The sequence below is a fragment of the Notamacropus eugenii genome, chromosome 4 (assembly GCF_028372415.1).
Source record: "Notamacropus eugenii isolate mMacEug1 chromosome 4, mMacEug1.pri_v2, whole genome shotgun sequence".
Lineage (NCBI taxonomy): Eukaryota > Metazoa > Chordata > Mammalia > Diprotodontia > Macropodidae > Notamacropus > Notamacropus eugenii.
This window is the reverse complement of record NC_092875.1, coordinates 402,772,112-402,844,200: the sequence shown is the minus strand read 5'-3', so window position 1 is coordinate 402,844,200 and position 72,089 is coordinate 402,772,112. Positions and strand designations below refer to the sequence as shown.

At 38.6% G+C, this 72,089-nt stretch overlaps 1 long non-coding RNA gene across 1 annotated transcript; it reads right to left on the bottom strand.

Annotated features, from left to right (window-relative positions):
• Positions 1-23,172: 23,172 nt before the first annotated feature.
• On the bottom strand, positions 23,173-56,153 carry LOC140498587 (uncharacterized). The gene is made up of 3 exons (XR_011965136.1): positions 56,013-56,153; positions 23,894-24,049; positions 23,173-23,393 (listed from the first exon to the last, which is right to left on the bottom strand). It is a non-coding gene; the product is annotated as an uncharacterized lncRNA (long non-coding RNA).
• Positions 56,154-72,089: the final 15,936 nt, after the last annotated feature.

The window sequence follows — 72,089 nt, the reverse complement described above, 5'->3', positions numbered from 1 at the left end:
TATTGGCACCAATCCCAGAGTAGACAGAAAAGTCAAGTCATATTGGTTCAATACAAGATAGAACACTTCAACACCCACCCATTCAACAGCTGCCACAGAAAGAGTGAAGACAGCTGGAGACTTCTGGGATCTCATTTTTCTTTCAAGAGTGTTAAAGTCTTAGGGCCAACTGTTTATATTACTCTTTGGAGAACCTCAAGAAGAGCCAGAGTGCTTTGATTCCTCTTAACTCTTATCCTTTCTCTAAGGATCTTGGACAATTCCCAGAATTGCTTTTTACCTCCTATTAGAAAGAACAGCGAGGGACCATCCTGTTCCTGAGAGCCAAAAACATTAAAGCAAGGATTTACTACAGTAGCAATACCCTTTACCTTATTATGAATGAATGAAAAGAACATTTATTAAGCACTTACCATGGACTTAATATATGCTCTAGCTTCAACTGCCCTGTGTTGGTAATCCAAATACAAGTAAGACAATCTTTGTTCTCAAAGAACTTGTATTCTAATGGGAGAAGACATAAATAGAAACTAGAAATGTTGGGGGGTTGGGGAATTTCTGCACACAATGACATGGTTTAGAAATTGCTGAGATTTGGTGTGGTAGCCTGGTCACAAGCAAGATGAGCCACATATTCATCTGTAAGAATCCAGGGTCCTGGAGGTAGAGTTCAAATTCTGGCGGGAAGGGGATGAGGAGAAAGTAGTGGTAGAAATATCCAGGGAGACATTAGAGTCACAGATTCAGAAAAAGTTGGGAGCTGCAAAAAATAGCCTCCTTTTTTCATTTCATAGATAAGGAAATGAGATCAGATGAGGCTAAATAACTTTTCAAGGTATCTCAGTGTTCTATCCCCAAAATGAAATTGACTAATTGCTACTGATACACTTCAGGTTAATTCTGTTCCAAAACTGGGAACATTTTTTCCATTGATCATTCTCCGAGGCCAGAGGTCCCCAGAGTTTTGGCAGGAAAAAAGCAATGATTATATTTTAACAGGGACATAGAATGAATAAAACCAAAGGAAATAGCTAGTCAATGGCAGGTATATATCAAATCATCCTCAAATAGTCTGAAGTTCAATGTTTTCAATGTGATATGGAGAAGTTGAAGTCAGAAGAGAGAAACCTAAATGATTTCAAGTTTTAAACCTTGAAAAGAAGGTCCTCAAGGACTAGATTAAATAATCATAGAAGATTGAAAAGTGTGATATAGGTAAGCACTTTTATACCTTCCTAATCAGTTTATTATCCCACTTACCATAGCAGTCATTTCAAATATTTTCATCTCTCTTCAAGCCCCCAAAGTACACATTCCTCCCTCTGCTCAAAGCAGAGGACCTCACCTCATAGTTTATCAAAAAAAAAAAAAAAAAAGGTCGAGTTCCCATTCATCCCTTCCTCCCATCTCATCTAGCCATCTTTGCTCATTATCTGCCTGTCTCACAAGAACAAGTAGACTTTCTGCTTGCTAAGGAAAATCCTGTCTATCTGAACCCTTGATACCACCATTCCATGTAGTCTTCTCCAGAAGATTGCCCCCTTTTTCATCCCTACTCCCTCTCTGATCTTTAATCTCTCCACACTTACTGATTGCTTTCTTGCTACCTACAAATATGCACATGAAAAACATAAAAACCATTTCTTCTTTAATCCAACTTTCTCTCCTAGCTGGCATCCATCCTATCTCTATCTTCCTCTTCATTCTTTCTCCTTGAGAAAGTCATCTACAGTTGGCACATCCATCTCCTCTCCTGTTGCTCTTTTGTAATCCCTCTGAAATCTAGCTTCTAACTTCACCATTCAAATGAAACCATTTGATCCAATTTATCAAGTATCTCTTCTCAAAAATATTTATTGATATTTTTGTTTTATACATGACCAAAAATTTTTCCCAATATCTTTCCTCCTACCCTCTCCTGGAGAACCATCCATATAACAAACAATATTTTTCAAAGAAAGAAAAAGAGGAAAAAGAGAAAAATTAGTGAAACTTATCCATGCATTCAAAAATTCTACAAAGTGTTCAATGTATCACATCTGTATACCTCCCACCTCTGCAAAGGAGGGAGGAGGGGAATTCTTCTCCTCTCTTCTTTGAAGCCAGGCTTGCTCTTTGTAATTTTATAACATTCACTTTTGATTGGTTTTTACATTTACATTTTCGTTGTCATTGTGTGTATTATTTTATTCATCTGCTGACTTTACTCTGCATCAGTTTGTATAAATCTTTTTATCCTTCTCTGTATTCATAGTTTCTTTTAGCGCAGTAATATTACATTCATTACCACAATTTGTTTAATCATTCCTGAATCAATGGGCATCTACTTTGCTTCCAATTCTTTGCTACTAAAAAAGTACTGCTATAAATATTTTGGAGCCTTTTTTCTCATCCATGATCATTTTGGTGGCATAAGCCTAATAGTAGAAATTCTGGGTCAAAAGATATAGACATCTGGGTACGTTCATTTGCATAATTGTATATCACTTTCCAAAATGGCTGTTCTGATTTGCGACTCCACTAACTTAACTGCCAAATCTAATGGCCTTCTCTCAGTCTTTGTCCATCTTGATCTACCTGTAGCCTTTGATAATGTTGATCACATTCTCATGTATATCCTCTTCTTCCTAGGTTTTCCTGACACAATTCTATCCTGGTTCTCCTCCTACTTCTCTGACTAATCTTTCTTAGTCTTCTTTCCTATATCTTCAACTAGGTCTTGCTCACTATGCACAGGTATCCCCTAAGATTATGTCCTGGGCCAACTTAGCTTTCCCATTCATTCTGTCTTACTCAATGAGCTCATCAGCTCCCATGATTTCAATCATCTCTATTCAGATGATTGCCAGATCTATATACTAAGTCCCAGTCTCTCCTCTGAGTTCTAGTCTGGCATCACTAATTACCTTTTCAACAACTCACAGTGAGTGTCTCATAGATATTTCAAACTCAAACATGTCCAAAGTTGAACTCATTATCTCTCCTCCACCCTGGCCAATCCTTCCCCTTTCCCAAACTTTTCTAACATTACCATTCTCTCAGTCAAGCCATCCAGCCTCCTAAAATCCATGGCATTCTCAATTCCACACACACATATATGTATGTATATATACAGACATATATATGTATGCACAAACATATATATTATACACATGTATATAATGTACATCATTATTTGCATGTAATTTCTCTATTAGAATATAAGTTCCTTGAGGGCAGGGATTATATTTTTGTCTTTCTTTGTATCCTCAGAGCTTAACACAGTGCCTGAAACATAATATGTGCTTAATACCTACTGACTGAAAGGAAAGGGTAAGGTTCTCCACTCTGCTGTACATAGGGATTACATGGTAGAGCCATACTTACCTACTTGCTTATTCCTCACACACAACTCCATTTCCTCTCTCTGGGTCTTTGCACAGGCAAATCCCCACACTTGGAATTCTCTCTCTCCTTCCTTCCACCTTTTAAAATCCCCAGTTTACTCTAAGATTCAACTGATGCAGTAACCCTTCCCTGATCCCCCTACTTGTCATTGCTTTCCCTCTAAAGTGACATTGGGTCTACTTTGCATCCATCATGTATATGATTGGTTGTTATTGAAGTCAAGGTACAGTGTGTCTAACTGGGGCTGATCAGACCAATAAGAATTCAGAATGTTCTACCACAGGCTGAACACAAATAGTCCATGTGAACATTTGAGGTGAAGGTATCTCTAAATTTGTACATCTCACATTTCTTTTGAGCTACTGCCATTCTGCTTTGCTCATAGAGCACCTTCTTTGATGTGGCCATGCTATGAGAAGCAGTCCTTTGCCAACATCTCCTATGTCATGCAATCAATTCCAAAGTTCTTCAGAGAGACCTTGAGATTGTCCTTGTACTGATTCTTCTGACCTTCGTGTGAGTGTGTTTGCCTTGTGTGAATTCTCTGTAAAATAATCTTTCAAGCAATCACATGTTTGACATTCAAACAATGTGGCCAGTCCAGTCTCTACAGAAGAGTTTGAAAGCTTGGCAATTTAGCTTGAGAAAAGAAGTCAGTATCCAGTACCTTATCTTGCCAGGTAATCTTCAGAATCTTCCTAAGACAATTCAAATGGAAGTGGTTCAGTTTCCTGGCATGGTACTGATATACTGTCTAGGTTTTATAGGCATACAACAATGAGGTCACCATAATGGCTCTGTAGACTTACAGTTAGGTAGATAGTGTAATACCTTGTCTTTTCTACACTTTCCTTTGGAGCCTGCTAGCTCTGGTATTGTATGTGTCAACCTCATTATCAATGTGTACATTCTTGGAAAGGATACAGCCAAAGTAAGTGAACTCATCCACAGAATTTAAAATTTCACCATTTGACATAACAGATGGTCCTTCATATGGATGGTACAGTGCTGGCTGGTGGGGAACCTCTGTTTTCTTGGTGTTGATTGTTAGGCTAAAATTAGCACAGGCAATAGAGAATCAGTCCATACTTCATTGTATCTCAGCTACAGAGGTTGCATTGAGTGCACAATTATATGTGAACAAAAAAACCATACACCAGTTCTCCCTCCATTTTAGTGATGGTTTGTAGCTTTTTCAAGTTAAATAATTTACCATAAGTATGGTAGCTGACCTTAATGCCTGTTCATCCTCAGTAAAAGAGTCTGACAACATTGCTAAAAACATCATACTAAAAAGCATGGGAGCAAGTACACAGCCTTGTTTCACTACATTGGTGACTGGGAAAGCACCAAAGTATCATCCATTATCCAGAACGTGGACAAGCATGCGATCTTGAAATTGACGTACAATACTGATGAACTTCTCTGGGCAGTGAGATCTTGACATAATTTTTCATAAGCCTTCACAACTGAAGGTATCAAAGGCCTTGGTCAGATTGACAAACGTTGTGTACAGACCTCTCTTCTACTCCTGGCATTTCTCCTGGAGTTATCAGGCAGCAAACACCATGCCAACCATTCTTGGTCCTTTCTGAAGCCACACTGTATCTCAGGTAGATGTCCATATTTCAGGTGAAGAATCAGCCTTTCAAGGAGGACTCTGGCAAGGATCTTGCCAGCAGTGACTAAGAGAGTCCAGCGTTCTATGCCACACCGCCTTCACCATCTTCACATCCTGTCTGTTTCTTTTCTTTAGAGTGACAATCTATTACATGACAATGTTTGTTACGAGTGCATCCATGAAACTTTATTGTGTTAAGGTAAACAGAAGACAATGCTGGTGATGAGATCATGGGATGCACAGGTCTTCAGTACTGTGACCATTGCAGTTTCTGACTTCACTCCTCCCAAAGACTCTCTGCCATGTCTGGTAGTCTGTGCCTACTCTTGCATTAAAGTCTCCCAGAATTATAAGCTTGTCCTCTTTCAGGGTATTGATGAATATCAATAGGTCTTCATAAAATTTTTCTTTGATGTCATCAGAGTTTGACATGGTAGAAGCACAGACACTGATGATGGTGGCATGATGCAAGTGGCAATCTCATTGTCATGAGCCCATCATTCACTGCTTCTAGGAGGCATAAAAGCTTGTTGACTAGATTAGTTTTGATTGCAAAACCTATACCAGCTTCACAGTGTGGATGCAGAATGGGAGGACTAAAACGTTTTCCTCTATCTCTAGTCCTCCTGAGGTGTTGGTTGTATAGAATATATTTTAATAAATATAATTTGAATACCTAAATCATATATATTTGGACTTCTCCTTTTCCTTTTCTTAGTGAAGATATGGAGTTACCATATAATCACCCCTTTGGAGAGACTTTTGCTACTAAATATATGAATTAAAAAGGGAAGAAGAAAATAATCAAGATTCCTCATTTTAATGTAGTGCTGTTAAAGTGAGCTCTCAGACAAACTGCTGTAGTAAATGGCCCTAATTCAAATGAATATGAGAGAATGTTAAGGGGGAATAATTTAAATTTGTTTTTCAGGATTAAGAAGCAAAAGAGGCCAATATTTAGTAGACTCCTCAAAAGTCTTACCACTGTATATCATGGACACTTTATTAAAAGAAGAAAATCAGAAAGCCCTGAATACAATAAGCACTGACTAGCACCAGAGAAAATTAAATTTACTATACCTTAGCACATGGATGATAAATTACTATGGGAGTAATTTAGCAATCATTTAGCAGTGTACTGTCAGAGAACTATAGCTAGATCCTGATTAGTGGGAACAATGAATCCTGCGAAGTTGTAGTGTGTTTTCAAATTCATACTATTTGAAGTTATAATTATGTAAAATATGACAATTGATTCTAGCCCACTGTATGTGTAGTTCAAATGGATGGATGGGGAGAGAGAGAGAGATTGAATTCGAATAATACAATCACTTTATTCATTATTCACCATAATTGACACCTAGATGTAGATAGATGATAGGGTAGAATTAACAAATTTGAGGAAAAAATAAAAGGGAAAAGATGTAATTCTTTGTAATTTAAATAGCACCAACCAGACATCAGCTAAATTTCTCATACCAAAGAAATGGGAAATGGACGAAAAAAAGGACATTGACATAGACTATTACTATTTCCTATAAAGGTATAAACAATGTAAAGCAATCGCCACAAAGAAGAAACCCAAAGAACCAGAAACCCCTTCACTCAGCAAATATTTCATCCTCTTGCTAAGTAAAAAGACGTGGAAGCTAATGACAAAATAACTTCAGGCATAAAAACTTATTTCTAAAATGTTATGGAAGAGGATTGTATAAGACCAAATTCAGGATTGCCTCATAAAACATCAAAGAACATGGGAACACAAATCACTCTGCTGAAAACTTGACACAAGATCTAAAATATATTCATAGATAAATTGGAAGGAAGACAATAAGCAGGCCAAAAAAAACCAAGCATTTCTGATCCTTTTTCCTGTAATTTACTATAACACACTTTGCTTATCATTAATAATGGTGGAACCTTCACATTTTGGCTCTTAACATCTCAGTCCCCAGTGAGCTAGAAAAAAGTTGGAATAAAACTATAAAAGATAAGGACAGGAAGAGAAGCTAGACCAGATTGATGACATACAGTTTATGGGAGGAATTTTAGCCACATTTTCAAAGATACATTAATGTATAAGCACTCTTAATTAATGTATAAACACTCTTCTTGGAGAAGATCCTGAAAAGCTGAGTTTCTTCTACTAATCAAAAAAAGACTCCTGATCCCAGCAATTTTCTTTCTTTCTTCATTTGGTTAATTGTTATTCCTTCTACCAATCTCATCACCAGTTGTGAGTTTTAGGGAGATTTAATTAGCTACCCTATACTGATTTGATCCCTAATACAAGGGAGTTCGAAGAGGCTAAGAATACTAAACTAAGGATAAAGCTCAACATTAATTTTTAATTTTATTGCACAACAAATTGCTTAGTGTTATTGACTTTGACATTGTAGAAAAATGGGTCTTCTGATATCCCTGTTCATAGATTACACTGTATTAACCAAATCAAGTCCCCAGTAATACAGAGCCTCCTCAAAGAGTACTCATAAGAGACTGACTTCACAGTCTACATAAGAAAAACTAAGTTGCTGAGAAAGGGTTATTTTCCTGACTGTAAGAAGCAATTGAATGAACAGTTCATTGAAATAAATCATTTGTACATATGCCTTCAACAAGTATTACAGATTTACAATGATAAAGACCCCAAATTGAATAGAAGAGGGGAATGTGCTATATTGCAATTGGGAAATAGGAATCCCAAAGCTGTAATTCCAGCAGCTCTCCACATTAGTCACCTTGATATCCCAAGGCCAAATCTCTAAGGGATGTTGATAACCCACCTGAACTACCTCCTGAATGATTAACAAAGTCCAACAAGGCCATACCCTCTCAATCCCAATGATTGTTAACTAATATCATTCAATTCCTGTTCTCTATCTCATATATCCCACATCCATGTTCCCCTTCCCTTCAAACCCACCCGCCCAACATTCTATTCTAAAGCTACACACCTGTTCCATTGTGGTTTTTGGAATATCTCCTCCATAGTCAATGATTAGCTTGCACATAAATTCTTTCCTTTCCCACTCCTTCCATCTTTGGCTTTCACTGAGACCTGGTTCTCCCTCAGTAAACTCAGTTTCCCTGGTAACCTTATCTCCACTGGTGTGAACCAGTATTGATTGTACTTTCATTCAACCCTCCCTTGACCCACCTCCCACACATATACGTATACATTCACTGAGCAAGATAGGAGAGTTAAAGTAGAGAGAGAGAGAGACAGACAGAGAGAGAGAGAGAGACAGAGAGAGAGACAGAGAGACAGAGAGACAGAGAGAGGCAGAGAGAGAGAGAGAGAGAGAGAGAGAGAGAAATAGTAGCTCAGAAAAGTCCATTGTAAATGTACAAATGAGAACAGATACACAAGACAGCTTTGAAAGTAATAATGTAGAATTTATCATAGACCTTTTTTTAAAAGCAAGCAGTATGAAATGAAGAGTTACAGTTTCATATAGAAACTGTTTTCTTATATGTAGGGAAATGCTCTTTTTCATGTGTTTTCAGATTTTAAAAAGTAAAGAAATGCATGCTACAAAAAACCCCAAAAACTAAGCAGTCAAGCAAAACAAATTCAAAAAGTGATCATAGCCCATCTTGTAAGAATCTTTCTATACCACTCTGGTGGGACATGGATAACATGCTTCATCATACTTCCTCTAAAGGTTTTATTTTTCCCTCTGCTTATTTACCTTATTTTATGAGGTGATGTGCTACTGTTCATAATAATTTCACCATCCATCTCTATTTTTTTTTTATTGGATCTATGATTTTACCTGCGTAGGGAGCTTCTAGGGAGGAATACTACCTTTTACCAACAATGTAGGAGGACACCTTCTCTGAAACATGTAGTCTTAGTGATTGACCTGGTTCACTAAGAAGTTAAGTGATTTGCCCAGGTGACGCAGTGTCTGTCCAAGATGGGACCTGAACCCAGGGTTTTGTGCCTGTGGAGGCTACCTCTCTATCCTCTATGCCATCTTGCCTCTATAGATTCCTTTATAATCTCAGTGGGTGTTGTCTTTGACTGACAAATTTCTCTTTTTGGCAAAATGATGACTCAGACCAACTCTAAGATATTTTATGCATATTTATAATTACCCTGAACATAGTTTCTGTTTTCCATGTTTTTCCTGAATTTTCTTATTGCTATATAGAAATGTGGTTATTTTCTGGGGTTACTTTTTTTTATTCTGATATTTTGCTGTGCCTATTCTCTAGTCCATTGCTGACTCTTTCAAACCATCAATTCATTAGCAAATAAAGATAGTTGGATAGTTTCATATCCTCCTTGCTTATGTTTATACTTTTAATGTCAGTTGGGGGGGGGGTTGGTATGAGGGAAGAAGGGATCAATAAAGGCATAGAAGACATGGGTAATAGAAAGTGGTGCTTGAGATAAGCATTGAAATAAAATTTTTAGGGAATTAAGGGGCAGAAGTAAAGACAGAGTTCATTTCAAGTATGAGGATGCCAAGTAAGCTAAATGGCATAGTGGATAGAGTGCCAGACCTGGAGTTAGGAAGACCTCAGTTCAAATCCAGCCTCAGACATGGGATAACTATGTGATCCTGGGCAAGCCACTTCACCTTGTTTGTCTCAGTTTCTTTATCTGTAAAATGAGTTGGAGAAGAAAATGACAAACCACTATAGTATTTTTACCAAGAAAATTCCAAATGAGGCCACAGAGAGTCAGACACAACCAAAATGGTGGAACAACATGAGGGATGTCAATGCAAAAGCATCCCTCCTATAAATCTAACTTCCTGTACTTCCATTCACTCAAGCTGACAATAAGTAAATTCATCAGCCTCACCAAACACTGGAGCCAAAGTGAGGTCAGAAAAGGTAAGTAGGGATTTTGTATGAGAAAAGACACCCTAGAAGATGACCCTCTGCACAAGTCAATGTACTTTTTTGGTCCTACAGTCACTTTCCCTAACAGTAATAATAATACTGATAACTTGCATTTAAACACTATTATTTAGCATATTCTATAGCAGATCAAAGTTTACAAAGCATTTTACATATATCATCCCATTTGATTGTTACAACTATAATTATCCCCATTTTAGAGATGAGGATTTTGAGGCTAAAAAATGTTAAGTGACTTTCCCAGAATCACACAGCTAGTAAGTGTCAGAGGCAGGATTTGAACTCCTCACTCCAAGACCAGTATTCTATCCTCTATACCACCTAGATGCCAGATTCTACCTTAATAATGAAACTGTGTGATAAAAGAAAAGATCTGGAAACAAAGGGAGTACCCCCTCAATTAAGAAATTGCTAAATGAACTGTGGTATATGAATGTCATTGCTCTATAAGAAATGATGAAAGAGATAATTTCAGGAAATCCTAGGAAGAAACTGGTACGGAGTGAAGTGAGCAGAACCAGAAGAAGCTATACAACAATAATTATAAAAACTGTCAAAGCAACAACCACAATAACTCTGAAAGAACTCTGACCAAAGCAACAACCAATGGAATTTCTAGAGGAACTATGATGAAGAATATTCCTCACATCCTGACAGGGAAAGGAGGAGTCTTACAACATGGGCCTTGGCCACTATGTGAAATTGTTTTGTTTTACTATGCTTATTTATTTAAAAGTTTCCTTGATGCTTTTTCTCTGTGTTTTTAAGGGGGAGGGGAGATGGAAGGAGGGGTTTGAGGAGAACATAGTGATGGCAATGCCCCAAAACAGAAGAAACTTTTCACTTTTTAAATTTAATAGTATTTTATTTTTTCCAATTTCATGTAAAGACAATTTTCAACATTCACTTCCACGAAATTTTGAATTTCAAATTTTCTCCCTGTCTTCCCCCATCCCAGGACAGCATGTATTCTGAGTGCCCTTTCCTCCAATCTGCCCTTCCTTCTATCACCTCCTCCCTATCCCCTTCCCTTCTATTTTCCTGCTGGGCAAGATAGAATTCTATGCCCCATTGCCTATATATCTTATTTCCTGGTTGCATGCAGAAACAATTTTTAACATTCATTTTTAAATCTATGAGTTCCACATTCTCTCCCTTCTCCCCCTCCCCATTCAACCACATTGAGAAAGCAAGCAATTTGATATAGGTTATACATGTGTAGTCATGCAAAACACTTCCATAACAGTCACATTGTGAAAGACTAGTTATATTTCCCTCCATCCTGTCCCATGCTCCATTTATTCTATTCTCTCCTTTGACTTGTCCCTCTATCAAGTGTTTGCTTCCAATTACCCCTTCCCCCAATCTGCTATCTTTTTTATTATCCCCCCTCTCTCATCCCCTTCCCCCCTGCTTTCCTGTAGGGTGAGATAAACTTCCATACCCAATTGGGTGTGTGTTATTCCCCCCTGAAGCCAAATCTGATGAAAGGAAGGCTCACTTATTCCCTCTCACCCTCCTCTGTTTCCCCTCCATTGTAAAAGATCTTTCTTGCCTCTTTTATGTGAGATGATTTACTACTTTCTACTTCTCCCCTTCTCCTAGTATATTCCTCTCAACAATTAATTTTCTTTTTTAGATATCATCCCTTCATATTCAGCTCACCTTGTGCCCTTTGTCTCTGTCTCTCTCCACATATATACACATACATACACACACTCATACATACACACTCACACATACACATGTACATATTCCTTCCAACTACCCTAATACTGAGAAAGGTCTCATGAGTTACAAATATCATTGTTCCATGCAGGAATGCAAACAGCTCAACATTAATGAGTCCCTTATGGTTTCTCTTTCCTGTTTACCTTTTCATGCTTCTCTTGATTCTTGTATTTGAAAGTCAAAGTTTCTATTCACTCTGATCTTTTCACCTAGAATACTTGGAAGTCCTCTATTCCATTGAAGTTTCATTTTTTCCCCTGAAGTATGATGCTCAGTTTTGCTGTGTAGGTAATTCTTGGTTTTAATCCTATCTCCTTTGACCTGAGGAATAACATATTCTAAGCCCTCTGATCCCTTAGTAAAGACGCTTCTAAATCTTGTGTTATCCTGATTGTGTTTCCACAATACTTGAATTGTTTCTTTCTGTCTGCTTGTAATATTTTCTCTTTGACCTAGGAACTCAGAAATCTGACTACAATATTCTGAGGAGTTTTTCTTTTGGAATCGTTTTCAGGAAATGAATGGTGGATTCTTTCCATTTATATTTAACCCTCTGAGTCTAAAATATCTGGGCATTTTTCCTTGATGATTTCTTTAAAAATGTCTAGGCTCTTTTTTTGATCATGGCTTTCAAGCAGTCCAATAATTTTTAAATGATCTCTCCTGGATCTATTTTCTAGGTTATTTGTTTCTCCAATGAGATACTTCACATTGCCTTCTATTTTTTCATTCTTTTGGCTTTGTTTTATAATTCTTGGTTTTTCATAAAGTCATTAGCTTCCATTTGCCCCATTCTAGTTTTGAAGGAACTATTTTCTTCAGTGATCTTTTGGACCTCTTTTTCCATTTGACCTGTTCTGCTTTTTAAAGTACTCTTCTCCTCATTGATTTTTTTGTCTCTTTTTGCCATTTAGGTTAGTCTAATTTTAAAGGTGTTATTTTCTTCAGCATTTTGAGGGGTTTCCTTTAGCAAGCTATTTACTCATTTTTCATGATTTTCTTGCATCACTCTCGTTTGTCTTAACAATTTTTACTTCACCTTTCTTACTTGATTTTCAAAATGCTTTTTGAACTCTTCTATGGTCTAAGACCAATTGATATTTTTCTTGGAGGCTTTGGATGCAGGAGCTTTGGCTTTGTTGTCTTCTGGTTGTATGTTTTGATTTTCCTCATCACCATTAATGTAGGAAATACCTCTTCACTGAGAAAGTAAGAATCTATAGTCTGTTTTTTCCCTCATTTACTCATTTTCCCAGTCAATTACTTGACTTTTGAGCTCTTTGTTAAGTGTAAGGCTCCAAAAGTAGCCTCTGCTTCAGTAGTGTCTGGGACCAGGACTGAGGCTGTGGCCAGACCACACTCCCCTCTCAGCCAGAGGAGAGACTCTTCCCACTGACCTTTGAAGCTATTTTTGGCATTTGTGGGTTGAGAAGTCAGGAAACCATAGCAGCCACTAGTGATTTAGTTCCCTAAGGTCTGCTCCATCTCTGTTCATGCGTGGTGCAGCCCACAACAAACTGTACTCTGCTCCTAGCCAAGTGTGATAGACCCTTCCTGTTGATCTTCCAGATTGTCTTGGGCTGGAAATTTGCTTCAGTCTGACCTTTTGTGATTTCTGTTGCTCTAGAATTTGTTTAGAGTCATTTTTACAGGTTTTTTGAGGGATTTGGGGAGAGAACTCTAGCAGGTCTCTGTTTCTATGCCACCGTCTTGGCTCCACTACCACCCCTAGTGAAATATTTTTTAAAGGAGTACGGAAGGGAATTCTTAAGGAAACACAGACTGGCAAGATTGTTTTTCAAGTAATGGGTTAAATTTATTATGTGCTTAAAAAATAAAGCAAACTGTATGGAAATGAGATTTGTGGTTTCACATACTATAAAAACGTGAGGAGTTCTACTTTGCATATTAAATGTTTATTTTTTGGTTGGTGTTCAGGCTTAGAATTGAAAAAAATCATATAAATAGTGAAGCTGCACCCTCAGGCATGGGATGATGTTGGCCCTCAGCAACTCTGGGAAGACTATATTATTCCCTTTCTATATATTATGGCTATTGGTCACTGTATTCTGATCACTTCTCAGTTCCCACTTGTCCGTGAGCCTGCCCATGCCTTGCTACTGAAGTTCCTTCTACAGAAAGAGACCAAAAGTCAAAAGCAGCTTGTCTAATACCAATGACCATTTTGTCTGTCTTTTTTTTTTCTCCTTCAAAAACTCTCATCACTTTGGTTCTATCGCTTTCCCAAAGCTTGGGGGAGTGGGGGGAGAGTGAGTAAGCAAAGGCATAAAAATACTTTTAACATATTATTCATGAACTTGATGGAGGATTTTTCCCCCAGAAAATCCTGTCAAAATTAAAAGGCAGCCTATCCTGAAGGCTATTACAGATCACATAGACTAAATAAAATCAATATGTTGAATGTGGCTTTTTTGTAGAGCAATCAGATTATAGATGAAGGTTAACTTATAAAATGGAAGGAAGGAAGGAAGGACAGAATGAAGGAGAGAAGGAAAGAAGGAAAGAAGGAAAGAAAGAAAGAAAGAAAGAAAGAAAGAAAGAAAGAAAGAAAGAAAGAAAGAAAGAAAGAAAGAAAGAAAGAAAGAAAAAGAAAGGAAGGAAGGAAGAAAGGAAGAAAGGAAGAAAGAAAGAAAGAAAGAAAGAAAGAAAGAAAGAAAGAAAGAAAGAAAGAAAGAAAGAAAGAAAAGAAAGAAAGGAAGAAAAAGAATGAACCCCTTCCTTTCCAGTCTTCTTATTATACCTTACTCCCCACCAACTACTCTTTGATCCAGTGTTACTGACCTCCTGGCTGTTCCACAAATAAAAGGCTCTATGTTTTGGCTCTGAGCATTCCTCAATATCTGCAGTGCTCTCTTTATTTCATTCTATAAGAATCCAGGGCAGACTTTACAATTGCAGTGACCTTGACCCAGAGAGTTCAGAATTAGAATTCATGTCAGTGTCTCTCCACCACACCATCCTAAGTTAACATAACTTATAGTATTGCCCTATTATTGCTAGAAGAGGAATTCTTAACCATGAGCTTTTAAAAATATTTAATTTTTTCCCCAATTACATGTGAAGAAAATTTTTGACATTCATTTTTTTTAAAAGAATTAAGCTTCAAAATTTCTCTCTCCCTCTCTTGCCACCTCCCTCCCTGAAATGGTAAACAATTTGATATAGATTATGTATGTTCAATTAAACCATATACTTTAAAAAATATTTTCCTTACTGTTTCAAAATAATTGATTTATTTTTAATTATCTTCCTTTATGACCTGAATTATTTTATTTTATGCCTTTAAAACATTCTGAGAAAAGGACCATAAGGTTTTCCATACTGCCAAAGGGGTCCACAACATAGAAATGTTTGAGAGCCCATGCCTAGGATCAAATATAAACTCTTCTCTTTTGGTATTTAAAGCATGTATTTTAAAACATGACCCCACCCTTCCTTTCTATCCTTACTATATATTATTTCTCTTCACATAGACTAGGTAGGTCCAGCCAACTGACCTACTTTCTGCTCTTCATACACAGCATTTTATCTCTCCTCTCTCATTGTCCCAGCATGGCTGTAGCTCACTCCCTACTCACCTCCATGTTTCAGAATGTCTAGTTGCTTTTTTCAAGGCCCAATACAAATGACACCAACCTTCAACCTGAGGCCTTCCCCAGCCCCCAATCTGCTAAGGCCTTCCAGTTAAAAATTATCTTGTATCTATTTTTGTGCATTTTGAATATAACTACACACACACATATGTATATGTGTGTGTATTTACATATATTTGTATATACTTTTTAAAAAAAATATCTGTTATTCCAACTAGATTGCAATTCTAGATACAGATTTTTTAAAAATCACTTTCCCTAACATGTAAGGGAGTTGTTTTTAAGACTGTCTACATTATAAACTGTTTAGAATCTAGATAGTGATCTGGATTGTTAATTTCTGTCCTAGAAGACAAATATTGTTTCACTTTTGTCTTTTCGTCGTCTCTAAACTGTAATAGGGTACTTTAGTAAAATACTTAATGAATGCCTCTTGATTAATTGATGTTTGTTAAATAGCACTTGGAAGGCCTGATGTAACATGCTACTCTAGAGAGAGAGAAGACAAAACAGGATTGATGTTGAGTTAATAAAGCTTTTCTAGCTTTCTAGAAGTAGAAATGCTCCCTTGTGGAAAGACCATGTAGCTAAGGGATCAAGGTCATCTATGATCTGGAAAGGAAAAGAGTTCAATTCCTTGTAGAGAAATAGCAAACCTGTGGACTTTAGTAGCCCTATGCTCCAAACAACTAATCTAAAATATTTTAATTGGTTAACATTTCCTAGTCATAGGCCCCCAGAGGGTTTATAGTCTGAATCTCCAATCAGCTTAAAATCCTCATTAAACATCCCGGGATATCACTTACACATAATGTTGAGGTAGGGGATTCCCAAGACTATTTGTCTTTAGTGTTTCCAACCCGCTTTGTCCTCACCTGTGTATCCCCTTATCAAGCTAGGTGCCCAATGGTTTCATACTTCTATTCCACTATTTGCTCTTAAGGAATAAAGAGCCCATGATACACATTTATTATAAAGCATAAATGGGAAAGAAAGGTTAAAATTATATCCTTCCTAGCGCTATTTGTCTTTTAAGAAGGTTGGCTACTCATATATATTTACAGGGAAAACACTACTCTGGAAGGAAGGTGATGTAAGGGTATGTATGTGTGTGTGTATGTATGTTTTACCAGGTCTATAATTTTACTGGCATAGTGACATCAGTGGTGGAAGCTGCTTTGACCAATGCACACTAGCAATTAATTTGCAATTTATAGTCTTACAAGACCTGGAGGGATTGTGGCTTGTCTAGGGCCTCTCTGCCATCATGTATCAGAGTCTTCTCTTTATCTTCTACTACCTCCTGCCTCAGTGTAAATATTATGATTTCCACTTTACTTAGGTGGTGAAGTGGATAGAGTGCTAGGCCTGGAGTAAGGAAAAACTCATCTTCCCTAGTTCAAATCTGACCTCAGGAACATACTAGCTGTGTCACCCTGAGCAAGTCACTTAGCCCTGTTTGCTTCAATTTCCCCATCTGTAAAATGATCTGGAGGATGAAATGGCAAGCCACTCCAGCATCTTTGCCAAGAAAACCCCAAATGGGGTCACAAAGAAATGACTAAACAACCACAAAAGTGAGGGAAATGAAGTTACCCAACGTCACCCCATTAGTGGCAGAGCCAGGATTAAAACATAGTTCACAGAATTATCAGTTTAGTACTGGACTTTAATCTAGTTGAACTTTCCTGTTTTACAGATGATAAAACTGAGGCCTTGAGAAATTAAATGACTTGGCTCATGCACAGGTAGGTAGGAAGGAGCACATCCATTAATTCTCTCTCCATTCTACTGTTCTACCTTACATAACACTAGGCTCTTTTTTTTGGTAGTTTGCAATCCACTATGTTAAAAGACTTAATTTGTTATTTTAAAAAAGCAATCTAAGTCTTTATTTCCCTATTTTTCTATTTAGACTCAGAACAGAAGCCACCTCTTTCATGCCTTTATTCTGACTTAGATAGCCCCCTAATGTATTTCTGCTGTAAATGCACCTTAAGACCAATTTAACTATAGTATTTTAAAGCTGTTTGCTTCTTAATGTGAATTTGAACCTGCTCTCAGTTAAACACTTGTAGAGTAGCAGGAAGAGAAAGAAAAACCAAAATACCACATATATCTATCCCCTGAAAACAATAGCAAACATTCTATGGAGACCTTTCCATGAGTTTCACACGTACTCTGAGAAAGGACAGGTGACCTCTCAAGTCAACCTGTCAGTCAGTGAACATTTGTTCAAACATTTAGTGTAATGCCAGTAACACAAATCAAGATGCGTTTCATATTTATCCCGTATATGGTTCCTCTGTACATTCTTGTCTGCTTGTTGTTTCCATCCATGGGACTGTATTTCCTGAGGGTGGACATTGCCTTTTGACTCTTTTTTTCTAACTAAACTCTTCGGAGTTTAATAAATGTTTAGTGACTGACCGAAACAGAGTGCCTTTTTCAAAGAACCCCAAGGACAGTGTCAATGACTTACAGTACATGTAGAGGGTTGGAGAGTATAAGGTATAAGAAGACTGGAAAGGAAAAGGGTGGGTTGGGTTTGGAGGGCTTTGATGGTAAACGGGGCTATCAATTCATATACGCTCACATATATATTTGTGCAGGGGACGCACTTATTCTTTCAGTTCTCTAGGCACTTCTCTAAGACTGTAAATCACAGAGAAGAGAGCCAGTTTTCCCCATCTGGAGGTTTTGTATACCAGTGGCTTTGGTCCTGGGAGCCCTTTATGTCCTTAAAAATTACCTTCCTCTTGTCAGATTGTGATGTCATTGTTGTTGTCATTTCAATTGGTCCGACTTTGGGGGTTTTCTTGGCAAAGATACTGGAATGGTTGGCCATTTCCTTCTCCAGCTCATTTTACACATGAGGAAACTGAGGCAAACAGGATTAAGTGACTTGTCTAGGTTCACACAGCTAGTAAGTGTTTGAGGTCAAATTTTAACTCGTCCTCTTGACTCCAGGCCTAGACCTCTATCTACTGAGCCATCTAATTGCCCATGTGAATTTTATCTATTCTGTCCTGTCTACTTCACACCTCTACTCTCCCCACCAATTCATCTGCACATTGACACTAAATTAATTTTCATAAAGCATTATGTTGATCCTTTCCCTTTCTTGCTCAATCTTCATTGCTTGCCCATGACCTACTAAATGGAACTCAAGCTTTCTAGTCCAGGTCTTTACAGTAAGTCCCTAACTTAATTTTTCATTATTTTCCTACAGGAACAGTATGTTCCAGACTCTTCTGCTCCTTATCCTTTTAATGTGTTTGTGAACCTTTGCTTCTATTATTTCCTCTGTCTGGAATGTTTTCTTCTGCCCCACCCCATTCACATCTCCCAGATTAAATCTTATCCATTCTCCAGTGTTCAATTCAAATGTTATCTTTATGAAATATTTCCTGGTCATACTAGTCAGAGGAGATCTCTCCTTCTGAATTCCTATAGTACTTTTTTTTAAAAAAAAATCTATAACATAGTACTTCAGTTTTGGTCATTAGAAGGTGTCTTATCTCTACACACCTCTAGTAAATTATAAATTCCTTAAGGGAGTCAAGAACCAGGTATTAGATATTCCTTTATCTCCCTTGGTATCTTGCATATAGTCAGAGCTCAATAAAGATTGATTTGTATATTGACTCTTGCTTCCTTTTTATCTTCCAAAGAGAACAGTCTCTGTACTGGAAAAAAAATACAACAAAAGTCGTTAATAGGCGTAGCAACCCAAGATAATTGAGGCTACGGTCAGGCAACATTTACCTGCCCTCAAGTCAATAAACCCAGAGAAGATAAAACCTAGAGGACTGGGGGGAAACAAAGAACAAACAACAAAAACCTCAATGATGCTATTGAACCTCTGTCAGTAACATTTGAAAAACTATGACAAATGAGGAAGGTATCAGATTTTATTACTAAAGAAGGGCAAATATTGGAAATTTGAAAAAAATGGAAAGAGAAAATAGAATCACACTTGAAAACTATATGCCACTGAGCTTGACTTCGTTATTAGAATTCTAGAATACATTATGAAAGGGATAGCTCCTGAAAATTCAGAAGTAGAAAAAGTGATCACTAGAAGCAGACATGATTTCATCAAGAAGTCATGAGAAATTAACTTAATTTCCTTTTAGTTTTTCTAATTTAATTTTAGTTTATAGAATAAAACAATAACATAGTATGATAAAAATGATGATTGTACATGAAGCTAATCAATTATGTACATTTTAGAACATACAGGTTCTTTTCATTTTTCCTTAATCATCTTTTGAAAATTGACCAAGTAATGGTATTGCTGGGTTGAAGGAAATAATTAGTTTAATAACTCTTTGGGCATAATTCCAGATTGCTTTCCAAAGTGGCTGGATCAGTTCACATTTCCTCCAATAATGAATTACTGTCACAATGTTTCTACAACCTCTCCAATATTTGTCACTTTCCCCTTCTATCATTTTAGTCCATCTGGTAGGTGCAAAATAATATCTCAAGGTTGTTTTAATTTGCATTTCTCTAATCAATAATGATTTAGAATATTTCTTGTATGACTATAAATTGTTCAGATTTTTTATTGGAAACTGCCTGTTCATACCCTTTGACCATTTATCAATTGAGGAATGGTGTGTTCTTATAGATTTGATAAAGTTCTACTTATTAATTGTGAATTTCCCTCTGTGTTATTTTAACTCATTATTTTCCTTCTCAGCCTCTCTTTTTACCCTATCCCTGTTACTTTATCCTTTCCCCTTACCCTTTTGTTCCATATTTTACCCACCCCTCTAAAATTCCCTCCCTTATCTTCTCCCCACCCACTCTACTAGTCTTATTCTATATACTTTTTTTAAAGTCCCTTCCCCTTCTCTATCCCCCAGTTTTCTCACTTCCTTTTTCAAAATAGTAGAATGGTTTAGACTATACTGTAGAGTGATGGAGTAGGCTTAGATAACATTAAGCATTTGACAAAGTGACTCATGCTATGTTTGGGGAAATGATAGGTCTAAATGTTTAGTTAATGTTTTTAGAACTTGAATGACTGGACCCAAAAAAGTAGTTATCACTGGGGCAATGTGAAGTTAGAGTGGAATGCCCAAAGAATTGATACTTTACTCTGTGATGTTCAACAATTTTATCAGTGACTTTAGATGGACACATAGAGGATGTACTTGTTAAGTCCATAGATGACAGGAAGTTTCAAGACTTAGCTGGCACATTGAATGATGGTCAAGATTCACAAACCTCCCAAAAGGATTTTCACAAGGTTCCAGTTTTTTAAAAGTGAGATTTAAATAGGGATAAGTTTAAAATTATATGCTTGGGTTAAAAAAAAGCCAATTTCACAAATATAGGAGGGAGAAGGCAGGACTAGACATGAATAGATTCATGTGAAAATGAATCTTTGGAGAAAATACGCCATTTGGAGATACATGGCATTCTAGGCTACAGCGAGAATGTGGAAATTCATTGGTACATGATATTCTGTCATGGTTGGAGCATTTCAGGAATCCTGTGTTCAGTTCTGAACATCCTTTACAAAAGACATAGACAGGCCGGTGGGTGTCTGGGAGATCTACATGTTAGGGTTGGCTCAGCCACTGTCTGTGTGATGCCAGAGCAGTCAATTTCACCCTTACAGACCTTAGTTTCCTCATCTCTAAAATGAAGGTTTGCACAGAAGTCACATAGCCAAAACTTAAACGCAGATCTTCCTGACTCAAGACTAGTTACCTGTCTACTGTGTTGGACTTCTTCTCATCACAACATATACTGATTTTCTGCCCATCTCCCCCCTAACCTCCAAGTTACCAGTGACATCTCTTCTAGTGGTACTTTCCCTCTGTTTATCCTCTATGTTCTAGCTTATATATCAGAACATCAGAACATAAACTCCTTGAGTGTGTAGGCTGTTTTTGCTTTTCTTTTCATGCCTGTGCTAAGCTCTGCATCTGGCTCATAATATAAGATTAATAAATGCTTGTTGATTAATGAACTTTAATTTGGAGTATTTTATAGAGTTCTTCATAGCATTTCTCTGCTTCCTCATCCTTTGCAAAAGGGAGGGGCATCTAGGTGGCAGTGTGCATAAAGTCCTGGAGTTAGGAGGACCTGAGTTAGAATCCGATCTCAAACACTTACTAGCTGTGTGACCCTGGACAAGTCATTTCTGTGATATTTTGCTGTGCCTGTTCTCTGTTCCATTGCTGATTCTCTCAAATTTTCTAAGCAAACCATCATGTCATTAGCAAATAAAGAAAGTTAGATAGTTTTATCTCATCCCTGCCTATGTTTATACCTTCACTGTCAGCTGGGGCAAGGGAGGGGGTAGAGGGAGATCATTAATGGCATAGAAGACATAGTTATAGTCTTTAAGTTAAGCACTGAAATGAAAATAGGAAATTTAAAAGGCAGAAATCAAAGGGGAAATTCATTGCAGGTATAAAGGATGCCAGGTGAGCTATGTGGCCCTGGAGTCAGGAGGACCTGAGTTCAAATTTGGCCTCAGACATGTACTAATTGTGTGACCCTGGGCTAGTCATTTAACCACCAAAAAAGATATGGTAACAAAAGCTACAGCATTTTCAAGGAAGCCTTTTTTTTTTTTTTTTTTTTTTTTTGCAAATGGTTGTTATGAATATTACAGTATGAGATGACCAAGTGACTCATGAGATGATGTTTCTGGTTCCTTTTAGTTGAGTAATAAAACCAACTCCTTTGTTTATTTCACCAAGGAGACCCTGTGAGCCATCCTTCTACTTAGCAGCAATTTCTTTTCATCTCCTAGATTTCATTTGTAGAGATCAAAATTCATATGAGTTAACTCCTTTAGTAGTATGTCAATGGAGCACAGATCCTGAGCAGAAAAGAATTTTAGGGATAATCTAGTGATTTCTAAACTAGATCAGTTCTGGCCAGAAACCCTGAGGGTCTTTTCCTCCCGGATATTTTGTTCAACTCTGTAAAAGAGGTTATTCTCTGTCTCATTTCTTGCTTAGCCTTAATTACTGAATGGGTGTTGCCTCGGACAAACTGAGAACTGGGAAACACCTCAGTTTAAAAAGGCCAAGGTCTCCCACTGCATCCCAGGCCATCTCCAGTCCTGATTTGTATCTGGCCCTGGATTTATATAAGACTCTAGAGGAGAAAGTAAGACTGATGACTTTGCTCTCCATCACTTAAGTCCAAATTCATTTGCAAGTCATGACATCACCTTCCTGAAATTATATTCCTCTCCAAGAATGAAAAACAAATAACACCAACAACAATAGGTCACTGGATAGTGTGCTGGACTTTGAGTACCGAAGCCCTGGGTTCAAATCTAGCCCAAGAACTTATTAGCTGTGATCACTTAACTGCTGTCTCGTCAGTTTCTTCTTCTGTAAAACCAGAAGGATAATAGTACCTTACCTCACCAGATTGTGGTAAGGATAAAATGAGGTAATACGTATGAAACACTTTGCTAACCTTAAGGAATGATGTCAATGCTAGCTTTTATATTATTTAATGTAGCAGTTCTCAGTCTTTTTTTGTGTTATTGACGTTGTTGGCAGGCAGGTGAAACATGGATTCCTTCTCTGAATGATGTTTTTAAATGCATAAAATAAGATTCATTGGATTACAAAGTAAACCAAAAGTTAACAAAAAAAACCATAATCTTTCCCCAACCAAATTCACAGACCCCTTGAAATCTGTCCACAAACACTTTATGGTTAAAAACCCTTGATCTAGTGCAACACCCTCAATTAATAAATGTGGAAAGTGAGGCACAGAGTGATTACATGACTTACTCAAGACCATACAAGTACTAAGTAGCAGAGCTGAGATTAGAGCTCAGGTCTTGTGACTCTTAAGTTCTGCACTTCTTCCTAGCGTTCAACCATATCTTATATTTAAGGTAGCAATAACTAAGGTAATGTTTATATGGTCATTCTTCTGTCACTACTCTGTCACCATCACTGAATAAAGTGGAGAGCTTTGGGGAACTGGACTGAAAGCCAGTTTGTATTTTTCTTTATTTCATGAGTGACCATGACCAAAGAATTTATCACCAAATGGCTAATCTACATTCAGCAAGGCAGGTCCTTGGAGAAAAGGCTTAGTCTTTTCCATGTGCTCTGCCAACATAGCCTTCTCCAACCATATCGTGACGATTCTACTGAAGAATTCTGTAGGAAAAGGACAAGAAAAGAATGAACTCACATTATGAAGCTTGGTATAAGTTGCACATCATTGTGTGGTAGAAGGTATTTTAAAAGTTTGAAAATGGTGATTCCTTCCATGACATTTTTTCCCTTTACAACCTCCCCCAAACTGGCCTTCCAAACAATGAAAAAATATATATATTCAAAGTTTACTCCATCTAAGCAGGACTGGGGAACCTGTGGTCTCAAGGCCACATGCAGTCCTCTAGGTCCTCAAGTATGTCTGAATCCAAACTTCATAGAACAAATCCCCTTAATAAAAGGATTTGTTCCGTAAAACTTGGACTCAGTCAAAATGCCACATCCAAGGACCTAGAAGCCAGGTTCCCCACCCCATAAAGTAAAACTGAAGTATTAAGTGACTCAATTGTTAGGGAAAACAATCTTGTAAACTGGAATAGACTGAAGGTGAAGGCAGTTTTTTCTGTCTCTACAGGATCCAAAGAAAAGCCAAATGTACATACTTCAAGGATTTTGTAGGTGATCATAGATAGGACTGGAGCTAGATGTCCCACAAGATTTCTTCTCATTTGATGTTTCTATCCTTTGCTTAACCTCACACAATTCAATGAAATGGTAAAGCCAGGTCAGTACTCCAACCCAGGGTGCACAGGCTGCTCCTAAAAGGAAATACAGTGACTTCCTTGAGAGCAAGACTTTCTCAATACAGTCTCTGGTAAATTGTAATTGCTTAATAAAAATTTATTGATTAATTATTCTATTACAGTGCAAAGGTTGTTGGTGTTTGTCATTTGTTCTTGAAGGGGACCATGGTATCAGGAAGGTGATGTCGTGACTTGCAAGTGATCCGGATTTAAGAGTGCCAAGCTGCCAGCCTGAGGAGGCAGTATGGGTATTGACCTCGGAGTCAGAGGACCTGGGTTCAACTCCAACCTCTAAAACTGTTTGGATAACCTTGCTCAGGTCTCAGGTTTCCTTACCTATAAATTGAAAGGTCTGAGGTCCTTAAAAGCTCTAGAACTATGATTCTGTGATTCAAATGGATGATTCACGAAGGCATCCAGTTATCCAGTCTAGAGTTCTTTTCTAACCACTCCTATTATTTGTTTTATTTTTATTTTCAGGATAGAAACAATTTGTACTATTGCTACAATGCCATGCCATAAATACTGAGGAAAGCCACATATCGACACAGCTGAGAAGCTCGGGTTTTGACATATATACTATAGCCACAACTGTATGCCAAGAAGTGTTACCTGTGAGAACACAGGGACAGTTTGGCCTACTAGCAAGGGTTAACAAACTATGGTTCGAGGATCAAATCCGGCTCCTACCTGTTTTTGTACTGCCTGAAGAGCTAAGAATGACTTTTTAATATTTTTAAATTAAAAAGTATAAAAAGTCATTCTTAGCTAGTCTTCCAAAACTGGGCACAGTTTGCTGGGCCCCAGATAATAGAAATGACCTGGGTTTTGTATCCCAGGTTTTGCTACTTAGCTATTGATTTTACCTTGAGCAAATAACTAACTCTCCCCTAGACCCGTTTCTCCATCTATAAATGGAGCAAATGGATCGATGACCTTAAGGTGCGGTCCAGTTCTAAATCCTATGGAACCTAGGGAAAAGACCTCAATGAGTGAGGGGAAGGAACTGTCACAAGAATTCACAAGACAACTCCTATACCAATATGTCTGCTGGGTAAGGACGCTCAATTTAAGGACCAATTTAAGGCATTGCCACAAGAGGGAGCTCTCTGGTCAGACTTCAGAAGCAGAGCCTTGGTAGTGAAACATGGTTAGATACAGGAAGAAACTCAAATTCTCCACCACTATAAGAACAAACAAACAAACAAACAAACAAAAAACCAATGACGAGGTTTATTCCTACAGAACTGACCTACTAACCAAGCTAGAAGAAGTCTGATTTCCTGCTTTGTGTCCTAAGTTACAGTCTCACATCACCAACTGCTTCCTGGAAGTTAGGAAGTGACATCTTGACATTTCTAACTGAATGCACATACACACCTTAAACTTAACACAACAGAACTCATTATCCTCCCAGACCTTCCCATCTTCTGAATTTCCTGGGTTTACAATTCCAGCATCATCCTTGGCTCTGAGTTCCTTATGGAAACTCTGTGTTGAAGAAGGGCCCACATCAACTTTATTTCATTCTCTCTATTTCCCCATCATCTCCTCATATGGGGATCTATACCTCTGCCCTGTGTCAGCTCTGTTTTGTGTATTGTCTTCCTCCACTAGACTATAAACTCCTTGAGGGCAGGGACTCTATTTCTTTTTGCTCATGTTTGTAACCCTGGTGCTCAACTTTGTGTTTTAATAAATGCTCATTGACTTGACTCTCACTTGCCCTACATATCTAATCACTTGCCAAATCTTGTTGCTTCTACCTTCACAACATTCCTTACGTCTGCACCTTCCTCTTCACACGCAGCAGTCATTATCCTAGTTCAGGATCCCAATACTTCTGCTGGTGGAGTCTTGTAATAACCTCCTAATTGGTGTCCCTGCCTCATCTCTCCCCATTCCAATTCATTTTCCACATGACTGTCAAAGTGACTTTAAGTGCAGATCTAACTATGTCATTCCCATTCTCAGTGAACTCCACAGACTCCCTATTACTTCAAGAATCAAGTATAAATACCTTTGTTAGGTATTTTAAATCCTTATAACATGGCCCCAGTCTATCTTTCTAGCTTTTTTCCTTATTACTCCCCTACATGCACTGCAGTCCAGCCCAATTAGATTTCATACTTTCTTTCATACATGACACTGTCTCCAGATTCCATGTTTCACTAGCTGTTGCCCATGCCTAGAATGACTTCCATACCAACCTCAACTTTAAAATATCTAGTTTCCTTCAAGATTCAACTCAAAAGTCACTTTCTATATAAAGTTTTTTAGGCTCCATGTAAATGTTAGTGTTTTCTCCGTAAAGTTGTTTTGTATCAATTGAGTATTTATTTTTACACACACACACACACACACACACACACACACACACACACACACATATGTACATGTCTCACCCAATAGACTACAAAATCTTCGAGCATAAGGACTGACTCTCCATTGTCTAGAACACAACCCCATACACAGCAATTCTTTACAAATTTGATTAATAGTTTTTATTAGTATTGTAAGGTGGCAAGTATTTTTTGAAGATTATCAGCATCCCTAATTTTCAGTTCAAATTGGGTAGAAAACAAAGAGCTTAGAGCTACAGAGTATAAGACTCAATAGGAAGGTGGGAGAAGCCAAGATGGCAGAGTAAAAAAAGGACCTATAGAAGCTCCCCCCATAGTCCATAAAATACTTGTAAAAAATGACTCTAAACAAATTCTAGAGCAGCAGAAGCCACAAAACAACAGAGTAAAAGAGATTTCCAGCCCAAGACAGTCTGGAAGGCTGATAGGAAAGGTCTATCACATCAGGCTCAGAGAGGAGCACAGCCCAGCATGAGCCACACAGCCCAGCGTGGGCCTTGCAGTGCAGTAGGGACAGAACTGGAGCAGGCTTCAGGCCACCACTGGCAGTAGTTCCAGGATTGTTCAACCCACAAATGCCAAAGACAGCTTCAAAGGTCAGTGAGAAAGCTCTTTCACCTGGATGAGAAGGGAATGCAGTCTGGACCTGCCAGCAGCAGCCACTTCAGTGACAGTGGCCATTTCTGGAGGCCTCAGCTTAAAGACCTTGAGGGAATTGAGCAGCCAATCTGGGTCTCAATTCTGAGTAGCAGTCCTGGGATGAGGAGGAGAGCTGACCTGGTGGAACTGGTGGGGGCTCTGGAGAGGGAATCCTACTCACAGATGCTGGCTAGAAGAGTGCTTGTGGTTGCTCCATATCAGACCACAGACAAGGAGAGGAGTAAACTTCTCTCCCTTGATTATGCCATGTTGGAGGAACTGAGAACTTACAGGTCCCAGAGTGTACCCTCCTCTTGACAAAGGACTCAAAAGTCCAGTAACTGTCTGGGAAAATGCCCAAAAAAAGGGGAAAAAAATAAGACTATAGCAGGCTACTTTCTTGGTGAACAGATATTTTCTCCCATCCTTTCAAATGAGAAAGGAATGAATACCATCAGAGGAAGAACTGAAAGTCAAGGCTTCTGCATCCAAAACCTCCAAAATAAATATGCAATGGTCTCGGGCCATGGAAGAGCTCAAAAAGGATTTTGAAAATCAAGTAAGAGAGGCAGAAGAAAAATTAGGAAGAGAAATGACAGTGATGCAAGAAAATCATGAAAAGCAAGTCAATAGGTAGCTAAAGGACACCCAAAAAAATGCTTAAGAAAATAACACCTTGAAAAATAGACTAACTCAATTGGCAAAAGCCAAAAAGCCAATAAGGAGAAGAATGCTTTAAAAAGCAGAATTAGCCAAATGGAAAAGGAGGTTCAAAAGCTCCCTGACGAAAATAATCCTTTAAAAATTAGAATGGAGCAGATGGAAGCTAATGACTTCATGATAAACCAAGAAATTACAAAACAAAACCAAAAGAATGACAAAATAGAAGACATCTTGAAATATTTCATTGGAAAAACAACTGACCTGGAAAACAGATCCAGGAGAGACAATTTAAAAATTATGAGACTACCTGAAAGCCATGATCAAAAGAAGAGCCTAGACATCATCTTTCATGAAATTATCAAGGAAAACAGCCCTGATATTCTAGAACCAGAGGGTAAAATAAATATTGAAAGAATCCACTGATCACCCCCTGAAAGAGATCAGAAAAGAGAAACTCCTAGGAATATTGTAGCCAAATTCCAGAGTTCCCAGGTCAAGGAGAAAATATTTCAAGCAGCCAGAAAGAAACAATTCAAGTATTATGGAAATATAATCAGGATAACACAAGATCTAGCAGGTTCTACATTAAGGGACTGAAGGGCTAGGAATATGATATTCCAGAAGTCAAAGGAACTAGGATTAAAACCAAGAATCACCTACCCAGCAAAACTGAGTATAATACTTTTGGGGGAAAAGTGGTTATTCAATGAAATAGAGGACTTTCTAGCATTCTTGATGAAAAGACCAGAGCTGAATAGAAAATTTGACTTTCAAATACAAAAATCAAGAGAATCATGAAAATGTAAACAGGAAAGAGAAATCATAAGGGACTTACTAAAGTTGAACTGTTTACATTCTTACATGGAAAGATAATGTTTGTAACTCTTGAAACTTTTCTCAGTATTTGGGTAGTTGGAGAGTTTATACATACATATATATATATACATACATATACAAATACATATACACACACACATATATGTATATATATACACACATATAGATGTATATATATACACACATATAGATGTATATATATACACACATATATATGTAAAAATATACATATATATTTGTATAGACAGAGAGCACAGGGTGAGTTGAATAGGAAGGGATGATATCTAAAAAAATAAAATTAAGGGGTGAGAGGAATATATTGGGAGGATAAAGGGAGGAATAGAAAGAGGCAAATTATCTCTCATAAAAGAGACAAGAAAAACCTTTTTCAATGGAAGGGAAAAGGGAGGAAGGTGAGAGGGGAAAAATAAATCTTGCTCTTATCACATTTGGCTTAAGGAGGGAATAACATTCACAATCAGTTTGGTATGAAAATCTAAATTACACTACAGGAAAGTATGAGAAAACGGGATAAATGGGGTGGAGGGATAATAGAAGGGAGGGCAAATGGGGGGAGGGAACAATTAGAAGTAAACACTCTTGGGGAGAGACACGGTCTAAAGAGAGAACAGAAGATATGGAGGGCAGGATAGGATGGAGGGAAATGTAGTTAGTCTTACACAACATGACTATTATGGAAGTCATTTGCAAAACTACACATAAATAGCCTTTATTGAATTGCTTGCCTTCTCTGTGGGGATGAGTGGGGAGGAAGGAAGGGAGAGAAGCTGGAACTCAAAGTTTTAGGAACAAATGTTGAGAATTGTTTTTGCATACAAATAAGAAATGGAGGTAATGAGGTAGAACTCTATCTTGCCTGACAAGAAAAGAGAGAAGATGGGGATAAGGGAAGGGAGGGATGTGATAGAAGGGAGGGCAGATTGGTGGAAGAGGTAAACAGAATGCATGGCATTTTAGGGTCAGGGAGGGGAGAGATGTGGAAAAAATTTGTGACTCAAAATTGTGTGAAGATGAATGTTGAAAACTAAAAATAAATAAGCATTTAAAAAAAAGACTCAACAGGAAGGGTTTCATAGAAGAGCACATAATGGAAATTGCTGAGGGTCAAACATGGGCAAAAATGTAAAGAAGGTAAAGTTGTGTTGGAAGAATACCCCAGCCTTTGCTTTCTGTGAGCTTTTCATCTTTCCCCATTCCCCTTCAGAAGCCTGATATCTTTCTTCTCTTTTCTCCTTACCAAACACTACCATTAGTCATGAACCTGGCTTCAGTTCCAGGCATTGCAGTGTGGTGATAAGAATGTAGAATTTAAAGACAAGAAGCATTGGTTCTAATCCTTTGTCTGTAATTTACTTGTAGTGTCACCACGGACAAGTGGCTTAAATGATCTGAGCTTCAGATTCCTCATCTGTACAATGAGGAAAATGCACTGGTACTGTCTTTATGGCAGGTTCTTATGAGAAAAGTGCTTTGTAAAATATAAAACTATAGAAGTAGGATTTAGAGGAGCAGAGTCAAGATGGTGGAATGAAGGGACTATTCCATACAAGTTCTCCCAATATTTCCTCACAAACAATGTAGCATAACCAACAAACAGTTGGGGTGAGGCATTTTTCTAGTCCAGAACAACTTAGAAGAGTAGACAAAAAAGATCTCTAACACTAAGTTGGGGGCTGGCCAGAATCACAGCAGTGACACCAGCTGTGGGTCTTGAAAGCTAAAACAGCAGTAGTGGTAAGGGGATTAAACCTTTGATCAGAAAAAGATTCCAGGGAACTCTTGTGGAAGCACTGGTTAAGATGCCATTTGGCAACTCCATTAGCTATTAACCAGTTTGGGGTTGGAATTCTAGGGGGTTTGCAGTCACAAAAGAACAAAGGCCCTAGTTCCAGCTCACAGTGACAGGAAGGAGAGGAGTTGTGGTTGAGAGACAGCAGAAACTCTATCTGCCTAAGGACTAGAGCCCAGACCAAAAGAGCAGTGACCATACCTCTCCTCAGATCCTACCATCTTGGAAGCAATGAAATCATATTATTAGTCTCCTAAGGTAGCTGTGAAAACAGCAAGACAAAAAAGCCTAAATCTCAGGAGAGTGACCCTCCCACCTCCATCCCAGAGGTAAACAGAGCACAAATCCAACATAAAGTCCAAAGTCGAGAAATGGGCTAGGAAAATGAGCATACAACAACAGAATATGACCATAAAAAAACTACTATTGTGACAAGGGAGGTTTAAGACACAAACATAGAAGAAAATAATGGCATGAAAATAGCTTCTGAGGAAAAAATGTAGGTTGGACACAAGACCAACAAGAACTCCTAAAAGAGCTGTAAAAATAAAACATAAAAATTATTTTAAAAATTAAAGTGTTAGAAAAAATGGGGAAAAGAAATGAGCAATGTAAAAAGATTATGAAAAAAATAAATAGTTTGACAAAAAGTGGCACAAAAAAATACTGAAGAACGTTATGCCTTAAAAACCAGAATTGATCAAATGGTCTAAAAAAACAAAAGATCTAAAACCTCAATGAAGAAAATAATTCCTTAAAAATTACCTTAGGGCTACTGGAAGCTAATAATTCCATAAGACATCAAGAAACAATAAAAGAAAGTCAAAAAATGAAAAAAGAAAATGTGAAATATCTCATAAAAACCAACTGACCTATACAATTTAAGAATTATTTGACAACCTGAAAACCATGTTAAAAAAACAACCTAGACATCATATTTCAAGAAATTGTAAAAGAAAACTGAGCAGATATCTCAAAAGCCAAGGACAAAACAAAAATTGAGAGACTCCATCAATAATCTCTTGAAAGAGATTCCAAAATGAAAATTCCAAGGAATTTTATAGCCAAATTATAGAGCTCTGAGATCGAGAAAATATTGCAAGCAACCAGAAAGAAATCATTCAAATACCATTGAGTCACAGTCAGCAACACACAAGATTTAGCAAGTATCACTATAAAGCAGAGAGGATTTCCAAGGGTAGGGAACCTGCAGGCTTAAGGTCACACGTAGTCTCTAGGCTGCAGGTTCCCTAATCATGGCTTAGACTATGATACTAGAAAAAAAAAGTAGTATTACAACCAAAGATAGCCTACCTAGAAAATTAAGTATAATCCTTCAGAGGAAGAAAAAAAACACAATGATGTAGAGGGATTTTAAGCATTCTTGATTTTTTTTAAAATGAGAGATGAATAAAAAATTTCACTTTCAAATACAAGACTTAAAGAAGCATATAAAGGTAAAGAAATCATAAAGAACTTAGGTTCAACTGTTTACATTCCCAAATGTGAAGATAATACATGAAAACTCCCAAGAACTTTATCATCATTAGGGCACTTGGAAGGAGTTTACTTAGACTGAGGGCATGGAGGTGAGTCACTTATGATCTCAAAAGAAAGAAGGATATACTGGGAGAAGGGAAAAGGGAGAGAAAGAATTAGGAAAATTATCTCACATAAAAGAGGCACAGAAGGAGTTTTTTTTTTTAATTAATTTATTTATTTAATTTTTAACATTCATTTTAACAAAATTTTGGGTTCCAAATTTTCTCCCCTTTTGTCCCCTCCCCCTCCCAAACACCAAGCATTCTAATTGCCCCTATGACCAATCTGCTCTCTCTTCTATCATCCCTCTCTGCCCTTGTCTCCATCTTCTCTTTTGTCCTGTAGGGCCAGATAACTTTCTATACTCCTTTACCTGTATTTCTTATTTCCTAGTGGCAAGAACATTACTTGACAGTTGTTCCTAACACTTTGAGTTCCAACTGCTTTACCTCCCTCCCTCCCCACCCCTTCCCTTTGAAACGCAAGCAATTCAATATAAGGCAAATCTGTGTAGTTTTGCAAATGACTTCCATAATAGTTGTGTTGTATAAGACTAACTATATTTCCCTCCATCCTATCCTGCCCCCCATTACTTCTATTCTCTTTTGATCCTATCCCTCCCCATGAGTGTCGACCTCAAATTGCTCCCTCCTCCCCATGTCCTCCCTTCCATCATCCCCCCCACCCTGCTTATCCCCTTCTCCCCCACTTTCCTGTATTGTAAGATAGGTTTTCATACCAAAATGAGTGTGCATTTTATTCCTTCCTTTAGTGGAATGTGATGAGAGTAAGCTTCATGTTTTTCTCTCACCTCCTCTCTTTATCCCTCCACTAATAAGTCTTTTGCTTGCCTCTTTTATGAGAGATAATTTGCCCCATTCCATTTCTCCCTTTCTCCTCCCAATATATTTCTCTCTCACTGCTTGATTTCATTTTTTTAAGATATGATCCCATCGTCTTCAATTCACTCTGTGCACTCTGTCTCTATGTGTGTGTGCGTGTGTGTGTGCATGTGTGTGTGTGTAATCCCACCCAGTACCCAGATACTGAAAAGTTTCAAGAGTTACAAATATTGTCTTTCCATGTAGGAATGTAAACAGTTCAACTTTAGTAAGTCCCTTATGACTTCTCTTTGCTGTTCACCTTTTCATGCTTCTCTTCATTCTTGTGTTTGAAAGTCAAATTTTCTTTTCAGCTCTGGTCTTTTCATCAAGAATGCTTGCAAGTCCTCGATTTCATTGAAAGACCAATTTTTCCCCTCAAGTCTTATACTCAGTTTTGCTGGGTAGGGGATTCTTGGTTTTAGTCCTAGTTCCTTTAACTTCTGGAATATCCTATTCCATGCCCTTCGATCCCTTAATGTAGAAGCTGCTAGATCTTGTGTTATCCTGATTGTATTTCCACAATACTTGAATTGTTTCTTTCTAGCTGCTTGCAATATTTTCTCCTTGACCTGGGAACTCTGGAATTTGGCCACAATGTTCCTAGGAGTTTCTCTTTTTGGATCTCTTTCAGGTGGTATTCTGTGGATTCCTTGAATATTTATTTTGCCCTCTGGTTCTAGAATCTCAGGGCAGTTTTCCTTGATAATTTCATGAAAGATGATGTCTAGGCTCTTTTTTTGATCATGGCTTTCAGGTAGTCCCATAATTTTTAAATTGTCTCTCCTGGATCCACTTTCCAGGTCAGTTGTTTTTCCAATGAGATATTTCACATTATCTTCCATTTTTTCATTCTTTTGGTTTTGTTTTGTGATTTCTTGATTTCTCATAAAGTCATTAGCCTCCATCTGTTCCATTCTAATTTTGAAAGAAGTATTTTCTTCAGTGAGCTTTTGAATCTCCTTTTCCATTTGGCTAATCCTGCTTTTGAAAACATTCTTCTCCTCATTGGCTTTTTGAACCTCTTTTGCCAATTGAGTTAGTCTATTTTTCAAGGTGTTATTTTCTTCAGCATTTTTTTGGGTCTCCTTTAGCAGGGTGCTGACCTGCTGTTCATGCTTTGACTGCATGTCTCTCATTTCTCTTCCCAGCTTTTCCTCCACCTCTCTAACTTGATTTTCAAAATCCTTTTTGAGCTCTTCCATGGCCTGAGCCCATTGAGTGGGCTGGAATATAGAAGCCTTGACTTCTGTGTCTTTGCCTGATGGTAAGCATTGTTCTTCCTCATCAGAAAGGAAGGGAGGAAATGCCTGTTCACCAAGAAAGTAACCTTCTATAGTTTTATTTCTTTTCCATTTTCTGGGCATTTTCCCAGCCAGTGACTTGACTTCTGAATATTCTCTTCACACCTACTTTGCCTCCAGATCCTCCCAGACCATGCTTGGGGTCTGAGATTCAAATGCTGCTTCCCAGCCTCAGGGCTTTTGGTGGGGGCAGGGCTGCTCTTCAGTGTGAGATTAAGTTCATGTGCTCAGGTGGGGGCAGGGCCACCTCATGGGCTCAGTTCCCTCAAGGGGTTTATGCAGAGACCTTCAACAATGGATCCAGGCTCCTGCCTACTTGGGGAGCCCTGGTCTGCTCCCACCTCCGCTGCTGTCTCCCGAGGGGGCCTGAGTTATGGGGGCACCCCACTCCCCTCTTGATCTGCCAAAGAGACCCTCTCACTGACCCCCGTCACCTGTGGGTGAGGGGACCCGCGTGGCCGCTGGAGATCCCATCCCTGAAGCCCGCTAAGATCTGCTCTCTCGGTGCCACGGCCACGGCAGGGCTGTGCTTGGCTCCCAGTCCGCGGTGCCCAGTCCGTGGCACAAAGAACCTTTTGCGAGAGGTTTGCAGGTCCTTCTGGAACAGAAATCTCCTTCGCTCCAATGTTCTGTGGCCTCTGGTGCTGCAGAATTCACAATGAGTTGCTATTTACAGATGTTCTATGGGTTGTGGGTTCGGAGCTATGTGTATGTTTGTCTTTCTACTCCACCATCTTGGCTCCGCCCCCCCAGAAGGAGTTTTTACAGTAGAGGGGAAAATGGTGCGGGGAGAAGGCAATACTTGAATTTCACTCTCATCAGGATTTGTTTTAAGAGGGATGCATGGGATACATGGAAAAAATACTTATGAGATTTATGCATAAGGGAAGAATTTAATACTAAATAAGAGAAAGAGAGTATCACAGGAAGTCAAATGGATAATTTTGATTACACTAAATTAAAAAGGGTCTGCACAAACAAAACCAAATGGAGCCAAAATTAGTAGAAAAGCAGGAAACTCGGATGGAGTTGGGGATTTATAGCAAGTTTCTCTGATAAAGTTCTTATTTCCCAAGTATATAAGAAATCTAGTCAAATTTATAAAAAATAAGAGCCATTCTCCGATGGATAGTCAAAGGATATGAACTGGCTACTTTCTAAGCTCTAAATAGTCATAGGAAAAATGCTCTACATCACTAATAGAGAAATGCACATTAAAACAAATCTAAGGTACCACCTCACATCTATCAGATTGACTAACATGAGAGACAAGAAAAATGATAAATGCTGAAGGGGAAGTGGAAAAGTAATGTACTGCTAGTGGAGTTGCGAACTGATTCAACCATTCCTAGAGAACAATTTGGAATTACGTCCAAAGACTATGACAGTACGTATGTTTGAGTCTAACAATACCACCAATAGGTCTATATTGTAAAGAGATGAAAGAAAAAGGAACATGACCCATACCTACAAAAATATTTATAGCAGATCTTTTGGTGGTGGCAAAGAATTGAAGATTGAGGGGATGCTCATCAATATGGGAATGCTTTCAAGGCCTACCACTAATGTTGTTGCCACATGTACTTCAGGCCAACCTTTGCTAGGGTCTCGCAGGCTGCTCCTGCCAACCTCCTCAATTGTTTTGGGCTGGAAAAACATCTCACCTCAGTATGCTTTTGGTTGCACTGCTCCAGAATTCCATTTGACATGTTATTTTGAAGTTGTTTAGAGAGGAATGTTGGGCGAGTTTGGCTAGGTTATTGATTCCACTGTGCCATCTTAGCCTTGCCTCAATAATATGGTATTATCATGGTACCTTCTTGTGGTAAAAGAAATGACTAAAGATATGGTTTCAAAAAAACTTAGAAAGATTTAAATTAACTAGTGCAAAGTGAAATTAGCAGAACCAGGAGGACACTGTACACGGTAATAACAATATTATATTGATAACCAACTATTAAATACTTAGCTACTCTTATCAATACAATACATTGTGACAATTCCAAAGGACTCATGATGGAAAATTTTATCTCCTTCCAGAGAGAGAATTGGTAAACTCTGAGTGTAAATTAGAAGAAGTTTTTCATTTTATTTTTCTTGCTTTTTTTTTGGGCAACATGGTTAATACAGAGATGTGTTTTGCATGACAAAAAAGTTGGAGTCAATAGTCACTTTATATCTTAACACAAATTTCATTCACTATGTTCCCTCTCACAGGGATATTTTCATGGTAAACTTTCTTTCCAGTCATAGAATGGATGGCTTTATCCCTTCTTACCAATTGGTATATTTTGGGGAGTCAGAGGACCCTTTAGATTTGAGAAACTTGAAGATCTGCCTTTGAGTCCCAACTCTATTACTTATAACTAATTAATCTTGGACAAGTCACATGAGCTCTCCGGACTTCAATTTTCTCATTTGTAAAATGGGAATAATACATACATACCACCTGCCTCATAGGGTTGTGATAAAAACAAATGAGATAAAGAATATCAAGTGCTTTGTAACCATACAGGACTATGTAAATACAAGCTATTAAGCCATCCTAAACAGACTGAAGACTGCCCTAACTGGATTGAACTTCCTGTCATGCTGGTCTCAGTTTAGCTTTTCACTGCTATCCAAGGGCAAGAAGAAAGAAATGTTTCTATGAAAAGTGAACTTTATGGCTCTTCTCAGGCAGAATCCCATCCACTTTTAGCATACTTCCTTAACTCAAGTACAGAATTTTATTCGCATATGAGTGTGTGTGTGTGTGTGTATGATATATATATATATATATGCATATATATACACATATATATATGCATATATATACACATATAACATTATGAGTATATATTATATATACTCATTATATGTGTGTATATTTAGATGTCCATATATGTATATGAGTATATATTAATATAATACTATCAATTACTTTATTAATATATGAAAGTATAACAGGTTGAAAACATGCACAGACTCTTGTAATGGGTATCAGAATTTTTTATGTTAGTGGACCTTAGTTAGGAAGTGCAGGGTTAGTAGCAGGAATTATTTTTCTAGGTCTAGGTTCCTTTTTAGAGCATATAACAGGGGTTTTTTTGCTGAGAACCACACATATGGCATGAGTACTCTCTGTCTCAGGAGGCTGGTCCTGTCCAATCACAGCTAGTTTTTGCTTCAGTTTTAACTCAGTTAAGTCTAGAAACATATATGTGTGTGCATATATTTGTATGTGTATATATACATACATACACACATATGCATGTATGATAAAAAGTGAGGGTGGGGGAAAAAGGAAGGAAGGGAGGGAAGAGAAGAAGATGAAGAGTTAGAGGAAGGGAGGGAGAGAGAGATGTATATATTCATATATGTATGCATATATATACTCACATATTATATCTACCTACACATGAAGAAAGATAGACAGGTGGTACAGCAGATAAATCGCTGGCCCTGGAGCCAGGGCAAACCTGAGTTAAAATCCAACTTCAACTAGCTGTGCAATGTTGCCTTGGTTTTCTTAGCTACACAATCAGGATAATGATGTTACCTGCCTCCCCAGGGTTATTATGAGAATCAAATGAAAACATATTTATAAAGTGCTTAACACAGCACCTGACACACAGTAGACACATAATAAATGTTTATTTCTTTCATTCTTAGACAGAGACAAGATAGACAGGGAAACTTGTAGATTTCATTGATGCAAACTTCTGCTTACCTAGGGATACATGTGTAGTCTTCCCTTGTTTGTGGGACTTCCATATGAAATCAATTTCTACCCATCCCCCATCCCCTATCCCCGCTGCATAAGGAAAATATCTTCTATATCTCTACAGGAGAAGAAAAAACTTCTCCCTGAAATTCTATACATAAGACCAACATTAATTACAAAAATTAGTGGCTGACAAATTTTCATTTTCTTAAAAAAATAAGTAATATCAATTAAAGCATAGTGAACAGTGGTAAATGAGATAGTCCCTTGGGACAGGAAGAAGTCAGAGGTTTACACTGGTAATGACAGAGACTGAATCAATTTCTCACTTTAACTATTCCTCCTCACAGGAAGGGAGAGGGGAACACTTTTGGGTGAGTTAGATAGTTATCATTGAACTGCTATCTCACTCAAAATGAAGACAGGGAAAAGGGAGTTATCTGGGCTTGGTGCACACATTGCTGAGAACAGACAGTGGTGGTTGTTGAAATAGTCCATCACCCCCATCCTACCACAACAGCCTACAAGATTCTCAGCATACATTGGGCTTCCAAAGCTATGTACACTACATTTCAACATTACAACTCTCTCCCAAGGTTCTCTGGTACCCTTAAGGGGATTGAAGGTTGTTTGGGCTCTCTGCCAATGGCCCTAGTTCCCATCAATAGTGTTCCCTCAGTTTTGGAGGGGTCCCCTACTAATCCCAGGTACCCCAACTTTTCTTGACTTTCCTGACAGGCTATCAGATTGTGCCAGTACACTTGGATTCCTGGCTCAATGTTCACCATGGCTCCAGCTCCCAGATCTACGGGGGATCAGATCATATCCAGCACTTGAAACTGAAAAAGCAAAATGATATTGAATAGCAAGAAATATCCTCAGGCCCATTTCTGAGGGTCAAGGTAAAAGAGGGGGTGAGCAGGGAAGGAAGTCCTTTCCCTTTCACAGTTCAGTTCATAGCATTCACTCTGTGCAGGAATTGGGTTCTTCACTCTGTGGATGTAGCAGATATAGGAGCCTGAGGATAGAGTTCATGAGACAGAAAGGCAGAAGAACTCAATATTAAAATGTTGCCAGTTTTAAAGGCTCAGTTTATTCCAGTCACACAGTCAAAGGAGGCTACACCCACCCACGTGATAGGGGATGAAAAATGCCTCCATTTTGAGACATGTGAGCATGCTCAGGAAACCTCCTTAGGGAGAACCCCATGTTAGGAGATCTAGGCATGCTCCAAAGCCCCCATTCCCCAATTTGCCCTTACAACAAATAAACCAGGTCACCTCCCCTTCCTTTTTTTAAAGTCCTCATCCCAAATTCAATTTCCTGTCCCAAATTCAGGATGGTTCTGTGAGGTCTCTGGGAAGGCATAAAAAAAAAAAAAATGTCAATTCATTTGTTTCTCTGGTATCATGCAGTAAAGTCTCCAAACAGCCAATGTTACATTATCATATGCAATTTAACATGTACAAAGGAAAATCACAGTTGTCTTCAAACTGAACATTTTTCAGATTCACAAGACAAGGAATATTTCACAAAATTTACCTGATGTTTCTGTTGTTTAACTGGCCTGGGAGAGTACTAGCCACTGTCTCCTCTTTTCCCCATTTTGATTCCTTCATGCACCAATTCAGTTTTAAAGTGTTCTCCTCTCTTGAATGCCTAACTTTCTTATCATTTCCCTGATTATATCCTTCCAAGCTTCAGCCTTGGGTAACTCACACTGTTCACTGCCTTTGCTCTACAAACATGCTGCTGAACAAAGAGAAACTCCTGTTAATTGTTCTGACTGGATCCATTATAAATTTATGTTACACAATCTCAACTGGGTCCTCTCTGCAGCTAGGTAATCCTACTACACTTACCTGCCTTATCAACTTGCTATCTAATTCACCATAGTGGCTCTTCTAAATTTTGTCATCCCTCCTCAAACTTCCAATTATCCTCCCTCACTCCCCCTCTTAGCTGAGAGCCTTGCCTCATATTTTACAGAAAAAAATAAGACTATGTACCATGAACTCTATCTTCTCCTTCATCTCATTTCCCTCAGACACATTTCACCATTGTCTCCTCCTTCACCCCTGTCTTACATATGAAGTGGCTTTATTCCATACTAAAGCTAACCCTTCCACCTGCTCAGGCTATCCCATTTTACTTCTCTCCTATAACAGATTGACCCTTCTGACATCCCTACCATATAACTTATTTTCAATCTCTCCCTGTCTGCTGGTGTATTCCCTACTGCCTACAAACACACCTTTGTCTCCCCCATTCTGGAAAAAATAACCCCTCACTTGATCTTTTCTTAATTATTATCCTATTGTAACTAACTTCTGGGAGAGGTCCTGTAAAAATAGGTGCCTCCAATTTTTCTCCTCTCACTCTCTTATCATCTGGCTTCTGACCTAATCCTTCCACCAAAACTACTCCCTCCAAAGTTACTGATCTCTTAACTGCCAAGTCCAATGGCCTTTTTTCAGTCCTCATTCTCCTTGACTTCTCTGCAGTCTTTGACACTGTTGATCACTCTCCTCCTTGATGCTCCTTTCTATGTAACTTTTTGGGACACCATTCTCTCCTGTTCTCCTACCTATCTGATGGCTCCTTCTCTGTCTCCTTTTCTGGATCCTCCTCCAGATCATGCCCCCAAACCATACATATCCCTCGGGGTTCTGTCCTGGACCCCCTTCTTTTCTACCTCTGTACTAACTCATTTGGTGATGTCATCCACTCCCATGAATTTGATTACCATTTCTATACCCGTTATTCTCAAATCTTCCTATCCTGACCCACTCTTTCTTGCATGTCCAATTGCCTTTCAGACATCTCAAAATGGGTGACCTCATCTCTTTTCCAGGGTACCTTCTCATCCAAGTGGGGCTGATTATACTTTTCCCACTCCCTGGATGAGCTGTATGGCCTGAGAACCCATACCCTAACATATTGCCTAGGATCAATCCAGGATTATCTGGGGGAAACACTATTAATGAGGAGTCCCTAATGGCCACACTGACCTTACCTCCCCATAGCAAATGTCATCTCAGCCCTCTCTTAATCACCATCTTCCTCTGACTTCCTTTTTCCTTTCACCCTTTGAGAAACTTTATGGAAAATAGAGTTCAATAAGGTCCAACTATGGCTCTGACACCTATTAGTTCTGTGATCTTAGGTAAATCATATCATTTCTCTGGGCCTAATTTCCTAATTCCTAAAATTAGACTTGGTCTAGGGAGCCTTCAAGGCCCCTCCCAGCTCTAAATCAAAGATCCTGGATCTTTTCCTCTCACCAGAAGAGATCTAAGAGGGCAGCAAATTTAACCCATTCTTTTTAGAGATGGGGATATTGAGGGACAGAAAAGTGAGTGACTTCTCCAGGGTCACAAAGTTGGTGAATATCTGATGAGGGATTTTAATCCAGATCTTCTGGACATTAAATCAATTGGATTTAATTCATACTACTCTGACTCTAAAGAAAAGTGTCTTATTGAAGGCATCGTTATTATTGGTAATAGCATTTCTAAAACCTCAGGAGATAGCCCATGGTCAACCCTCCTTCCTGGGCCCCCTCAGCATGCAGCAAAATGAAGGTTCACCTTGAAATCAGGAGGTGAAAGGAAAGCTGAGAATATAAAGCCATATTTTCCCAGCCCTCACAGCAATTTCCATAACGTTGTTAACTCACAAACCCTCTGTAACATTTTCAGGTAGGAAAATCCCAGCATCTGCTCATTTCCCCATCTCCTTGCCTTTTTGGCACTTCATTGTCAAGTCCTCCGCCTGTGCTCTCTTCCCACTGCCCTCCCATGGGGCTGTCACGTAAGCCACTGAATTCCAGGCTTTCTGCTTCTTCTTTGTTCTGAAGGTTACTCTTGCTGCAGGGTCCGCCCTCTCCTTTACTCCCTTTCCTGACTTGCTTTTCTGCCTCCTCCCATGTGCTTTCCCGACAGAATTTTCATTGTGTTCTTCCTACAGAGAAGAGAAACTCCACTTGCTGTTTTGACCCAGTCTTCTTTCCTCCACCCTTGTACCTTCCTTTCCCTCTTTCTGCTCCCTGCCCCCACCGTGTCACAAGGGGATACTTCGCCTATTTTTTTTTTTTTAAGAGAGATCTAATGCTTGTAGGGGCCTCATTTTACAAATAAGGACACTGAGGCTCAGAAAGGTCAAATGATTTGCCCCTCGCTCACATGGGTAGTAAGGCTTAGATACAGGATTTGAACTCATGTGCTCCAACTTCAGAGCCAGCATGCTCGCCTTTATATTGTGCTTGACATACATCATCCTTTCATTATTCTAAAAGAAAAAAAAGATGGCTAAGGATGGCATAGTTCAGTGCAAAGGGCAGTAGATTTGGGGTAAGAAGGGAAGAACATTCATATAGCTTTACATCATCACATTTAATCCTCACAACAACTCCATGAGGTGGCTGCTGTTATCATTCCTGTTTTACAGTTGAGGAAACTGTGGCAAATAGAAGTTAAGTGCCTTGCACAGGGTCATAGAACTAGTGGTCTCCAAAACCACAGGCCCAGCGGTCTATCCACTGTACCACCTACCTGCCTCAGGTCAGAAGAATTCTGTTTGAACTCAACTTCTGCTCCTGCTACCTTGAGAGAGCTCCTTTACCATTCTGTCTTAGTTTATTAGGGGATTTCTGAAGTCCCTAACAGCTTTAGGTTATGATTGAATTATCCTCTGCTTCTTTCTGTTTTGGAGGCAGGGTGTTTATTTACTGTCTCTAAATCAATAGGGTCAACATTTTTCCTACCCAGTCTTGGACCAATAAAATGCACTCAATACTTAACTGCATTCCATGTCAGGCAGGCAGGAGGGCTCAGAGCACTGGACAGAAATGTAATTGTCACTGTGGAGTTTCATTATCATCCTGAAAATTAGTCTCATGTTATGGTGAATGACTTTGAAATGTCCAGGAAAACTGCTGTCTGTTCTAACTTTTTGGAATAAGATCAAGAATAATGAACTTTTATACTTAATTATGTGCTAAAATCTGGGTCTCTTTGATATAGCCAAAGAGCACATTTTTCCAAGATTATCTTTTTCTTTCCTCAGTAGATAAATTTTAGTTTCCAGATACTGTTGTGATGTCATAAAAATCCCCTGGCATCAGGGGAAAGAGGCAGAGCCAGCCAAGGGAAGCTCTCTGAGGAATGGCAGATTGGTGGCCCTTCAGGGTGGTCTTCTGAGTCAAAACTAGACCCGAGCTTCCTTTGTCACAGATTACTCAGTGAAGACATAAGGCTTTCCCACAGCCTTGCTACCTGAGGAAATGGAGGTTTTCAGAGTCTCAGTATCCTTTCCCCGCTAAAGAGCTCATTTTTGTCTGCTTCCCTCTGCTTCTGTCCTTCTCTTTGTAAATGCATGCCTTATTCTCTCAGTTCTTTCAGGGTTTGCTGCCTCCTGATTTACCCCTACCTGCCTTCACACACACACACACACTCACACGTTCACACACACGCACACACTCACACACACACACATACTCACACACACACACACACACACACACACACACCCCCATACACGTCTTCCTCCAGGCTTTTTGTGTTTCATTATATTTTCCAGTCATTGTCAGTTCATTCATCCTCCTCTGTTTCCCCTTGCACGTGTACCCATTCATTCCTGAAGCACAGGGCATGTCTGGTGAGGACCCATCCAAGTGTCATTAATGGACACATCCTCAAGGATGAAATTCTCTGAAACAATGAAATTAAAACTGCAGAGAGTAGAAGTTACCACCAGAGGTCACATTAACAAGAGCTCTAAGTAAACATCTTGCTCATTCTACTTAGAGAAAATGAAAAAAAAAAAAATAGAGGAATATAGCAGTAGAACGTACACATCCTGACTTCATGTAGTCCATTCCCCTGTGTCCGCACAGTAGGACTACAACTCAATCCAACAGACATTTATCAAGGATCTAGTGCAGGCGTTTTTGGAGGGGTTTTTGTGTGTTGAGGTACTGGGAAAGCCTATGGACCTCTCTCTTTTTAAATACATAAGATAAAACAGAATTACAAAGGAAGTCAACTACACAGAAATACAGTTATCAAAATATTTTTTTAAAATAAGTTCTTATATCTGGGGTTAAGAAGCCCTATTATAGTATATTTTATACTTTTGGCTGGGGGAGATTTCAAATTATGATTGTCTTTGGAAATATATATTCTAACATGGGCAGCTAGGTGGCTCAGTGCATAGAGCAGTGGGCCTGTAGTCAGGAAGACCTAAGTTCAAATCCAGCCTCAGATACTTATTATCTATGTGACCCTGGACAAGTTTCTTTATCCTTCTTCTATAAAATTTTTTTAGTTTCTTCTTCTATAAAATGTGCTGGGGAAAGAAATGACATGCTACTCCAACATCTTTGCCAGGAAAACCCCAAATGGGATCACAAAGAGTCTGGCACAACTGAAACAACTGAACAATGACAACACAGTCTACACACATGGAAGTTCTTCGAGGGGAAGTCATCAGTGATGTTTAAGGGTGTAAAGGGATTCTGGGGCCAAAACCAGATGAAGAAAACAGCCTCTCTTCTCTGCGACTTACAGTCAATTTGCACAATTTACAATCATTGATGTCCCCTTTATATCTCTGATAACAGCCCGGTGTGCTTTATGGCCTTAATATCTTAATAAGTGGCTAAAGCTTTAGACATCCCCAGGGACAGTTTCTTCTTGGCAGACATTCCCATTTTCCATAAGTTCCATTGGGGGTTCTATTTCTTATCACCCATCTGTAAATCAAATGTTGCTTCTTCTAATTCTGTGAATTATGGGCTTGCAAAAGGAGATGGTGACAACATCTAGGGTGGTGTCATACAGTAAGTTTCCCTGTCTTTCTGGGTGGGGGCAATGAGTCAGAGCAGCAAGAGGGACCCTAAAGTTACCCTGGACTGATGAGTTATGTGAAATCCCTCTGGGTTATAATGAAATCTATTTCATAATTTGTCCTAGCTCCTATCCTCTCCGACCCCAGTCCAAACTGACAGAACAAAGCCCTGAAATATAATACATTTTTTCATTCTCTGTAGCCTTTGTGCCATCAAGTCTGGAGCTTTGGTTGGGTTGATGGTGAAATAAATGGGAGGGGTATTCACTCCCTTCTCTGGCCCCCACCCTTGTAATACCAGTGTTACAGGCCTACATAGATACTTCCTTTCTCCTCTCACCAGACTTGACCTACTTTTTAGTCACTGCCTGTCAACTTCTCTATTACAGATTTTTTTTCCCTCTGCCCATGCATGAGAGGGAGGGGAGGAAGGCAGTGTTTCCTGACAACACAGACTCCTATCAGACAGCAATGTCTATGGACTCCTTTTTTTGCCTATGCACAAAAGCCCCATACTCAGCTTTACCTCCTTTAGGACATTTATAAAAAAATGTTGAAAATCAATATTATGATAGGGGTATCAAACACACAGCCCACAGGGCCACATGTGGCCCACAACATATGTTGATGATACATATGTGTAACATACATGCACATGCCTATAACATATAATATGTGTATATACATATAACATATATAAACACATGGTTTTCTAAGTCAATATGTGGCTCCCAGGGATCCATAGGGACAGCTTGGTCATCCTGATTTCTTTTTGAGTTTGACTCTACTGTCATAACTCTCTCAAGCCCTCAGCTGGTGTCCAGATTTACTGAATTCACTTTACCTTACATACCAAGAAAAATCGTTCTTTCTCTCTTTCATAACAACCTGTTCACAAATAATGATGCACACAAATGAAAAGCAGTTATGATGAATTGCATTTTATCTATAATAAGCCAGTATTAAAGTACTCATTGGATTTTAGTTATTACTCTTTTTGAGTTTCTTACAGGTAAGATCAGCATTAATTGGACACTCCCCTCATTCTGGTTTTAGCTTTCATGCCTGGCCCAGGGTCTCATCTCATTCTCTCTTGGCCCCCGCAGAGAATATGTTGTCAAGGCCTGTTGATTTTATCTTCAAAAAATATCTCTTGCATTCATCTCCTTCTCTCTTCTGACACTGCTGCCACCTGGGTACAGACCTCTTCATCTTAGAAGTGAACTCTTGCAGTAGCCTCATGGTTGGTCTCCCTACCTCAAGTCTGTCCCCACTCCAGTCCATTCTCCATCTAGCTATCAAAGTAATTTTACCACAGCACAGGTGTTACCATGTCACTATCCCATATCTCCTTCCCCCCCATAAACTCCAGTGGCTCCCTCCAGGAAACCTATAGGAAGCTATGTTAGACACTGATGATCTACAAAGGAAACAGAAGGCATCGTCTCCTTGCCCTTTAGTAGGAGGCATGACCATCATGGCTTAGCCAAATCCTTCTCTGTGATCTTCTGGTCCCAGAACAAGTGCTCTAGTTCACAGGCTCATAGAGGCAGAGGTTGGTGGGGCTGGATCACTTCCAACTCCCTCCCATTGTCAGGGAGGCAAGTGGGGCCTAAGGAGATTAAGCCTTTTGCCCAAGAACATAGAATTGCTAAGTGACAAAGCCAGGATTTGAACCAACATCTTCTGACTCCAAATCCAGAATGCTTTTCATTATACCACAATGCCTCAGTTCAGCCATGTATTCCAGCTTGTACCCAAAAGAAATACCCATTATCATTATCCAAAAATATTTTCTTGAAGACCCCTGGCAAATAGGAGCCTATGACTTTCTGAAGAAGCCTGTTCTACTTTTTCAGGAGCTCTAATAGGAAGCTTTTCTCTTCTTGAGCCTAAATTTGTTGATAGATAGATAGATAGATAGATGGATGGATGGATAAATGAGTGGATGGTGGATGATAGAAGACTGAGAGAGAGGGGGAGAGAGAGAGAGAGAGAGCGAGAGAGAGAGAGAATTTCAGAGAGAAGGCCACTAGCACTAATGAGGACTGAGAAAAGTTTCCTAAAGAATCTAAGACTTGAAGAAAGGCAAGGATGTCAGATTCTGCTGTCTGAGACCAAACTAAACAGTTTAATCCTTCTTATCTGTTATAGTCCTTTGAATACTAGGTGACTAGACTGCTCTTGTCTTTTGAGAGGCATTATGGTGCAGTAGCAAGAGGGAAGGATTTAAGGCTGAGAACCTGGGTTCGAATCCTGAATGGTACTTGCTATCTGAGTGATATTGGGCAAGTTACATAAACTGGGCATCAGTTTATTTATTACTAAATAATAAAATTTTTGTTATTTAATAAATGATAAATATTGTGGGACTTAAGTTTAATCAGTGATCTAGCAGGGGTGCTGCCTTGCCCTTGGATGTGGCCTTTTGACTGAGTCCAAGTTTTACAAAACAAATCCTTTTATTAAGGTGATTTATTCTGTAAAGTTTGGATCCAGTCAAAGGGCTGCACTTAAGGACCTAGAGGGCTACGTGTGGCCTTGAGGCTTCAGGATCCTGCTAGCCAGATAGAAATGGTAGCCACTCGATCACATATATACATATATGTTTTAGTTATACCCTACTCTGTGACACCATTTTGGGGATCCTCTTGGCAGAGATGCTGAAGTAGTTTGCCATTTCCTTCCCCTGTTCACTTTACAATTGGGGAAACTGAGGCATACAGTGTTAACTGACTTGCCCAGGGTCACACAGCTAGTGTCTAAGGGCAGATTTAAATTCAGAAAGATGAGTCTTCCTGACTCTAGGCCTGGCACTCTGTGCCCTATGTTGCCACCTAGCTGCCCTAGAGAGGAAGCTAAGCCTCTCTCAAATCCAACCCAAGTTCACATCACTGACTATTGCAATCTTATTCTGACAGCCCAGAGTTCATTCATCAAACACATATTAATTACGTAACTCCTCTAGGCATAACACTGTGTTCTCCCTAGGGAGGAAGGGAGAAATGTAAGACACGACCACCTCTGGTCTCTAGCTGCTTACAATTTTGCTTAGAAGATAAGATAGATGCCCAAGTAAACAGTTACATTAGCCACACAAAGATAGCTATGAATAAATACCAAATGGCTACAGATAAAATGAGTGCTGTAGGAAATCAGAGGAGTGAAAGATCCCTAGGGGTTGGAATGGCAGGGGGAAGATATGCTTTACTTGTTTAAAAAGTCATCATCTATTAATATCATAGGACAAATCTGCTTTGCTGTGTCTGTGTTATTTGGGTTAAATCAGGCTATCCAAGTGTTTCTTATAACAGAGCCCTATAAGAAGGACTGGCAAAGCAAAAGATCCCTCTTTTCCAGGCAGTTGACTGCTCACAAATGGATTTTTGCAGCCCTACATCTAATTCACCCTCATGCTATAAACACAGCTGGAGTCTTGGATTAGGTTCTTCTGTCACTGCCCCTACAAGCCTCTGGATCTCTCCAGCGACATTTTATGGACCCTTCTCTATGTGAATCATAAGCACATGGGTCTAGATTCCTATTTTTAAATGTAGAATCTCCATTTTTTTTGTAAATAAATTGGACAGAATCCAAAAAGAACAGCGATAAAAATTATTAAGAGGGTGAAGGCACTGTTTTAAAAAGAAACATTAAACATTTGGAAGGTTTGAGCAGATGGATTTAGTAGCTATTGCTGTTGTCCAGTGGTTTCAGTCATGTCCAGCTCTTTGTGGACCCATTTGGAATTTTCATGGCAGGTCTACTAGAGTGGTTTGCCATTTCCTGTTCCAGCTCATTTTATAGATGTGGAAACTGACGCAGAAAGAGTTAAGTGACTTGCCCAAGGTCAACACAGCTTTTAAGCATCTGAGGCTAGATTTGAAGTCAGGCTTTCAGGCTCCAGGCCAGGCACTCTATCCACTGGACCACCTAGATAGCTTCAAAAAGAGGTCATTCAACAAATGGAAAACCAATGACAGAATCTTTTTTTTTTTTTTAATGTAGATAATTTTTCTCTCCTTCTCTGCCCTTCCCCATTGTCCTCTCCCTCTCTGTTATTTTTCAGTAAGGAAGAATGAGAGGTAAATGGTGGTGTAGTTCTCTTTTGAATGAAAGGCAATTTGTTATAAAGTAAGCAATGCCTTTTGTTTGTTTGTTTCTTTGTATTTCTGACCTCATTCTGGTAATCCTGACTCTGAAGGGGGTGGAGCACAGATCAGTGAATCATTCGTCTTCAATCAGCATAGATAGAGGCTCCCTCTTCTACCAATGCAAGTCAATGACTTACCTACACCTTAGAGTGACATAGTTGCCTGGAAAACTGAGGTTAAGTGATTTCCCCACAGTCACACAGCTATAACAATATCAGAGGCAAAACTTTTGCAGCCTCACGAGTAATTACTTTAAAATTACAGAAAATCTGTAAATTGCCATTAGGAGACAAGACTTCAGCGTCTGATTAAAAGATAATAAATTCTGTAAAATGAGGAAACTTGCATAAGAAAGATACAGGCAGTCCTTGGAGGATGAATTGGGGCAATTCCTATTCTCTCCTACTTAAGGCCATAGATTGCCAAGATGTGCCTCAGACCAGCTGTGGATGTCTTCATTGTCTTTATAGACAACTTGTTGGATAATTTCATAATTTATCTAGTTATTCTTAGCCTTGTAGTGTAATGAGTATTTGAAATAGACTTTCAAAGACTGTGGATGTGAATCCGACCTAAATTAGATAGACCTCCTAACAAAAACTGTGCTTCCAGACCCATCAGTCAGTCCGTATACTGTTGAGTAGTTAATGAGAAAACTATTTTAATGTACCCAAAATAATGCATCTAGCAGCCATATGAATCAATTTATCTTCACCCTAACCCATGGGTGTAAATACTATCCCACTCTCCATCAAAAACATTCATGACATTATACATAAAGGAAACTGATTCGGAAAGAGGGAATAGATCACCCCAAATCAATCCCTACTACATCTGTTCCACTCAAAGTGCAGAGATGTAACTGGCTAGAGCTTTCCCCTCTAAGGTTACCTTACATGTACCTTGTACAAACCTATTTATGTACATGCTGTCTCCCTCAATAGAATGGAAGTTCTCTGAGGACAAGGACCTTTTTTAGTCTTTCTTTGTATCCTTAGCATTTAACATGGTTTCTTCTGGCACATATTAAGGGCTGATAAGTAGATGCAATTAATTTATCAGTAACATCATTTTCATGCATGAGCCATAGCACAGAATTATGTCATAGTCAAATTCGATTGACTAGAAGACAATCAAATCAATTACTTATATATCAGCTGATATAGATAAAAATATAATGAGGCAATGAAATGAAGATAGTAGTTGACTTGGAGTCAAAAGACCTGAGTTTAAAACTTATGTTTGACAGCTACAAGTTACGTGAACCTGGGCAAGCACTCAAACTCTCAACCTCAGTTTCCTCAAATGTAAAATGGAGATGATAACAATTCCTCCCAGGGCTGTTGTGAGAATAAAATGAGATAATATATGTAAAGAACTTGGAAAAACTTCAAACTCTATATAAATGATAATCGTTATTATTTAAAATATATACTATAGTTGATTTAGTTGGGCTGAATAATGCAATTTTTTCACAGATGTTTTTAAAAAATAAGATTTTTTTTTTTACCCAAATACATGTAAAAATATTTTAACATCTGGTACTTCTTTTAAAGTTTTGAGTTCCAAAGTCTATCCCTCCCTTCTTCCCCTCCTCCCTTCCTGAGATTGTAAGCAATCTGATACAGATTATACATGTACAATCATGTAAAATATTTCCATGTTAGTCATTTTGTATAAGAAAATGAAAAACAAAGGAAGAAAGGAAAGAAGGAAGGAAGGAAGGAAGGAAGGAAGGAAGGAAGGAAGGAAGGAAGGAAGGAAGGAAGGAAGGAAGGAGAGGGAGAGAGGAAGAAAGGGAGGGGAAAAAATATGCTGTAGTCTGTTCAGTTCTTTCTCTGGAGGCAGATAGCATTTTTCATCATGAGTCCTTTGGAATTAACTTGGATTCTTGTATAGCTGGGAATAGCTAAGTTATTCACAGTTCTTCAATGTATAATATTACAGTTAATGTTCTCCTGGTTCTGCTCACTTCACTCAGTTACAAAGTTCATTTAAGTCTTTCCAAGTTTTTTCTAAAACCATACTGTTGGTCATTTCTCATAGCAAAATAATATTCCATTATAATCATATACCACAATTTATTCAGCCACTCCCCATTGATGGGCATCCCCTCAATGAACAATTCTTCACCACCACAGAAAGAGCTGCTATAAATATTTTTGTACAAATAGATTCTTTTCCCTTAAAAAAAATCGCTTTGGGGTATTGTGATATTGTGGTAATAGGTATTGCTGGATCAAAGGTTGTGCACAGTTTTAGAGCCCTTTGGACACAATTCCAAACTGTTTTCCAAAATGATTGGATCAGTCTACAACTCCACCAACAGTGCATTAGTGTCTCAGTTTTTCCACACCCCCTCCAACCTTTGTCATTTTCCTTTTTTGTCATAGTAGCTGATCTGAGAGATATGAGGTAGTACCTCAGAGTTGTTTTAATTTGTATTTCTCTAATCAATAGTGATTTAAAGCATTTTTTCATATGACTACAGATATCTTTGATTTCTTTTTCTGAAAACTTCTTATTCATATCCTTTGACCATTTGTCAATTGGGGAATGACTTGTATTCTTAAAAATTTGACTCCATTTTCTATATATTTGAGAAATGAGGCCTTTATCAGAGATACTTGCTGTAAAAACTTTTTCCCATTTTCTGTTTTCCTTCTAATTTTGGTTCCATTGGTTTTGTTTGTGCAAAAACTTTTCAATTTTATTATCCATTTTATAATGCTCACTATATCTTGTTTGGGCCTAAATTCTTCCTTTATCTACAGATTTGATAGGTAAACTATCCCATGGTCTCCTAATTTGCTTATGTTGTCACTCTGTATGTCTAAATCATGAACCCATTTTGACCTTATCAAGTTTTCCCAGCAGTTTTTATCAAATAATGAATTTTTTTGTCCCCAAAGCTTGGATCTTTGGGTTTATTATATACTGGATTACTACAGTCACTTACTACAATGTGTTGTGTACCTAATCTGTTCCACTGACACACTACTTTATTTCTTAGCCAGTACCATATTGTTTTGATAATTGCTGCTTATAATACAGTTTGAGGTCTGGTACAGCGAGGCAACATTCCTTCATTTTTTTTTCATTTATTCCTTTGATATTTCTGACATTTTGTTCTTCGAGATGAATTTTGTTATTATTTTCTCCTAGCTCTATAAAATATTTTTGGTAGTTTGATTGGCATGGCACTGAATAAGTAAATTAATTTAGGTAGAATTGTCATTATTATTCTGTTACTTTGGTCTGCCCACGAAAAAATAATATTTTCCCAAACATCTAGATCTGATTTTATTGATTTGAGGTGTTTTATAATTGTGTTCATATAGTCCTGGGTTTATCTTGTCAGGTAGACTCAATTACAGATTGCCTACAGTTATTTTAAATGGAATTTTCTTTCTATTTCTTGCTGCTAGACTTTGCTGGCAATATATAGAAATGCTGATAATTTATGTAGATTATTTTGTATCCTGCAACTTTGCTTAAGTTGTTAATTATTTCAACTAGTTTTTTAGTTAATTCTCTAGGGTTCTCTAAGTATATCATCATGTCATCAGCAAAGTGTGATAGCTTTGTTTTCTCATTGCCTAGTGTAATTTTTTTATTTCTTTTTCTTCTTTAATTGCTGTAGCTAGCATTTCAAGTATAATGTTGAAAAGAGTGGTGATAATGGGTTTTTCAAAAATTTTTAAAAATGTATTACATACGTAAGTGTGCATATAGAGTGGCATAGCTGTGAGAGTGCATCAGAGTAGGGGGAAAGAAGAGGGGAGGGAAAGGGCATCCCCATTATCCATGATCCAATGTGAATGCTGAGTGGTTATCCTGTGCCACAATTCCTTTGAAATTAATACAGCATATCTAAAGTACCTCTGCGTCTTAGATACGGTTGAAGGTAAAGAATATTGTTCATTTGAAATCCTTGAGGATTATGTCACTTTTTCTTCTCATGATTACTTAATTCTCTGCTCAGCTACTTCATAGTAACCTTTTATTTCCACTTCTAAAACCAAAATTTGTTTGCTTCCATCCTTGTATTTGTTTTTGTTGTTGATTTTCACTATTTAAGGACAGATTTTAAAGACTGAAGGAGATTAAAATGAGGTCATCTGAGCAACCTGTCATTTAGCTGCAGATTGTTTGGGTCTAAAGGGAAGTAAAAACCATGAGGATGTATAAATAGAGGTGTGGAACACAAGTTTCACAGAAATGTATTCTCTCGCTGTATAAGGATGAGCTCACATTTAAAATGCAGGGCTCAAAACTGGCTACTTTACTGAAAAGTAGGTTACTGGTTAGAACTAGTTAATTTTAAGAATGACTTGAGTAATTTAGGTCACAATGTCACTTGCCATGGGCAACACCAGAACTTTGGCCTTTGGTGTAAATTAAACTAAAATTACCTAAATAATTACTTATTACTTATATCTTAAGGCAGAGCTATACCTACATGACTTGGAATTCTTACTCCTGGTACAAATTCAGTGAAGGAACAGTGGTAGCAAAAGGGATATTCGAACTTTAGCAGCATATGCAGGGAGGGGAGTTCCTAGAACACCCACCCCTTATTCCTCTAAGGGTTGGAAAGGAATATGGGACCCAGAAAAATGAGCAATGGAACCTGGACGTGGTTATATTATGATCATGTGAACAGATAGAGGATTACAAGGTATCACTCAGACATGATGATCATCCCGTAGGGTAAGTGTGCCCTCCCCCAGATGTCTGCACTCTGGAGCAAGGCACTATTTGCACTGCACTAGTTATGTTTCTGTTTTAAGGATTAAATTGTGAAATGTGGCAGATAATTGGATAAATTAGAAGTTACTCGACTAAAGAAAGATTTTTATACCTAAAATTAATTCGATGACTGGATAGTCATACCCTAGCTTGACCATCACCTAATATATCATTATGAAGAGGTAAGATTAATCCCATGATCATGTATCTGGTCTGAAAGAAATGGAGTTTTTACATTTGTAATTCATGTAATCTCATGAATGTTCTCTTTCTTTAAAAATAAGACTTAATAAGGGAAAAGAAGAAAAATAAAACTTTACCTCCTCTATCTGAATTCCCTTTCTCTTTGGTTTACTCACAAGGAAAAGAAAAAAAACACAGATGAAGACCTCATAAATTGAAAGTGCAATTATACTTTTTTCTTTCCTCTTTTCTAAAAGTGAAATTACTCTTAAATCAAACTCTACATGTATTAGATAAGATATTCTAGAAGCAATCAGGTTTATGTCCAAGATAGGGTTCTGCCTCTATCTTTTTATATTTCTCTCTGTCTCTCTCTGTCTATGTCTCTCTACATATATGTGTATCTATATATCTATATATCTTAATGTTGTAGACATTAAAGACAATAAAACTTCCCCTAGCACCAGGGGCTCTTTTCTGATTATGATCCCCAATTAGAAGATTGTGTGAGGTGTCTCCAAAGATGCAAAGTTTGGATAAAACACTGACCATCCCTGTCCGGAGTGTGCATTCTAATTGGGGATAAGACACAAACAAACACTTAGCATCACAGGATAAGTACATGGATATGTCAGGGGCACCAGGAAAGGTGCCAACATCTTTCTCATCCAAATCATGGCAGCCAATGTGGACATTAAATTAGTAGTAGACAAAGGCAATCATATCACCATCAATTGTCATTCACTACATTTGAGCAGTGTGAAGACAGAATTGTCTCTTTAAATGGCTGATCAACCCAATTCCCAACTAACAAATCTTACACCTGTTGTTATTTCAACATGGTTTACCAATTACTTATCAAGTCAAGGCTCTATGTTGTCTTTACATCTCTTTTGAATAGAATGATTTCTATTTTGTCCTAGACTCCCACTTCTTCAGGTCTATAGAAAGGGAAAAGAGGAGGAAACACCCATCCTAGGATCCCTATTAGTACTCTGCATGTGCCAAATCACTGAATAACTAAGGTGTTAAGTGCTTGTCAGATCCACAAGAACAGGGAACAGCCTACTGTCATTTTTTTCATGATATAGTGGAAAGAGTCCAGAGAGTTCAGAGACTTCTGAGCCAATTCTGAGCTGTGTTACTGTGAGTGGATCAGTCAATTTCTCTAAACCTCAGTTTCCTCATCTATGAAATTGAGATGCCAGTACTTGTGCTACTTCCCTTGCAAGGTTGCTTGAGCAAGACACCTTAAAGACCTTCTAGTACTATATAAATGTTATTTTAATTTTGTGGAAGAAAGACTTTAGCTTAAAAAGGCCAAGGTCTTCCACTGAATCCTGGGCCATCTCCAATTGTCCTGATCCATATCTGGCCACTGGAACCAATTGGTTCCAGAGAAGAAAGTGAGGCTGGTAACTTTGCACAGCCCTCCCTTACTTAAATCCAGTTCACTTACATCATGGCATCACCTCCCTGATGTCATGGTACTCTCTGAGAATGAAGGAAAAACCATACCAGCCACAAGATGACATCAAGGTCAAGGAAATTCAGCTTATCCTGAAAATGTGTGCATATCATGTGTGTATGTTTGTATTGTATGTATTGTTTTAATATACAGATAAGTTGAAGATAAATTTAAATGGTTAGGGAACACTGGCAAAATAATGGCTTTAAGACCCTATGTCTGTAAGGCTTCATTTGAAAGGGGAGAATTATGAATAGCAGATGGAAATTACAGGAACGTATATTTTGACTCAATATGAAGAACGCCTTTCTAACAATTAGAGTGGTCCCAAAATAGAATTTACTATCCAGTAAGATAATGAGTTCCCCATCATTGGAGGTATTAAAATATTCCCAGTCCTTGAGGATGTGATGAAAGAGATTTGTCTACTGAGTAGGGAGTTAGAGTACATAATATCTAAGATCCCTTCCAACTTCAGGGGTCTACAATCACATGACTATTTAAAGTATAACTGAGCATTCATGGAGCTCTGTCATAAAGCAGAAGACAAAATCCCTAATTACACAGGAATGGAAAGTTAAATATGTGAACAAGAAGGCAACACGATGTAAGCTTTTGTACCCTGTGTACTCCTGAGGCATCCCGCCCAAATTTGAAAGCCAGTAAAACTCTTTCAGAGCCATAGATACATAAATCAATGGGAGGCTAAAGAAAGAAAATGTTGCCAAAGCCCTGGGTCATCCATGTTTCTAAGAATGGACTCTTTGCTTCCCCCTTTTTTGTCAATGCATAGGATCCCATGACTATGCTGAGGGCTTTGTACAAACCTGAGCCGTCATTTGAAAAGCTGCCAGTCCCACCAGCAGAAGGTGTCACAGGGCTGTCTTTGATGGCCACTCTTCTCTTCCTTAGATGAACTTTAGTGAGGCTCTCAGTTCTCAGCCTAATTGGCTCTAGATGGAGCTAGTGACTGGAGGTTGCCATGGCAACACAATCTCACCGTGTAGGAGGACAGCTTTGCCCATGACTGAGCTGGTCCTGTGGGCAGAAGGTCATGGGTCCCTGTGGTCTCCCCTTCTTCCGTGTCTTGTTATCCTATCCAGCCTGTCTAACCATTGGCTTATCACCCTCATACTCCTTTTATCATATCAGTGTGAGACATGCTAGGAAAATGCTATATTTAAAATTCATACCTATGAGTCACCTGTTCCTCATCTGCACATTCCCCAAACACTATATATACATAAAACAGAGCCCCTGAGGGGTTAAGTTCAAGAACTCTGAGTCATTTCCCCAGGTGCTACCCCTTCCAATCATTTGAAAATAGCAGCCCAGCCATGGAATGGGACTGGATTTCTGTACAACAGCAACCTGCCCCTATTTTCTCTTACCACAGTTATTTTTTTGTGATGATTTTTGTCAATTTGTAGTAAGGATGGAGAAAGGATGGCAACCTGTAAGGGAAAGAATAATGTCTAGTTTCCACAAGATTTAGAGCTGGACAGAACCTTTGAGGTCACCGAGTCCAATGCCCGTTACTTTACATATGAATAAACAAAGGCGCTAAGTGGTTAAGTGATTTAGCTATGGTCACATAGCTAGTGTCAACATTCAAACTCAAGACTTAGCTCTGACTCCAAGTCTGGTACTCCAGTCACTGTCACTTAGCTGCCTAAATCATAAAAATTGAAGGTGCCAGTACTACATGTTATGAGAGTGGTACAAAGCTAGAATTCCTGTCATCCCACTCTCTCCTAACAAAATAATAACAATAGCAACAGAAATTCTATAACTATTAAAGTTTGCAAAGCAACCGACACCTGTAATCTGGTTGGTTAATCATCCTAACTACCCCATTGTGGAGGCACCATTATCTCCATAGTTCCTAAACTCTGAGGATCTTCATTCCAATCACCACTCTCATAGATAAGTCTCAGTCTCCAAAAAAAGGCTATATCACCCTCTCAAGGTTCTCATGGTGCTCCTGAGAAATTAGACATGGCTCTAAGACCATAGGCTTGAATCTCTAATGCTGTGCTTCCCTCCCCTCACAAGATTATAGTTTAATAATAATTTTAGTCAGCCAGATTCAGGTAGTTTTTAGAAAGAGGTATTTACCAAGGTGCAGTGTGAGTCCTTTTCAGAGTTGCCTATCCACCTTTGGTGTGCATCTCTCACCCAACTCTCACCTTGGCTCTATGAAGCTACAGCATGTACAGTGGCCACACCCCAGTAAACTCTCTCAGCAGATGAGCTAAATCAGGTTGAGGGGAACCAAAACACCTCAAATCTGTCAGTGAGTTACGGGGATGTCTACCCCAAGCATGTGAAAACTTCCCCTGGAGGAATGGGTGGATGAGAACAATTTGTTCCAATGAACATGTAGGTAGCTGAAGCAGCTCAAAGCTTGGTCAGAAATCTAAGACACCCAGGTCATCCACTGCATCCTGAAACACTAGTCTTGACTTCTGTCTTGCCACTGGACTCTGATAGAAGAGAGAGTGGGGCTGACTACTTTGTGTAACTCTGCCTCATTTAAATCCAATTCATGTGCAAGTCAAGCCATCCCCCTGTGATGTCACTGGCCCTTTAAGAATGAAGGACAAACAACATTTATCAAGGTGGCCCAGTAAGAGCAGTTGGTACAAAACATTCTCCCAGAAGTCGGTGACATACTCTCCTACAAGTACATACAAAGTCCAGTGGGAGGTGAGTTCAGGCATAGAAAGTACATGTGGGGAAGGGATAACTCATGACTCTTGGATACTGGAAGTCCTTGTTCTCTCATAAATAGAGTGCATAAGAAGTTCCCTCTTAGACATGGTATAGTTTCTTTAATGGACACTCCATCTCTCAGCTCTGGGCATTTTCACTGGCTATCCCCCAGATCTAAAATGCTTTCTTTCCTCATTGTCTTTTCTTAGCTACCCTGAATTCCTTCAAAATCCCAGTGAAAGTCCCACGTTCTGTGGGGAGCCTTTGCTCATCCCCCTGAATTCTAGTTCCTTTCTTCTGTTTATTGTCTCCACTTTATTCTATGCGAAGCGTGTTTGTACATAGTTGTCTCCATATTACCTTCCCTGTAAGACTGGGAGCTAGACAGGGACAGCCTTTTGACTTTCCTTGTGTCCCCAGCACTTAACCCAGTGTCTGGCACACAGTAAGTGCTCAATTGAAGCTAAATCCCACGCCAACTCCTAGTGGAGCCATAAATCTATGCACAGCTTATCCTTGTCTCCAAATACAGACATGGCTGTAAGTTGATCCAAGGATCCTGCTAGGATACCAATGGGAAGTTTACAACCTCTAGACCTTTAAAAGCTCACAGGGTCTTCTTCCAGCCAAAGAAGAGAGCTGGAGAGGATAGGAAGGAGACCCAAGGTGAAAGCCGGTGCCTCTTTTCTTCACAGTTTTACTGGAAAATTCTACTTGTTCCAATTTGTAGATTGACCTCAGTTATAACTAAATTAAAACCCAGCTGCTACCATTAGTGTGGGATAGTTGGAAAACCGTAAATAAGAACCTGGAAGAAATGGCATCTAAGCTCTGCATTATCAGTAATTGCCTGTGCCCTGTTGGGCAAATCAAGCTTTCTGCACCTCAGTCTCCTTATCAGTCAAGGCATATTGGAAATACAATACTTCATTGACAGGCCTTCCATGAAGGTCAATAATGTGAAGGTCATCATGAAATAATATGAGGTCAATCATTAAAAAATGATAATGTATTTGAATCCCATCTGTTTTGCTTAAGGGCCCACTTAGGCAACAGCCCATGCACTACAATAAAAACATGTTGAGATCTATCCAGGGGCAAGTGGGAAGATAGAAGGAAAGACTGGACTAATAGCCTTAGACTAGTCTAGAATCAATTTCACAGTGTGGACGTGAAGGAGTTCTGCACCTTTCATAGAAGATTACCTACTGATACTCTCCTATTTAAGTAGCTCTAAGGAGTGCCATTATCTTTGATAACTTAGCTGGAAATTCAGTCCCATTTGTTATGTAGATTCCCTCTGTGAAGGAAACTTGGAACCCCACCCTTACCTTCCCATCATGGACCATTCTTGTCCATGTCTTTAAACCTCCTCTGCCAGGAGACTGTGAGCTTCTTGAGAGCAGGGACTATTTTTTTTGCCATTCCTTATGTCCTCAACTCTTGGTACACTGCTGGCACCTGATAGGTGCTTAGTAAATTTTTGCTGATTTACCTAGACAATGCAGATTCTTTAAATGTTTTATGGATGTCTATGTTACCCATGACTCAAAGTGTTCAGGCTCAGAGCATTAAGTAATCTCTAACAATAAAAAGAGTCCCATAACTGTGGACTTTGAATCATGGATTAAATTTATAAAACCTTATAGTATATATATAAATATATATATAATATATATATATGTAGAGAGAGAGACATAGCATATATATATATATATATATATATATATATATATATATATATATATATATATATACATAGAGAGAGAGAGAAAGAGAGAGAGAGAGAGAAAGAGATTATATCTATAAAACCTTTTGCTATTGTTCATTTGTTTTAGTCATGTCCAACTCTTCATGACCCATTTTGGAGTTTTCTTGGCAGAGATACTGCAGTGGCTTGCCATTTCCTTCTCCAGCTCATTTTACAGATGAGGATACTGAGGCAAACAGGGTTAAGTGATCTGCCCAGAGTCACATAGCTAGGAAATGTCTGAAGTCATATGTGAACTCACAAATATGAATCTTCCTGACTCCAGGCCTAGCACTCTATCCACTGTACTACTTAGATGACCTACAAAATATATGATATGATATATATATATATATGATATGATATATATATATATAAAATCTTATTTTTATATTTAAAACCTTGCTCTATGTCACTGTTCCTCCTTGTTACTATATGACAGACCTTCCTCTTTTTGTGTTCCTGATGATTCCTTGCTTTTTTTTGTTTGTCTGTTTGTTTGCCACTAATGGTTCATAATTCATTGTTAGATACATGTCCTAACCGGCTTGTACTCATCATGTATCTTTCCATTCTTTTTGGGTTACCTGAAATTTTGGTTCTTCAGAAATCATAGTGTGCCATGATCCGTAGCCATATGGCTAGAATGGTAAATATTAAAGAGATATGCTGATAGAATGCTGATATTAAAGAGATAGACTTTTGTAGCTTTAGGCAGCTTAAGATCACTAAGAGCATGGCATGATTTCCCAAATGTGACCCAGACTAATGTCTTCAGTTCTGGGCTGAGTTCATTTTCCTCATTCAATTTCTGCCCCAATATAGGTAGTGTATAATGATTGATTGACTTGTTTATCCAGCTACACATTATAACATAAGTAATATTTTTATTTCATCTGTTTTGTTTTTCCAGTGTAGTTACATAAACACATCTATTTCACATAATTATGACTTTCACTAAGAAGACTTTGTCATGTTAGCATATATTAGCTGGGCTTGGTGAGGTTCATACAATGTCATGTGCAAACAGGAGTCCTTAGAGAACTTGTCATTCCATAGGGAATCCTTCCATTTGGATTCTGCAACACCAGTACCCTAGGTAAGCACGTCTCTCTATTTTACACTTTGTTTAATATTACTACTCAGCTGATCATTGAACAGTTGTTCCCACTATAGTTTTATCTCTCATAGACTCTTGTGTGAGTTTTATGTAATCATAGTGAATACCTTGTTTAAAGGGACAGACCCTTTACAACCAAATTTTGTAATGACATTTTAAAAAATCAAGAAACAATAGACAGAATCTCTTATTCTTTTCATTTTTTAGTCAGTTGAGTCACTATAAAGATGCGGTCAGCTAGCACACACATATATTTTTTTCCTGGCTTCCCACTGTATTAATCACAATACTATAGATTAATCTCCAATGAGTTTCTTGTTTATTATAGGAGTAAAGCCACAAAGGACTGTTCCCCTTTGGATGAGAAAGGATATTTTCCAAGGGTTAAAGATTGTCTTTCTAATGTTATTGTTACTGTATAAAGTATACTCCTGGTGCTCACCATTTTACTTGGTATCAGTTTATATCAGTTTAAAAAATAGATAAATCAGTTAAAGTCAGTTTTTGAAAGTCTTCCTGAGTCTTTCTGAAACTGTGCCCTTCATCATACAATAGTATACCATGGACATTCATATACTTGTTCAGCAAAACCCCAACTTATGGGCATCCCCTCAGTTTCCAATTCTTTGCCACCACAAAAAAAGCTGCTATGAATATTTTTGCACGTTAGGCCTTTCCTTTCTCCTTTGACCTCTTTGAGTTATAGACTTGATAGTGGTATCATTCTTCTTTCACAACATGACTAGGAAATATGTTTAACATGATTGTACATGTATAGTCCATATCAGACTGCTCGCTGTCTTGGGGAGGAGTGAGGGAATGGGGGGGAGAAAAATTTGGAACTCAAAATCTTACAGAAATGAATGTTGAAAACTTATCTTTACATGCAATTTTTTAAAATGCTATTAAGTAAAAAAAATAGTGTTACCACTACTGGGTCAAAGTGTATGCACAAAACTGCGTGCAAGTTCCAAATTGTTCTCCAGAATGGTTGGGCTAGTTCACAGCTCTACCAACAGTGTAAATCAAGTGACTCAAAGGGAAATAGCATCCTTAATCCATACCCCTGCAGGCCTAATATTACCATAGTTTTAAAATGCAATGTTATCTGTGTTTTATTGTATTTTTATTTATTTTTTAAAATATTTCCAAATTACATTTTAATCTGTTCGGAGCTATACTTTGGAGTCATGTGGATGGGGACACCTGCCCATCTGACACCTCTGCATTAAAGTATCAGTTTTCAGCATAGCCACAGAGACTTGCTGTTTAGAAGAGGATGAATATCTCCAATAGTAACCTAAAGACACCTCATATCTAAACCAGAGATAAGGAACTTGCAACCTCGAGGCCACATGTGACCCTCTAAGTCCTCAAGTGCAACCCTTCAACTGAATCCAAACTTCACAGAACAAATTCCTTTAATACAAGGATTTGTTCTGTAAAACTTGAACTCAGTCAAAAGGCCTTGTGCACTCAAGGACCTATAAGGCCCCATGTGGCCGTGAGGCCACAGGTTCCCCATTTCTGATAAACTGTTACTCATCTGGATCAGGTCTACAGAAGAGTAGAGGAATTTTTGGATTAAAGTAGATTATATGATCCAAATGTAACTGCTCCAAGTGAATCCCATTGGCTGAGTATATAAAGTTATTTTCTGATTTAGAGTTATGGGACTTGACAAGGTCACAGGAACACAAGTTTATACCTGGAAGAAACCATGGAGGTCAATTAGTCCAACCTCCTCATTTTACAGTTGAGGAAACCGAGGCCCAAGACAGTTAAATGGTTTGTCCAAGGTAATAAGTAACATAGGTAGGATCTTAACTCAAATTCTCTGCCTCAAAAATCTATTCTCTTTCCATTGTATTATGCCACTTTCTGTTACTGTTGGGTTTCTAAATACGCTTCAATTTTCAGAAAATGCCATAAATTAGATCTAATAGGGTATAATAGATCACCCAGGAAAAAAGACTGAGGTGTTATGGGCTCATCATCCTCTTTTTTTCACATGTAACCAGATATGGCTCAGTATCTAAAGCCTATTGTGAGATGATAAAGATGCTTAAGAAACATCTTTGAGATGAAAAAGTAAGACATGGTATTAGAGTGTTCCTAATTTTGTCTACACTGTTTGATCTTAGATATACACTTTTTATATTGTTACTTAATAATGGATTCAGGAAGGTAGCCAAAGAATGCTCTCAAACTTGTCTCATTTTAGTTTGCTTTTCTTCCTCACCTAGAGTACCATATCTTCCCCTACAGTCATCCCTAGAACACCATTCTCACTAATGATGCTAAATACGGAGCATTGTAACAAAAGCCCAAAAAATGGCTTTGGAATAAATGTCCTCTACCTACCTTTAGGACATGCTGACCTTCTGCAGAATAAAAACTAAGACTTCCAGGTTCTGTGCATGCTGACAATAGCCAGAAAGTTAAAAACATATAATATTATTATATTTTGGTCACATATCTTCTATATAGCACTCCCAAGGTGTTTTGCAAATGTCAGCCATTCTATCACCTGATTTCCATCCACTCCCTACCCTGAACATGTGGCTACACTAATTCCAAGGAGAATTTGACCTATGAAACTGAAAAAATTAAGCCCATGAAAAGCTAGAGCTCAGTTCCACTCAGTTAATTACTTTGGAGATTAGCTTCTCCCTCCCTCCTCACTCCCATTTCACTGATCTCTAAACTGGGAACAGTTCCTAAATGCTTTTCTGTACTATACACACCAGAAAACATCTTGCTCATGTTGCCAATCCTTTAGCAGTGTCCTTTTAGCTAAGAACCTTGTACTCTCCCAAAATAATATCCTAGGGGATGTAGAAAGCTACTCATATCAAGTATCAAATGGAATAATGGACATTTTTCACTGATATCTTCTTACACATCCAGTAGCCTGCCTGAAGGCCTCGGGAAAGGGAAACCCTGTAAAGAGTAATTTTTAAAAGTCATCCCAATCAACCAGCCTCCAAAAAGAAAAACTTTTCCTCTCTTCTCAATTATTAATGATGTTGGCCAAGAGGATGCAGTTCAGATACTAGAAATATTAAGGATAAAATCTTACAGGACAGCACCAAAGTCTGGAGACACTTCATGATGGCTGGCTGCAGACGATGTCATCAGTTCTCCTTGAAAACGAAGGACAAACAGCAGAATAGAAAGACACAGCAGCACAGCTGACATAATAGCTAGCTGTAGACCTGCTCAGATACCAGCCTGTTCTAAGTAGCCTCTCTTAAAGGGCAGCAACACAATAGAACAGGTTGCTGGTATAATGTACCATACAATGCACCCCAACAACAGGACAGGCACCCCTGAAATCATAGGATAGTTTCCCCAGGTCTGAATGACTTCTGTTTCATTCTTGTTTTGCTTTCACTATTCATTTGAATAATTAGGTCACTATATTAGACCCAGGGCTGTTTACTGACCTGTTGTGTGTGTGTGTGTGTCTGTGTGTGCATGTGTGTGTGCGCACGTACATATGTTTATCATTAACCTTTAGTTCTAATAGTGTTTTACAACTGCAAGCTGCTATGACTCAGTAAATTGAACGTTGTGACTCTTAGAAAGAACACAGATGGTTCAATGCCAGTGTTTTTACTTCTGCAAAATCAAGCAATAAAGGTAACAATTATCTTCAATTTAAACATTGAATATTAAACTAATGGTGCCAAGCCTGTAAATGGAAACCTAAAGATGCCTTGCTAAGCTTGCCACTATATGTTATTACAGAGAAAATTCTTCATATACAGATTATATCAAAAGTCAGTGCTGTTTTAGGCTATCAAAGCTTATAACTGCACTAACACCACAAAACTGTATTTTACAATTGTGGTTCACCATCTCCCTCCAGCCCCCATATACTATTCCATTGTAAAGATGAGAAACAAGTAATGTGTCATCAATAGTGCATGTACTTTGAATTGTTTATCTGGTAGTGGTCAGGAGCTATGGTGAACTATCCAGGATCCCTTAACCCAAGCCTGCACAACCTGCACAAAGGTGTTTTCCTCTACTTTTTTCACAGACCACTCAAAATCCTTTGGTGAGTCATGAGATGTGCAGACCTGCCTTAACCACCGCTTCATACAACCAATAGCACATTCAGGAGAGATGGCAAGGGTTTGGCCAGTTATAAAGCAGAATTTGTTTCAGTTTGAAGGATTGAATCCATAATTTTGGCTTTGTCGGCACCATATAATTTAACCACTCCAGAGCTAAAAAGTTCAGATCTATGTCATCCTTTTATGCAGTTAACTCCAGTGGCTCCATATTTCCTCCAGAATCAAATATAAAGTCTTCTGTTTGGCTTTTAAAGCCTTTCATAACCTGAACGCATCCTACCATTTCAACCTTCTTATGTTTCTTTTCAAGGTTTTTCAGACCAGGCCTTCATTGCTATTCCGCATAAAAGGTATTATATCATCTTCCACTCTGGGCATTTTTACTGGCTATCTCCCATACCTGGAATTCTCTCTCCCCTTTATTCAACTTCCTAAATTCTTCAGGTTCCTTCAAGTCTCAAAACCCCAACTTTTCTGGAAGCCTTTCCTAGTACCCCTTCATGACAGTGTTCTCTCTCCAAAATGACTTTCAATTTACTTTATATATGCCACTTCTATGTTATACAGGCATGCCTCATTTTATTGTACTGCATTGTGCTTCTCAGTAGGCAGTTGGACATACAAGACTGAAAGTCAAGAGAGAGAGAGATTAGGGATGGACAAAAAGACCTGAGAATCACCTGCATAGAGATGATGGTTGAGTTGATTTACAAAATGAAAGTTTGTGACAACCCTGTGCCAAGCAAGTCTATCAGCACCATTTTTCTAACAGCATTTGTTCACATCATGTCTCTGTGTCACATTTTGATAATTCTTGCATATTTCAAACCTTTTCATTATTATTATATCTGTTATGATGATTTTGTGAATAGAGATCTTTGATGTTATTATTGTAATTGTTTTGGGGTTGCCAAAAAGCGCATCCACATACGATGGTGAACTTAATTGATAAATATTGTTAGTGTTTCAACTGATACACCGACTATTCCATCTCTCTCCCTTTCCTCAGGCCTCCCCATTCCCTGAGACCCAACAATATTGAAATTAGGCCAATTAATAATCCTACACTGGCCACTAAGTGTTCAATCAAAAGGAAGAGTCAATTGATGTGCCAAAATTCACTATTTTTCTTATTTTAATAAATTGCCACAATCACCCCACCCTTAAGCAACCACCACCCTGATCAGTCATTAGCCATTAACCTTGAAGCAAGACCCTTTCCCCGGAAAAAGATTAGAATCTGTTGAAGGTACAGATGATAGCATTTTTTTAAAGTAATCAAGTGTTTTTTAATTAAGGTATGTATATTTTTAAAGACATAATACAACTTCATACTTATAGACTACAGTATAGTGTAAACGTAACTTTTATATATTCTGGGAAACCAAAACATTTTTGTGACTCACTTTATTACTGTATTTGCTTTATTGTGGTGGTCTGGAACCAAACCCACAATATCTCCAAGGTACACTTGGACATATCTAAGGTATACGTATCTGTGGCATAGATGCCTTGGCCTTTTCTTAGTCTACCTCCTTCTTGACCTCTTTGTAGTTTTCTACACTATTGATCTCCCTTTTCTTGATATTCTTTTCTCTCTAGATTCTTTTTAACATATTTCTCCTGTCTTTTTGCTCTAATTGCTCCTTCTCAGTCTCCTTTGCTGGATCAACATTAAGGTCACACCCACTAATCATGGACATTCCCTAAGGCTCCATCCTGGGCCCTCTTCTCTTCTCCAGTTACATTATTTCACTTGGTAATCTCATGAGTTACCATAGATTCAACTATCATCTCTATGGAGGTGATTTTCAAGTCTATTTGTCGATCCCTAATTTCTTGACTTTCAGCCTTGTATCTCCAACTGCCTATTAGATATCTTGAACTGGATATTCCATAGGTAACTTAAATTAACCATGTCCAAAAATGAACTCATTCTCTTTCTCCCCAAACCTCCTCTCTTCCCTTTATACTACCAAGGGTACCATCATCCTTCCATTGATCTAGACTCCCAATCTAGGTGTCATCCTGGATTCTTCACTCAATCTTGCTCCCCGTATTCAATTAGCTGCCATAGACCTGGAATTGAGAGGATGAGGGCCTATAGGGTAGTAACAGTGTCAAAGGAGGGAAGGGAGTATAGCCAAGATATATGATGGAGACATAAGAAGACTTGGCAACTAACTGGATGTAAGGAGTGAAAGTAAGTGGGGAATCTAGGATGACACCTAGTTTGGGAGTCTAAGTGAAGGGGATAATGGTGGTATTGTTGGCAGTACAAAGGGAAGAGAGTAGGGTTTGAGGAGAAAAATAATGAGTTCATTTTTGAATGTGTTGAGTTTAAGATATCTATGGAACATCCAGTTCAATATATCTAACAGGCAGTTGTGTTGAGGTTTATGAGTGCTGGAACCCTGAAATAGTGGCATGTTATTCAAGTACTGCCCAAATGAATTCCAACTAAGTCTTCTTCCAGTCAGAGAAGAACAAGGTTTCTTAAAGATCCACCATACTGTGTAGATTCTTAAGGAATCTCAGCATTGGCTAGAATCTTAAGCATTGAGCATTTGTATTGCAAGTGCAAGCAGGTCAGATTGAATCTAAGCCCTTTCATGGAAACAAGATGAGTCTTGTATACAAAATGACTGTGGGAGGGATCTAGGGGTGACCAAGTAGTCTAGGGTGACTGGAGGAGGGATCTAGGGAGGATCTTGATGAGAGTGGCCAGTAGGCTGGGGCAACTAGAGGCAGGATGCCAGGAACCAGGAGAATGGGATTTAAGATAGGATCAAGGGTAGGAAGTAATAGGGGGCAATCTGGAGGTAACAGACAATGAAGGCCTGGGCTAGGTTAAGGGTAACAGAGAATTGGGCATAGGGATAATGAAAGGCCAGTTGAAGGGATTATAGTCTCAGGTGGTCTCCAGATCAAGTGGGAAGATTCACAGAGAGTTCAAGGGGGTTTCCACAGCCTGTATCCTATAACTTAGAGATACAAGACAAAGTCAAGAGAGAGGTTGGGGATGGACAAATAGACTTGAAAATCACCTGAAGAGTGGTGGCAGTTGAATCTATCTTATGATCTTACCAAGTGAAATAGTATAGATAGAAAAGAGAAGAGAGTCCAGGATGGAGCCTCAAGGGGCATCCATGATTAGCAGGTGTGACATGAATGATAGTCCAGCAAAGGAGATGCTTGATGACTGAGGTATTATTAATATGCACACTTACCACTCACACCTGATTTGGTCTATATAGACTCATCTACATAACAGAATACATCTTGTCACCCCTGTGTTCTAGCTGTTGTTCTTTGGCAGGGACAAAAATTGATCACCCAGATCACCTCAGGCCAGTATTGTTCTAGTTCCTAGGTATAATCAGATGACGATGTCTGTATTTCCAGATGTCCTTACTGAAAATAATAGTGCTTATTTGCTATAAAGGGAGCTATTGATGGAGTTCTCATATATACCAAAATAGAAGAAAGCATCCATTTGAAGCTGATTTGGAGTAATCATATTTTTGCTTTGTGTTCTCCTTGATCACTAGTTCCCAAATGGTGGTCCTTTGACAGCTGATATATTAGCTTGAGAGTAGACCTGCAAGCCAGTGGTACCAACTGAGGCACAAACAACTTCATAATCACTGGTCTGATCCTGAGGGGTTAAGGACTACAGGTAGGGCAATAGTAAAAACACTAATAATTCTTAATTATCTTCTTTATTTGACTATGTTATGGAAAGGTTGTTTTATTCTATAAATCAAAAATAAAATGAATTTTTAAAAATCACAAGTAATTATAACTATCATTTACATAGTCCTTTAAGGTTTGCAATGTGTTTTACAAATATTATTTCATTTGGTCCTCACAACAATCCTGGGAAGTAGGTACTATCATTATTCCATGAGGAAACTGAGGTAGGCAGAAAGTAAATGACTTACCCAGGATCACACAGCTACTCAGTGCCTGAGGTTGAATTTGAACTTGGGTCTTACTGACTTTAGGTTCAACTTTCTAACCACCTACCTGGCCTAGCAAAGTGGGGCAGGCTGGGTTGATCCCTAAGAAATCAGATAAGACTGAACAGAACCATGAGATTTTTCAGGACAATGTCTGGAACCTGTCATTTTAACACCCCTGGACATAGATGTCTTAATCCTTTCCAGAATGTTTCTGGTTGCCCCTGAGGCTGAAACAGCACACACACCTAGCTGCCAAAGTCGATCCCTATCTGTTCAGCTCCTTTGAATTTAGATAGGTCACTTTAAGTCTCACCCACTGTCATTATCCACTGTCAGGGGCCTCTTTTCTGCATGAAAATGCCTTGGGGGTTCACAATGTGGGACAACTTTGGACACTGCCACATTCAGAGAACTGCATTCAATTCGAAATGCCACAGTTTAAGAAGCACATTGATAAAGTAGAGAGCATCTAAAGGAGATGTTTTTGAAGTATCTTGAAACCTAGCCTTATGAGAACTGACTGAGGGAACCAGGGGTATTTAACCTAGTGAAGAGAAATCCTAGGGGAGCATAAGTACTGCCTTTGAGTATTCAGAGCACTGTCATGTGGTAGGGGGTTAGACATGTTTTGTATTTTGGTTCCAGGGGGTGGGGTGGGAGGAGTGGGAATGGTGCAGAATCAGGAGCAATGGGTGGATGGTTCAAAAAAGAAAAATTTAAGTTTGTTGTTAGAAAATATTTTCTAACAATTGGACTTCAAAATTGTATTGGGCTGCTTAGGTGACTTCTTTCTCATTGTAGGGGCTTCTTTTTCAGGTGTAGGTTGAACTAGAAGACTCCTGAAGTCCCTTCTAGTGCTAAATTTCTGTGATGATTTATTGCTTATAGAGCTATGGGAGTGAAGGAAGGAAGGAAGGAAGGAAGGAAGGAAGGAAGGAAGGAAGGAAGGAAGGAAGGAAGGAGGGAGGGAAGGGAAGAAAGGAAAAAACCTCCTTTCAAGAAGCTTACAGTCTGGGGGGTGGAGTGGTGGGGCAAGGAAAATACACTATTCTAAACAAACAGGCTTACACAGGATAATTTGAGGAGGGAGCAAACACAGCCAACTCAGGAGTTTGAGAGAGACCCCTAGCAGGATGGTGTATGGGCTGAGCATTTAACCAGTCATTAACAAGGTTGATTTAAGAGGTGCTACCGTGCCCATCTCAAAATTCAACCCAGCTGTTCGATTGCTTTGGGGTTTAGATTTTATCTCCAGAAGGCTCTTTTTAATATGCAAATAATGTCTGTTGGAAGATTATTACATTTGCTTCCCAACTCCACTGTGTAGATTAGTTTATTAGATAAGTAGAGAACGGAAATGGAACCTGATGGAAGAAATTAATCTGGAAAGTGGTATAGAAGAAAAAAGAATGGGAAGTATTATCTTTGCTGGGGTTTTTAACGTTTTACTGGGCCAGGGACCCCTGTAGAAAAGTGGTGAAGGTTGTGGATTCCTTCTTAGAATGTTTATAAATGGATAAGATGAAATAAATAAATCACTTTTATTGATATAAAGATGTATTTCTTTCCCATTCAACTTCATAGACCCCCTGAAATCTATCCAGGGCTTCTTGGACCCCAGCTTAAGAAAACCTAGCAGCTTGAAAGTATAGGGTAAGAACTGGAAGACTGAGGCAGCCCAGGGTAGTACCAGAAAGCTAACATCTCTAACTAGTAGAGGTGAGTAGTAAGTCCATTTCAGAAATGGGCAACACTTGGTTCAGAGGCAAGAAGGTGGAAAGGATGGAGCTCAGGAAACAGCACACAGGATAGTCTGACTAAAACACAAAGTGTAAAGAAGATATGTAACAAACCTAGAAAGGCATAGGGGAACCAAGCTTTGTTTTTGACAAATAAAGCCTATCCTAAGAAGAAGGAGGACTCTGGTCCACCACTTTCTTGGATCCAACCCTTAAGAAGATAAGGATGGCTTACTTTGGGATATAGTCACAGTTAATCATCTTTATCCCTTCCTTATTCCATTCCTTGAAGCAATTCAATGGAGCCATAAGATTTTTGTCTCCCCAGGGAAGTGCAAATTGGGAAATGGTTCAGGTTCCCTTAATTGGCAGGTCTTCTTTTTCTGGAGATGCTTCAAACAATTTTCTATTAGGAAGTGTGTTTGAGGAGAAAGGGTGGAGTTATTGAGAGCCCCAAATGGAGTCACAGCGAGTCAGACACAACTGTAATAACCAGACAACAACAACAGCAAAAGTTGTTTTTGTTATATTTCATGGTCCAAAAGCTCCTTATTGCATCCTAGCCCTGAGTCTGAATCACTGGACTGGTCTGAGTTAGGTCTGGTCCACACTATAAAAAGATTTTTAAAAAACAAGCCAAAAAAATGGAGGGGGGATGGTAAGATTGGATAATTAAGAGACTATTGGTAACTTTGAAAAGAAATGAAATTCAGAAGCCATACTGCAAAGGGTTGAGAAGTGAGAGGAGAGGAAGTAAAAGTAGCAAAAGCAGATATCTTTTCTAGACATTTTCCTTTTTATTTTTTTATCAATTTATTTTTAGTTTTCAACATTCACTTTCACAAGATTTGGAGTTCCAAATTTTCTCCCCATCTCTCTCTTCTGCCTACCCCAAGACAGCATACATTCTGATTATCCCCTTCCCCTCTATTTTCTTGTAGCGGAAGATGGATTTCCATACCCCATTGCCTAAATGTCTTATTTCCCAGTTGCATGTAAAAACATTTTTAACATTACATTTTAAAATTTTAAGCTCCAAAATCTCTTCCTTCCTTCCTCCCCACCCACTCCCATTGAGAAGGCAAGAAATTCAATATACGTTATACATGTATAGTCATGCAAAGCACTTCCACAACAGTTATATTTCCCTCCATCCTATCCTAACCCCCATTTATTCTACTCTCTCTTTTGACCTTGTCCCTCCTCAAAAGTGTTTCCTGCTAATTACTCCCTCCTCCCATTTGCTCTCTCTTCTATCATCCTCCCCACCCCCTGCTTATCCCCTTCCCCCTACTTTCCTGTAGTGTAAGATAGATTTTCATAGCAAATTGAGTGTGCACGTTATTCCCTCCCTAAGCCAAATGTGATGAGAGTAAGCTTCACTTTTTCCCTTTCACCTCCCCCTTTTCCCCTCCATTGAAGAAGCTTTTTCTTGCCTCTTTTATGTGAGATAATTTACCTCATTCTATTTTTCCCTTTTATATTTCTCCCAATATATTCCTCTTCCCCCTTAATATTATTTTCTTAGAT